The sequence below is a fragment of the Hoplias malabaricus genome, chromosome Y (assembly GCF_029633855.1).
Source record: "Hoplias malabaricus isolate fHopMal1 chromosome Y, fHopMal1.hap1, whole genome shotgun sequence".
In the NCBI taxonomy this organism is placed as follows: domain Eukaryota; kingdom Metazoa; phylum Chordata; class Actinopteri; order Characiformes; family Erythrinidae; genus Hoplias; species Hoplias malabaricus.
The window spans coordinates 43,028,134-43,093,456 of NC_089820.1; the positions used below are offsets into that span (position 1 = coordinate 43,028,134).

The 65,323-nt window shown below is 38.1% G+C and overlaps 4 protein-coding genes across 6 annotated transcripts in view; 2 read left to right on the forward strand and 2 right to left on the reverse strand.

The window, feature by feature from the left end:
• LOC136678005 (keratin, type I cytoskeletal 13-like) overlaps positions 1 to 584 on the forward strand; it is a 4,563-nt gene extending 3,979 nt beyond the window's left edge. Inside the window, exons 7-8 of the mRNA XM_066655752.1 lie at positions 1 to 6; positions 299 to 584. The exon at positions 1 to 6 is cut by the window's left edge and continues 44 nt beyond it. Coding sequence (XP_066511849.1) covers positions 1 to 6; positions 299 to 405 — 113 coding nt within the window. The 3' untranslated portion in view covers positions 406 to 584. The remainder of the gene's footprint in view (positions 7 to 298) is intronic.
• A 16,176-nt stretch (positions 585 to 16,760) lies between these two features.
• Positions 16,761 to 22,016, forward strand: LOC136679306 (cobalamin trafficking protein CblD-like). Its single transcript, XM_066657755.1, has 8 exons — positions 16,761 to 16,892; positions 18,075 to 18,114; positions 18,989 to 19,124; positions 19,528 to 19,763; positions 20,361 to 20,469; positions 20,711 to 20,826; positions 21,093 to 21,179; positions 21,488 to 22,016. Exons 2-8 carry the CDS (start codon positions 18,106 to 18,108, stop codon positions 21,707 to 21,709), a joined length of 915 nt encoding a protein of 304 aa, XP_066513852.1. The 5' UTR covers positions 16,761 to 16,892; positions 18,075 to 18,105; the 3' UTR covers positions 21,710 to 22,016.
• A 761-nt stretch (positions 22,017 to 22,777) lies between these two features.
• On the reverse strand, positions 22,778 to 36,325 carry LOC136679349 (centrosomal protein of 70 kDa-like). Of its 3 annotated transcripts, XM_066657821.1 has the most exons (18): positions 36,132 to 36,325; positions 33,833 to 33,943; positions 33,337 to 33,436; positions 32,918 to 33,041; positions 31,161 to 31,341; positions 30,466 to 30,641; positions 29,844 to 29,903; positions 29,519 to 29,606; positions 28,825 to 28,913; positions 28,062 to 28,139; positions 27,553 to 27,631; positions 27,027 to 27,125; positions 26,556 to 26,714; positions 26,202 to 26,351; positions 25,908 to 26,076; positions 24,528 to 24,642; positions 23,801 to 23,880; positions 22,778 to 22,911 (listed from the first exon to the last, which is right to left on the reverse strand). In XM_066657821.1, the coding sequence occupies exons 2-18, from the start codon at positions 33,839 to 33,841 to the stop codon at positions 22,850 to 22,852; spliced, it is 1,818 nt and encodes a 605-aa protein (XP_066513918.1). In that variant the 5' UTR covers positions 33,842 to 33,943; positions 36,132 to 36,325; the 3' UTR covers positions 22,778 to 22,849. The 3 variants fall into 3 exon arrangements, with proteins under 3 accessions (XP_066513918.1, XP_066513919.1, XP_066513917.1); XM_066657822.1 differs by lacking the exon at positions 33,833 to 33,943; XM_066657820.1 differs by lacking the exons at positions 33,833 to 33,943; positions 36,132 to 36,325 and adding an exon at positions 33,568 to 33,681.
• Positions 36,326 to 40,304: 3,979 nt separating this feature from the next.
• LOC136678380 (double-stranded RNA-specific editase 1-like) lies at positions 40,305 to 60,688 on the reverse strand. The gene is made up of 10 exons (XM_066656431.1): positions 60,592 to 60,688; positions 57,293 to 57,373; positions 53,003 to 53,925; positions 50,365 to 50,479; positions 49,925 to 50,093; positions 48,367 to 48,518; positions 45,821 to 45,989; positions 43,474 to 43,655; positions 43,129 to 43,307; positions 40,305 to 41,726 (listed from the first exon to the last, which is right to left on the reverse strand). Exons 1-10 carry the CDS (start codon positions 60,659 to 60,661, stop codon positions 41,550 to 41,552), a joined length of 2,217 nt encoding a protein of 738 aa, XP_066512528.1. The 5' UTR covers positions 60,662 to 60,688; the 3' UTR covers positions 40,305 to 41,549.
• Between the last annotated feature and the right edge of the window lie 4,635 nt (positions 60,689 to 65,323).

Genomic DNA, 65,323 nt, shown 5'->3' on the forward strand with positions numbered 1-65,323 from the left:
CTAAACGTAAGTTAGTTCACTATCATTTGTACCATTAAAAATGCAGAGACAATAAGTATTCATACAGTGTAAAGGTCAGTACGTGGATAGTGTCAAGGTATACAGTAATATTTGTAATTTAGCCTTATAATTAGTGGCCTTCTGGAAAATATATTTATTCACTGTAGAAATAATATTATAGATTGAATTGTAAATATGAAATATGTTTTTTTAAAATAAATTAGCCTGTGATTAGTGTCTTTTTATAAAATAGTTTGTTTCACATTATTAAAAATCTTAATTCTTCTGCTCACTGTAGCTGAGCCTGTGGTGACTAAGCGTGTCCGGACAGTGGTGGAGGAAGTGGTCGATGGGAAGGTTGTCTCCCGCACAGAGGACGTGGATGTGGAGGTTCTGAAGAAATAAGAACTCAAAATATTCAACCTTCTCACATCATGAAACATTCTCTGTACCAAAGCTAGTGGTAATTCATCTGTAAGAGACAAGAGAATGTAACTGTCTGATTATACTCAGTGAATAAGTTTACCCACTGTAACAGCTGTGAGAGTTTTAAGCAAAATACTGAAATAAAGAACAATTTGAAGTGCCATATCATAGTGTGACTGTCATTTCTAATACTTCTAGTTTGTTTATAGGCTATCTACACAATTCTAGATCAATAAAAACGGGTCCCCCACTTGTGTAAATGCCATGCGTAAAACAGGGTTTAGTACAGAATCTCTGATAAATCCAGACCACTAGGTGGCAGTATATGCTTGATAATGTGAAGAATTCATTAGCAAAAATGACTGAATGTTTCTCTAACTGCTGATGAAAGAAGCACATATCTATTATTTCATCATTAATTAAATAGCTTGAAAATAAAGCTAAAAACAATTACTTGTAATACATCTGTATTAACACTATCCAGCTTTCATAGATCCACTTTAGATGAAGGAAGTTCAGTCAAATATCTTATAGAACCAATATTTCCAAACTTTTATAGACATCTACGCATACACCAATTTTCAAGTAAAAAATGATCAGGAGTTTCCTCTTTATGGCAGATCAAATCCCTAATCTTCTAGAAAAACTGCATACTAGTGGCTGGAACATTTCCTGTTAGGGTTTGATGAAAGCGGTCATGTACTAATGATAGACGTATGGAGAGAGATTAGTCTCAAAATACTTTACAAATGCGGAAATGTCACTCCACAAATTAAACACAAGTCACATATGTGTTTCCCTATTCACAAATGAATACATCTCAATCTGCGTCTCACGGTCTGCAGTTTGTACAACTATGAATTTTAATTCATAAATACATGTTTGTGGTTTTCATAGATATATCATGTTTTATGCGAAAATAAAAATATTAATTTAAATTTACGTTGCATATATTTGTAAAGTCGAAGTCTCGAATTTAAAATGTATTTGTAAAGTGTTGATCCTGTATTTGTGGATCAAGCTACTCACGTTTTTCGTGACGTTTATTTATTCATTTCCTTTCGCAGGCTTTTTGAGAATTTCCTTTCACCCGATCCACACACAAATGTAGCCTGATCCACAAATGTGGCCAGCAGGCGAACAACTGTTGTTTTGCCCAGTGTTTCAGGACTGACCTGTTGCTGACCTGGGCCGCAGCAAAACAAGTAGGCGGGACTGTGACTCCATTGGCTGCCGCAGAAAATGGACAGCTAACTCTGGCTGCTGATTGGCTAAATAAAAGTGATGACCAATGAGAAGTGCATTCATCTATCTGAAACAAATCACCCGCCTTACCAGTCCAATCTCAAAAGTATGTAACACAACGCGTCCAGTATCATTCCAATACGCAACACGGGTTTTAGTGCCCGAATACGGGATGATTTTATAGTATTTTCTTTGACAACTCTAGTTTGCAGCGAAATTAGCGAAGTTACGCTGGACTTTAACGTCGTTAAATTTAGGGTGCCATCAAAAGTGTTCCACAGTGATCACCCGCTCCTAACTGTGTGTGATATGAAGCTGAATTCAGCGGCTTGGGCGGGATTTGTTCGAACATCATTAAATGTTGCGCAAATGCGTCAATATTTAAGTTGGCCCCACACGTCCTAAAACAACAGTGCCTCCTATGGGTAGCATGTTCGCTTTCTGGCCACATTTGTGGATCAGACTACATTTGTATTTGGATCGGGTGAAATGCGAAAGGAAAGTCTCAAAATACAAAAACCCACGAGAGGAAATTGAAGATTAAAATGTTATTTTGGAACGTTCTCAAAATAATTAAAATTTTAAAATATCCAAAAGGTCCAAAATACACCCTCCCTCTTCGGGGAAACGTGCTCGTTCGGAAGCTTTGCAAAAACCAGTCGAGTGAAGTTCAAAGCAAATCAAAGTATTTATTTAACAATATTGGATCCAAGAGAACAATACATGAAATGGTCTGATACCCTTCCCAGTAGAGTTCTGACCTCTCCCCCATCTGACCCCAACAGTTATACCCCCTATGACGTATAGCCTGGTGTTGAGGCGTTTCTGGCTGATTAACATATATTAATATGCATAATTTCACATGTTAGTACTCAACTTTCTCGCGTGCAAGTTTCACATGCACTGTGACCCCAAAAACATTAATTCTTAGCGAGGCTGACAACCACATTTTCTGTCACCAAAATTTAAAGATTCACTAATGCACTTCAAGGTCAAATCATGCCCCTAAAGCTCAGCCCCCCCTGGCTAACACTTGTAATTTATATCAGCATGCTAAAAGCCTAAGTGCAGATCTGTTCAATGTTAAGTGTTTAAGAATTTAGAAAGGTGCAAATACTGAGTCAACATGCCAGTTAGTGTGCAGAATCTAAAATGTTTACTATATGTGTAAATGCTGGTTAGTTATTCATATGAGTGCATATAAAATACAAGTTCTCATACAATGAGTATGTGGTTATACTTTCTAATCATCATTTAAAGATATTTGTCCACTAACACAAAGTAATAAAATTGTTTTCTACAACAATTCCCCCTTATGACGTGTCCCAAGACACGTCATCACACTCTAGGTCCTCCAACCATGCTTTTGATATGTGTTTAACCTGTGAGAGCGAAAACCTGTCGGGCAGCCAACCAACCAATTTTTGACAGGAAAAATTCTCCCACTAGCCCCTTCTGCCCCCAGGCGGCCAAAATTTAACCATGTCAACAGGAGGAAGTAACATTATTTCCCTGTTTGTTATCTCCCAAACTACTTATTCTACAACAGTAATTCCTCCCGCTCTTCCGCAGACTCCAACATTGTTAACATATATGGTGGTGGAGGATCTTTGCCCTCCATCATACGTGTTATTGTTCTCCCTATCAGAGACCTAATACAAGGTACACAGCAGCATCCGCACGTGACTAAAATAGCGGCGAATACCGCTACTGCTGAAGCCATAGATATGAACACGCCTTTCCATTGTCCAAAAGTTCTCTCTAACCACTTAGTGATTGGATTGTCTACTCCCGTGTTTTCTGCCATCTCTCTAGACAGAGATTTTAGGGCTATTAAGGCTTTAGTCACCTTTCCATCTGGGGCCGTATTATTTGGAATTACAGTACAGCATACATCTCCGAACATATGACAAACGCCACCCTGATTAGCGAGTACCATATCTAAAGCTATATGATTTTGTATGGTCATTAATGAAGTTGCAGATAGTTGTTCTGATAAACCAGTTATTGCTGCTCCAGTGATGTTAGCCAGTCTCATTACTTGGTAATTTACGTAATTAATTCTATCAACGTTCTTGTTTGGTGTGATCCAAATGAAAATACTTTCCCATCCTGCCGCTATCTGATCTACCAATTTATGTTCGTCTGGCACTCCGCGAGCAATTCCTATTGCGTCTATATAAGTGGGTGTGTTTTTAGTTAAGTCGAATTCATAGTCACCTGATCGTCTAAGCCTATTGTGATTAGGAGTGGGTTTGTGCGCGCCATACATAGTGATTGGGGAAATTAATCTAACTATAGCACAAAGGCCAAGACTACGTAGGTAGTCTTAGCAATAGATTTAACCCTCCGCAATAATAATACAGTCCTGCTCTAGCCCATGGTCCTATATAGTTACCGGAGTCATGATTAAATATAGTGTGGCACCATTTAGGATTTATGTTACCTAAGTGTTTTGTACTCCGTGTCACGTCACCTGCTGTATGATTAAAACAAGTGAAGTTACCTGATTCAGGAACTTTGAACGGCCCTGAACCGGTGTTGTTTGCTATGACTGGAAAAATGTTTACCAAGGCAGTACAATTAGCTGGATTAGCCATATGTGTTAAGTTAATCATACACTTAAACCCTATTGGGTCTTCCCTCAGAAATAATGGGGCTGGACCTAAAAACAATGTTGGTCTGGCTGCCGCACATGCTATGCACCTGTCCATGTTAGCTTCTCTGGCTTGCGCATTTATCCATTTAATCCATAAGTTACTCCCTTCAAACCCTGTGCTTAATTTTACGATTTGTTCGGTTGTCCATGTAGAATAATCTGTTCCCAATATAGACTGATTCCCCCCAGTGTTGTCTGTCATGTTTTTTGTGTCCTCAACGGTGTCGGCTGTTGGTTTATTTCTAACTCTGAGCTTAATCCATCCTACAGGGTCATTACCACTTACATCTACCCCGACCCCTATGAAAAACGCTGAAGACTTTTCCCCATTAGGGTCGGCTTGCCACTCCAATGCAATAGTTATCAAATTGGTTATTGGACCATTATCCCTCTGTATGTTAAGTTTTTCCCATTTATCCAGTTCATGAGTCACCCAACGTGTAGTCGGATTCCAATTAACATGTGTTGACCTCATCACATCTTCCCATTTGTTACAAGGTCTAGCCTTATAAGCTGCTTGGTCGGTGTTTTGATTACATTTAATATTGTCGTCACGAGACCAACACAAATACACCGGCTCCCCCTTATGCCCCAGCTGATTTGTACCACATTTAACCACTTCACATAAGTTCACTGTCCATGCGGTTGTCTCACCCCAATGATAGTCTAATTCTATACCTCCCCAGCGTCTGATGCATTTAGATTTAGGCTGAGAGATGGTTGATCGTTTAGTTCTATTTAGCTGTGATGTCAGATCTCTAATTGTCGCGTTTGCCGGGCGTACGATTGCTGAAATATTGACAACTGTTCCCTCTACCGTTGTTAATTGTTCCTGTGTGAAAACCATGGCCAGTGTTATTATCATTATATTCAATAGAGTAATGGTTATGGTTACCTGGAGCCATATCGGAATATCAGGAGGAAGTACTGGTTGGTAATGTTGTCTGTATTTTGTCCTGTCACACCCCCTTTTACCATACCAAGCCATCATTAAACAATCAATGTGTTTCCCCACTAAGTTTCCTTCTAATTAAGAAAATATTATCTAAACCCTTATATGTTTAAGTGTTAAAGTTACAGGGTGCGTTGTTTTTTTTTTTGTTTTTTTTACAATTTGTTTAGAAAGTTCAACCTGCAAGAAAAAAAAAAAATATTAACAGTCCAAGCAACCTGTAAAAAAGAAGAACAGTCCACGACAACCTGTAAAGAAAATAATAATGTGTTCTGGATCTTCAACAGCTCAGACAGCTCTCCGTTGACACCTGTTGTTCGCAGAGTGTCCAGCTGGCACTTGTTACTAATTAGATGCTTGCTTCTCCGTCTGGTGCTCCTCTGGTGGCAGTGCTGGCTTGCACTGAGACAGGTGGTACCATGAGCTGCCTTTACCCTTGAGTCGTACCGCGTGGCTGGTTCTCTCTGTCACCCGGAATGGGCCTGTCCAGCGAGGTTCTGACCACTTTCGCTTGATGGCTCTCAGATACACCCATGGAGCGAAGGCCACCTCGGGAGGTATCTTATGCTCCTCGTCTCCTCCTCTGTTTCTCCATACCTGCACAGATAGTTCCTCACACACTGATTTTAGTTTCAAAAACAGTTGACGATACTCATCTGTGTTTGTCCCAGGCGGGCCTCATCAGGACTCAGTCTTGTTTTCGGGCCTGGAAATGCTACGCCACTGACCAGTTCAAATGGGGAGAAGCCTGTGCTTCCATTAATTGAACTCCGAATACTGATCAAGGCAATTGGTAGGGCATCAAGCCAATTCATGCCCGTGGTCAGTGTAATCTTAGCTAATTTTGATTTCAAATTTTGATTCATCCTCTCAACCTGACCTTGTGAGGCAGGATGATACACACAACCATAGCTATGGCGCAGCCCCAATGACTGCTCCACCCACTGCAGTGTTTTGCTCATGAAATGACTCCCGTTATCTGAAAAAATTTTCCTAGGAAAGCCATGGTTCGGAATCCAACAATTAATCAGAAACTTACAGACTGATTTTGCATCTTCCCTCAGAGTGGGGAGTGCCTCTACCCACCCCGAGAATCTATCTACAACGACCAGGAGATATCTATATCTCCTAATGAGGTCGATCATATCTGTGTAATCCATTTGAATCTCATGTCCATGAGAATCTGGCAATGGAAACCTTCCTGGAGCTAGTTTAAATGCTTTTGCTACGTTCTGTGTGTTACAAATCTGACATTTAGTGATGTAATCAACCACTCATGCTGACATGTATGGGTGCAACCATTGTTTTAGATTTTCCAGTGTCTGTCGTCTTCCTACGTGCGCCACGGTGTGTGCTTCCTCTAAAACTGCTTCTGCTAATGACATTGGTAAAACTACTTGTCCTTCTTGTGACGTCCACACCTGACTGTTTGGGCTAGCTCCTTTTGCTAGCCATACTGACTTTTCTTCTGGACTTGCCTGATCCTGTATGTGTCTAAGCTCTTGCCCTGTGGGAATCGGGTCCCAGGGTACACTGGAGTCCAACACAAGCATGTTGTTGGGTTCCATGTATCCTGCTGCTCTTTTTGCTGCCTCATCTGCAGCCTCATTCCCTCTGTTTATTATTGTGTCTCCCTTTTGATGTCCTTTACACTTCACAATCGCTACCTTATTTGGCTTGTGTATAGCTGCTTCTAATCGCATCAGTTCTGTCTTGTGTTTGACTGGTTTCCCTGTGCTTGTGACATATCCAACCTGCTTCCAATGTGGAATGTCTACGTGCGCAGCTGTGACTACGTACGCTGAGTCACTATAAATAGTGATGTCCCTTCCTTCTGCCACTTCTAATGCTGAAATTACTGCTAGCAGTTCTGCCTTCTGTGCCGATGGGTTTTGTTTCACCTCGTCTTCAATAACTGTCTGAAACTCATGCGTTTCCCCCTTCGCTTCCTGAACTACTGCGTATCCTGCTCTGACTTCACCTGTATCTGCCCTGTACCCACACCCATCCGTCCATAAATTCCATGACCCTGGAATGGGTGTGGGTTGTAAGTCTGGTCTTACTTTTCCTTGCCTTTCCACCTGTTCCTCACACTCATGTGGTGGACCTTCCAGCATCCCATCTGCCATATTAACTCTTCCGTGTGTGTAGGTGATGTTGGGTGCAGTCAATTCTTTGTGAATGCATCTCTGTCTCAATGGAGTGAGTGTGAACATCTGTGAGTTTATGTACGCTACTACTCCGTGTGTGATTAGAATGCGCAATGGGTATCCTGCTACTAGATGTGCTGTTTTCTGTATTAATTTGGTCAGTCCTGCTACATGTCTTGTGCACTGTGGTTGTCTCCTCTCTATAAGGTCCAATGGGACACTTAAATACATTAGTACTGCTCTACCTTCCCCCTTTTTCTGAAACAGTACACCATTAATCACAGTGTCTGTTTCAGAAACATCCATGTAAAAAGGTAATGAATAGTCAGGTCTGGCTAAGTCAACTGCAACGGATAAGGCTTGTTTAACGTCTATAAACGCCTGTTCCGACTCCACCGTCCAGGTGAGCTTACCAGACAAATTTCTCATCCCCAGAGATTTCACCATGTCTCTAAGAGGTTGTGTACGTCCGACAAAGTCAGGAATGTATTGTCTGCTGTAGCCAGTCAGTCCTAAAAATGTTAACATGTCTTTCACAATTTCAGGTTTTGTGTGTGACAGTATAGCGGACCGGTGTGTGGCGGACAAGCCCGTGGAACCCTGTGTTACTACTCTCCCTAAGAAAGTAACCCTAGATCTGCAGCACTGTAATTTCTGTTTAGATACCTTGTACCCTGCTTCTGCTAAGCATTGAAGAACCACCTTGGTTGCTTCAAGGCAGATTTCCGGTGTTTTAGCCTCCAAAGCAATATCATCAACATATTGTATCAATAAGGAGCCTTCTGGCAGTTGGCATGAGTCCAGACTCCACCTCAGGGCCTGATTAAACAATCCTGGAGAGAGAGCAAAACCTTGAGGTAATCTAGTGTATCTGTATTGTATACCTTTATGTGTGAATGCACATATATCTCTGCAGTGTTCTGCCAGTGGAATACAGAAAAATGCATTAGCCAAATCAATGCAAGTGAACCATTTCATGTCTGGACCTAGTTCCGACAGAGCGGTGCACGGGTTAGGAACCGGAACAGTGGCAGTAGCCAAGGCTGCATTCACGGCTCTTAAATCATGGGCCATCCGATATTGGCCAGGCTCCTTTTTCGGAACCGGTAGAATCTGTGTGTTCCATGCTGATTGACACAGTTCCAGGATTCCGGCCTCCACCAAAGCCTGGACCGTTTTATCCAAAGATTCAACAGCATCTGGCTTGTGTTTATATTGGGGAATCCAAATTGGTTGTGTAATATTCATACAAAAAGAGACAGGTGTTTGATTAGTGTACCCTACATCATCTGGTCCTGTGGACCACAATGTGTCAGGTAGTGATGCTAATAATGCCTCCGTCTGTGGATGATCAGTGTCCTCACAACCATGGTGTCTAGGCAGCAATTGATGGTGCAATGTGACTAGGATGGGTGAGTTATCAGTGATGTGAAATGTCTGTGTGGATTGCGAAAACATGACACCAGGCAGCTGGGTCCGGACCCAATCCGTGGCCTCATTTGCTCTTTTTACCATAGGGCCCAACTGCTTGGCCTCGTGTTTCGGATGGAGAGCTAATGAAATGTGTGGTGCCGCCATGTCAGACAGTTTGTACCAATTGTGTTGTTGTGGTGTTAGTGAAACAGGAGATGCCACCCCTTCAGGACCCACATAAATCCCTGTGGTGTCAACCGACCACTGTGTGCCCTCTAATTCTGTTTGAAAAGATTCATAGTAAGTTAAATCTCCCCCTACATCATAGAACAGGGTGACATGGAATGGGTCGGGCGGAGGAACGTAGGGTGCCATGGCTGTAATCCAAGGCGACCACTGGTGGAACAAAGCAATGAATCATGGTGACGGGTCCGTCTGTCCAGTCTAAACCCCAATAAATGTCTACCGACTCATCCTGCTGAGGTCTCATCAGGTACATACCATCAGTGTACCCCACCACTGCCACAGTTTTGTGTCCGTCCACGTAAGTGTGATCCCATCTGGTTGGCATAAAATAGTAACTCCCATTTTCATCAACAAGTCTCTACCACAAATGTTCAAGGGTGCTTGTGGTGCAATTAGAAATGAATGTGACACAGTCTGTGTACCAGTACTGACTGGCAAATGTCTTGTTTTTGGCAGTGATGTAGATGTCCCCGAGAAGCCCCTTACTTGCACAGTGTGTTCGCTCATCAGATGTGCGGGTAATACTGTGTTGATGGCTGACCATGTGGCTCCCGTGTCCACCAGAAAAAGGATTTCGGAGGCCCCCACAGTTATTGGCCAGCAGGAAGATGTGATGGCTTCGGTTTTGATGCCGCCTGTGGGTGTGGTGCCTGGTGTGGATAGCTGGTGTCAGTAGAGAGTGATGCCCTACATTGTGCTGCCCAGTGGTCCAAAGCTCCACATCTTAGGCACGCCCCTGTCCGGCGGCAGACCCTGCCCCTCCACCTGCCATTACCGCGCCCCCTGCCCCCTGAGTAGGGCTGGTAAGAGAAATATGGACTTGGTCCATAATTATACGGTGGGTTTTGTGGTGGCCCTGATTGGGTAGGCATGTATGTGTTTGTGTTCATAAATGTTTGTGGTGATTGCATAATTGGTGGTGGTGCAGTCATAGGCATCATGGTGTCAGACTTTGTTTGCTTTTTATTATCATTTAAAGATTTCCTGGCTTCTGCTAGTTGAACAGTTAGTAGATCTCTTTGTAACTTAAGTGTCTCCTTGTCTTTGTTATCTAATTTTTCCTTATATTTGTTCATATGGAACAAAACGTGTCTAACCCACAAGTCATGTGGTGTGTCAGGGCCCATATTAGGATCGTCCTCAATTTTATCCTTTATGAGGGCTGGCAAGACTTTCACAACTGCAGTTCTAAACCAAACCACCTGCTGCCCCCTAGCAGGGTGAACCCCTGTAGTGTTAGTCCAATCCTCAACTGCTTTACCCATATATTCCCCTGGGCTAAGCTTTTCATCCCAGGCATATGATGGGATTGTGGACACTGCTCTGGTTGGCCACATCTCTCTCATAACGTCATTAAGGCGCTGCGAGTGAGTGTGGAAAAGATCATAATTAGGTTGAGTAGATGTCTGAGCCTGTCTCTCTATTTCAGCTGCTTCTATGGAAGTAGTCGATCTTTTAATAATGTTTCTAAAATCCCCCAGTGCTAGAGTCATGTCACCTGTCAGACTGTCCAGCTTTCTTATCCAGGCAGCCGCTCCACTACATAAAGGCGGAAGCTGCTCGACCAAAGTCTGTGCATCAGTCAGTGATAATGGTACATATTTATATGTTCCTGTACTAGTGGCCACTAATGGAAACATAGTGCCGACGTTAGTGTCAGTCCTATATCTGTCAGGCGGGTGTCGAGGTCTGGTGCTTCGTCTCAAAATGTCCGTTTTGTCTGAGGTGTGCATGTCGCATTCTAAAGTCTGTTGTTTTAAGTCCAATTGTCTCTGTTCTTCTAATATGAGGTTTTCCATGGCACGCAATGTATTGTTCAAATCAGTCATCCGTCTACCACCACGTTGTCCATTCGCACTGTCCTCATCATCTGCTATAAGTCCCTCATCTTGGTCAGAGTCATCCGTTGTGACATGTCCCTCTAAATCTGCTTTAATCCTGATGTTTTGTTTATTTTTACGTGGCATCAGGTTCTTAAATGATATTGTCAGTGTTTGTTTATTGTCAATGCGCGGTTTATCCTGTTCTTCATAATTTCCTGTGGTATCTATAATGTCAGAACAGTCAGTGTTAATATTTGTGTGTGCAATTGAAATTGACTCATGTGGCCTTCGCAATTGAAATGGACCTTGTGGATCCCTTCGGTGTCCATCCGTAAACGTGCCAGAGTCTACACTGAAGACAGGGAGGACATTATCAACTGGTGTGACGTGACCTAATTTGTATGGGGGAGGCGGAGCTGTAGGCTCCTCCCCCTTGTGGTTCGTATACTCAATTTCCACTTCCGTGTTCTCGGCAGTAAGTGATACAGCGTTCGAGTGTGACGGACCTGGTGTTTTCAATGTAATGAGCTGCGGAGTGAGACTGAGGAATGCCATTTTAACAGCTGTTAACTCCGCAATGTCCGTTTTAGCTATGTTCAAACTTTTCTTTGCCTTAGCTCTGTTGAAAAGGCTAGCCCTACTAACCTCTGCTTCAGCCTGACGTAATATTTGCTCCTTTTCTCTCTTCAACTGATTAATGCAGGTTATCAAAGATGCAGTGTCCCCTGTGTGTGTTTTAACCCAGTCATCAAATCTCTTGAGCACACTTTTGTGCACAATATCCCGCGTTTTCAAATTTATTACTCCATTTTTCACTCCCTCAGCGATCATGTGAATTTGCTGAATTAACGGTTTCCATACCCAATTCCCCACACCGTAAATGGCGTTTAATTCATTATGTAAGTCCCTAGTAGTAGCCATATTGTCTGTAAGGAGCTGATTAAAAAATTGGACCTTACCTGAATGGGTCTTCGTTCTAGTTCACCCTTTAATTGCAAATCAATTATCACCGCAAGGTTTCATCACAATTCAGAGTGAACTAAAACAGTTTCCCAGGGTCTCCCCCACACAGCGCCCACGCAACCTCGGACGGTATATAGAAAAGAGAAAAAAAAAAGTCTAAGTTTTAAAGTCAGGTTCTGAAACACAGCCAATAAAAGCAGGACCACCTCAGCCCTGTGAATAATTTTACAGGTAGATAGAAAACATAAGCGTGTCTTCAAACAATATTCAATCAAAAGCAAGCCAAGCCTAATTTACATTAATTATGAAACCGGCCCACGGACCGAAAAAGCTTATTAGGCAGAAGCAAATAACACGGCAATATACGAAATACAATTTGTAGTAAATGGAAAAAGCAAGAAAAGCAGGACAAGTATCTCACAACACAGAATTAAACCAACGACTATATTTTAGGAATGAAAACAAGTTACCGGACACACTTAACAGACAACAAGCCACAAACGTGCCTAATATTATGAGAAACAGTTCCAGCCATACAAAAGGAACATCGTCAACACACCGTTAAAAGGCAATCAAATTACGAGTTATATTATAACAAGTGAAAGCAAAATTTTTGAGAACTACTGATATAGCAAGCAGGTTAGAAAATATGTTATGATGAACGAAAAATTCAAACCGAGGCAGAAAATCAATTTTAACACAAACTACCACAGTCAAAAAATGCAAACTGAACCGGAAAAATAAGATTCTTAGTACAATAAGCAGTAAACGAAATACAATTTAAAATATTGGTCTAAATGACCAATTTTAGCAAATAAACCCCAAGAAGAAAGAAACACGATTCAGAATTTTTAAATCTGAGCAGGCGCTCTTGTTAAAAAAAAATCAACCAGTTTATGCAATCCTTATCGCCCTCTAGCGAGCCAAAACATACACGACAGACTGTCTCTAAGAATAACACAGGCTCTCAGAACAGACATAAAACATGAATAGACAATCAAATTTCATTAAAATACACAACAAACTCTGGCGGGAACAGCTTCCGCTCAATATCAAAACTCGGGAACAGCGTCCGATAAAATAAAATGTGCGGGAACAGCTTCCGCTCCTTTTTTTATTTATTTCGCGGGAACAGCTTCCGCTTAATATTAAATCGCGGGAACAGCGTCCGCGTGATTAAACTTCAGAGGGAACCACCCCTCACGGACGACCTTCGACCGGGCAATTAACTCGGTACCTCGTCAGGTTCCGAGTGGAGTACGCCACCTCTCAGTTTGAAAGATGGGAACCAGCATCCATCTATTATATTATAAATTCAATAATTAATTTTTTAAACAAACAACCCCAAATGTATAAACTGATAACAAATTATAAAAAAATATTTAAAATAAATTGATTTGCTCAATACCCCACTCCGGACCGCCGTCGGACCTCCGCACCACTTCCAATTTAAAAAGTCCAATCTGCAGAATTTGAATAAACAGGGTCTGCGCACCCACCTTATTTCATTGCGGCCGCGAGTGGAAAGGAAATCCGAAGTCGTTCTAAGTCTCCAGCTTCCCGCACGTCGAGGTCACCAATTGAAGATTAAAATGTTATTTTGGACCGTTCTCAAAGTAATTAAAATTTAAAAATATCCAAAAGGTCCAAAATACACCCTCTCTCTTCGGGGAAACGTGCTCGTTCGGAAGCTTTGCAAAAACCAGTCGAGTGAAGTTCAAAGCAAATCAAAGTATTTATTTAACAATATTGGATCCAAGAGAACAATACATGAAATGGTCTGATACCCTTCCCAGTAGAGTTCTGACCTCTCCCCCATCTGACCCCAACAGTTATACCCCCTATGACGTATAGCCTGGTGGTGAGGCGTTTCTGGCTGATTAACATATATTAATATGCATAATTTCACATGTTAGTACTCAACTTTCTCGCGTGCAAGTTTCACATGCACTGTGACCCCAAAAACATTAATTCTTAGCGAGGATGACAATCACCTTTTCTTCCCACACTCCTTTTCTGTCACCAAAATTTAAAGATTCACTAATGCACTTCAAGGTCAAATCATGCCCCTAAAGTTCAGCCCCACCCTGGCTAACACTTGTAATTTATATCAGCATGCTAAAAGCCTAAGTGCAGATCTGTTCAATGTTAAGTGTTTAAGAATTTAGAAAGGTGCAAATATTAAGTCAACATGCCAGTTAGTGTGCAGAATCTAAAATGTTTACTATATGTGTAAATGCTGGTTAGTTATTCATATGAGTGCATATAAAATACAAGTTCTCATACAATGAGTATGTGGTTATACTTTCTAATCATCATTTAAAGATATTTGTCCACTAACACAAAGTAATAAAATTGTTTTCTACAACAAAATGAACAAATAAACGTGAAAAAAAAAAAAAACACGTGAGTGACTCAAAAATGCAGATTCAACCATTTACAAATGCATTTTAAATTCGAGACTTTGACTTTACAAATATATGCGATGGAAATTTAAACTAATTTATTTATTTTCGCATAAAATCATGCTATATCTATGAAAACCAAAAACGTATTTATAAATGTAACTATTTGTACAAATTGCAGACTGTGAAACACAGATTGGGAAATATTCATCTGTGAATAGTGAAACATACATACATACATACATTTTCTTTTCCGCTTCTCCATTTCAGGGTCGCGGTGGCAACAGGGCGAGCAAAGAAGCCCAGACGTCTCTGTCCCCTGCAACATCCACCAATTCCTCCTGGGGGATCCCAAGGCGTTTCCAGGACAGCCGGGAGATATAATCCCTCCAGCGTGTCCTGGGTCTACCCCGGGGCCTCCTTCCAGTTGGACGTGCCTGGTATACCTCCAGTGGGAGGCGTCCAGGAGGCATCCTGATCAAATGCCCAAACCACCTCAACTGACTTCTCTCAATGCGAAGGAGCAGCGACTCTACTCCGAGCTCCTCCCTAGTCACTGAGCTCCTCACCCGATCACGGAGAGTACGCCCAGCGACCCGTCGGAGAAAGCTCATTTTGGCCGCTTGTATCTGCGATCTTGTTCTTTCGGTCATTACCCAGAGCTCATGACCATAAGTGAGAGTGGGGACGTAGACTGACCAGTAAATTGAGAGCTTTGCTTTATGGCTTAGCTCTCTCTTCACCACAACGGTGCGGTACAGTGACCGCAATACTGCAGACGCTGCACCTATCCTACGGTGAATCTCACCTTCCCTCTTCCCATCACTCGTGAACAAGAACTTGAACTCCTTCACTTGGGGCAGGTTCTCACCCCTTACCTGAAGGGAGCATGCCATCTGTTTCCGGGAGATAACCATGGCCTCAGACTTGGAGGTGCTGATCCGCATACCGACCGCTTCACACTCGGCTGCAAACTGCTCAAGTGAACGCTGGAGGGCTCCGTGCGAAGAAGCCAGAAGAACAACATTGTCTGCAAAAAGCAGAGATGCCACCTCTTGAGCTCCTCGACGGAAGCCCTCCTGCCCCAGGCTATGCTGCGCCACCCTGTCCATGAATATCAGGAACAGGAGTGGAGATAAGGCACAACCCTGAAGGAGTCCAATGCCCACACTGAACAAGCTTGACTTACTACCAAGGATGCGAACACAACTCAAACTCAGAGTACAAGCACAGCTTGGACAGTGTCCCCCCTCCCACTCCTGAGCTGTCGGAGTGTTTTCCAGAACCTCTTTGAGGCCGCCCGGAAGTCATTCTCCATGACCTCTCCAAACTCCTCCCATGCTCTGGATTTTGCTTCAGCAATTGCCACAGCTGCACCCTTTTTCGCCTGCCGGTACCCATCTGCAGAATCGAAAGATCCCCGAGCTAGCCATCTCGAAAAGCCTCCTTCTTCCGCTTGACAGCTTCCCTAACCCCCGGTGTCCACCAATGGGTTCTTGGGTTGCCGCCATAACAGGCACCGACAAGCTTTTGACCACAGCTACATGCAGCCGCTTCCACGATGGAGGTCCGGAACAGTGTCCATTCAGACTCCATTCCCCCTACCTCCTCCAGAACATGTGAGAAGTTCTCTCGGAGGTGAGAGTTGAAATCCATCCGGACAGGGGTATTATTTAGGGGTATCAGAGTAAAGGGGGCTGAAAACTTTTGCATGTCACACTTTTCAGATTTTGATTTGATTACAATTTTGAAAACCATGTATCAGTTCCACTTCACAAATTATGTGCTACTTTGTTTTCGTCTATTACTTAATATCTCAATAAAATACACCTAAATTTGTGTTTGTAAAAGTTCAGGGGGTATGAATACTTTTGTAAGCCACTGTACCTGAGGATGTGATCTAATTCAGTGTTTCTTGTACAAGCACAATTATGTTTAAATGATCCAGTCTATTTAAATAAATACAAATGTGATTGTTTTTTTTTTACTTGACACATATGTACGTTACAAAATTAAACTTTGTTTAGAATAATTCGACTGTATTTGATGTTAACTAAAAGCTTTGAATTCATACAAGAGTAGAGAATAAAAGTAAAATTGCAAGCTGCAGTAGATAAGATAGAGTGGAAATGTATAAATGATGATCTGGAAAGGTATATTTTCTGGTTTGAAGGGATCAACAGAGAAGAAATTGAATACATTAGGTAACGTTATTTATGAATATGGAATGGCAAGGTTTGGTAGGTTGCAGAAAAAGCAAAGGGGACAAGATAAAGAAAGTGTGGTGTGCCCTATGTGAAGCTCTAATGGATTGGCATAGGATATTTTACATCTTATCTTGTCTATTATTATAATTACTTATATTTGTGTGACAAAATATATATTTACAAATTTTCCCATGGGGAAAAGGACAATATATGTAAACGTACATTTTCATTATAAGGATACAAGCCGAGACTTTTATTTTGACAGGCAGTGCGGACGTGCTGTAATGTTGAGTAATGGAGGCTGAGTGAAGAAAACAAGAATTAAGGAACATATTGTACTTTCGTTTAATATGTTTTAAATTTATTTTTATATCCTTAAAAATCCTTAAAGTGAATAGCTGAGGTAATACTTTACTATATTTATTTTAGCCCTTTTCAGAATATGAACGAAAGAGACTTATCAAAACAAACACCCTTGGGTTTATGGGGTAGTGTCATTAAATTGAGTTTTCATAATCTCTTGCATCCTTAAATTATTTAAAAATGACACTGTACCTGTTATATTTAATGATTTTAATCCGATAGATGGTTTGAGCTTGCTAAAAAACTGCATTTAATTGTTAGTATAAATATCAATATCAATATGACAGGTCATCTGCATATATTCAAATTATTAACTTTGTGTGCAACCATGTTAATTGTTTTATTTGGAATTAAAAATACATATACCAATCAAAAATATGCACTGCCTGGTCAAAAACGGTGAGCACTATATTCTACATTTATTGTAAATGTTATCAGCTCCACTTAACATATAGATTATCTATGTAGTTCTACCCTGTAGAACTTCAAGTACACCCTGTACGTCAGCAGTCAGGACCACCACAGAGTAGATATAATTTGGGTTGTGGGTCATTCTCAGCACTCATATGGTGGTGGAGTTAATGTGAGATGAGATGGTATGAGTGGATCAGACAGCAGTTAAGAACTACCCTGACCAGTGCATCACATGCTAACTCACCACAACCATGAGAGGAACAGTGTGAGTTGGGGTTAACAAAGTATGTAGAGCAACAGATGGATCAGTGAGTCTGTTTAGAACTTTTTATTGCATCTGTAGGGTAAGTGACTTTATGTTGGCCAGGTAGTGTAATTTCAGTTGTATGTGTAATAATTTTGCAGGAAATATTTTAAAGTTCTCACTGGTCATTAACATCATCCAGACACCACCATGTCATATTTCTTTATGAACAGATACAAATAGGATACATTTGACTTGTGTAAGGAGAGAGACAGTAAAGGTACATTATGCAATTAAAAGAACTTTTAAAATTACACTACTATTAAAATTACTCATTAACATCTTTTTATCTGTTCTTGAAAATGTGATTTGGGGTTTTGATTTAAGCAATGTGCAATAATAACTAGTTTTAAATTACTTCTTGTAATGGAATACACACTGAATATCTGGCAAAAGAAACACTGTAGCAGTAACTAGTTTATATAGCTGTTTGCCATTGTCCCAGTAGTTTTACATAATTTAAACATTCTCAATAAATTTTTAAAAGACATTGTGTGTCTGCAGGATCTACTAGAAGAGAGCTGTCGCCTTGGACATGGCAAATGTGAGTATTTATCTTTCTTACTGTTACTCATTTATTCATTAGGGCTGTAATAATTTTCCTATTTCAAGGTTTGAAACTATTTTTCAAGCTCCTTGTTCTAGATTTGCAGTATATTGACTGTAGCTGTATTTGTTTTCCTGTCAGATTGGTTTTGCCCAGGAGGAAAAAAGATCCAGTAGATCTTTATTTAAAGTATAAATACAGCCTAATACAATTTTTCATGATCAGTTAAAGTATATTGTTTGGTGTGAAAATATTTTTCTTGGGTTTGTCTGTCATTATATAAATGAAACAGACACTGCAGCAGAGCCCAGCCTTCCCCAACAGTGCTCCCGGAAACAGCCCTTCCCACTACAGTGCATTTTTTTTTTAAGTTTAGCCAAAGATAGGGTTAGCTGAAGTAGCTGATATAGCTAGTTTTTCCAACATATCTGCCCCCTAAAATAGACCAAAATGTAAAATAGACCACCATCTATGCAGCTCATTATCAAGAGATTTTGTGTTTCATTCCCAGTGATGCCACAGCCATCTGTGTCCAGGAGGCAGAGGTATTAAAACTATAGGATGGCCCATCCTCTCTTCCATCAGTCAGCTAGGAGTCAAGCAAATGCCAAATTGTGTTAGATATTATAGCATCTAGTATATAGCAGAATAGAGGCATTTATTGTTCTTCTCTAAGCATGCAGAGCTCATGTAACAGTATTAGCAGTTAGTGTTCATCACCCCCTGCAAAACAGTGCAATGCCATGCAAAATCCCTATTAATTTTACTCTGATATTCTGCAGTGAGGGCATATATTACACCCACTGTTTTACAATACATACATATTTTGTGTCAGTGTTGAATGTGTGTGTGATTTGTTTGTATTCTGCAGGTGTTGTGTAGAAAAGCCAGGCATTTGCCAGCTTTTCGAGCTGTAGCTGAAAGGATTTTGTCTCTCAGAGCATTCTCCACAGCTGGATCCTCAGGATCAGATGAGCCTTATATAGCTTTTTCATCTCAAGCTACAGGTCAGATATTTCAATTGGATTTATTATGGGCTAAAAATCTATTACATTTTATAAAACACAGCTATAGAGATTGTGCTTGATCAGAAACTTCTCCTAGGCAACTTTATTAGAAACACCCACTTTATTGTTCAGCTTCTGATGTCCAGATATTATTGGTGTGGTGTACTATTTTCAGCATCCTAGTAAGGAACAACAGCCAAAAATATTAAGAAGATTAAACAAGATTGCATCTGTGGTTATATACTGGCCCTTTTTAAAATCTGCAGAATGGAAAAGCACTATCTACAGTCTCTTAAATGAGGGGCAATGTGTGGTGTCTGATGAAGTAGCCAGGGTATTCCCAGATTTTGGATAGAGTAATAATAATGCTAGTGATGTTGTTTTGTGCATGTGTGTGTGTCAGGTCCTAGAACAGTGTGGCCTGATGAGGCAATGGGCCCATTTGGACCTCAGGACACACGGTTTCAGTTACCAGGCAATGTGGGATTTGACTGTCACCTCAGTGGTCTTGGCATACTCGAAGGTCTTGGCGATCAGACAAAGGTCCTGAGACACCGCTTTGTTCCAGACGTCCTCTCAGCTCCATCCAGCAGCGACAGACACAAGTTTATACTTGCTCAGTTTATTAATGAGTATCAGGTAATATTTCAGCAGTAATATTTCTGTTAGTGTCATTTCTGTAGTTTTGTTTTACATTTGTTTTGCATAAATTCTTATTTAAAATCCACTGCCATTTACAAGTTTCAAACGATTTTTTAAATAATTTCTAAGCATTTCTTTGAAGATTGTTGCAGATAGTTCTTGAGTTATAACTCTAATTTCAATGGTTCATTTCATTTGGATATTTCAGTTCCTTATGAATGTTCTAATGAACAATACTACCTTGAGAATAGTATTTGTTAATTAATAACTCATTCACCAAAAAACATGAAGCATTACATTGTTTAAAACTTTCTTTAAATACCTCACTATGTTTAATAATATTTAAATCTGGGCAGCATCAGTTATTAATAAATTAAATACAGTAATATTTGTTAATATAAAAGGTGAGAGGAAATATTCTATTATGTGAAGTTACACGTGTAGTTATAAGTGCAGTCTTGTTTAGAGGACAATTTGTGCCATGTTTTTTGCATTTCTTTTGACACCAAAATGAACAGAAAACAGATGGAACTTAATAAATATGTTTAAACTTATTTGTTTCAGTCTTGTTCTGTTTGTTTGTTTTTTTTTCAGAGTAAAGAAGTCTCTTTATGGATTCAGAGAGTGAGTAAAGCAGAGACCTACTTCCATCTCTCTGAAGTGGAGTGCTCTATGCATTCCTGCCCTGAGCTGCTTAAGCAAGGTGAAATTCTGCTTAAGAGAGTTATATTTAAAATTAAAACTATTTAATGATTGAAATGTCACCCTGTGGAGTGACAAAAAAACGAGATGAGACACAACACTATGATTGTTTGTGATAACATGCCATGTACATAGCTTTTGCTTAAAAAAAAAAACAATTTAGTATTATTTAATATAAATGATTAAAAATATAAGATATACCTTACATTTCTAGGTATATTCATTCTTTCTTTTTATTTTAGAATTAGAGTCATTTTTCCCAGAGCTCCCTGTTAGTGGCATCACTGTCATCACTGTAAAGCAGAAAAAAACAGCCAGTGAAACAGAGGAACTGGACAGAGGCCAGCTGCTAGATAAAGTGAGTGACCTGCCACCATGATGACTTTTTCAAATTTACAGTGCTAAAACACAATACGGCCAAGGTTTCGTTAATTTTTTGTAACACAGGAGATTTTTTTTGTGGTTTGAAAACCTATGAGGTTAATTTTTTATATATTAATTATAATAAAGAGCAGAACGTTTAAGCCTGTACTAGACATATGGAAAAATACCTTGGAAGTATGTGTTTTTTTTTTAAATGATTAAATATATATTGTGTGTGTGTGTGTGTGTGTGGTCTTCCAGTTTGTTACTGGTGCTAAAGAGATCTGCTTCATGCTCTGGAGGGAAGGATACTGGGCTGACTTCATAGACCCTTTATCAGGAAACGCTGTGAGTATTGAGGCATTACTGAGGATTGAACTGTCGATCTCGAATAGACAGAGACAACGCCTAGACTGAAGTCAACATTTTGATTAATTGTGAGCCTGTGTTTCATCCAAGTATTAAAATAGTTATTCCACTATTTGTATACAGGCACTAAGACACATGCTTAATGATACCCAGCATTTTAAGTGGCGATCTCCTGTCATTGCATTAACACTAAATAATTGATTGCCTTTATAATACATCTTTGCAGTTCATTCCGCTTCATTTGAGCTTTCTCTCATTCATGTTTCTATGCATGTTTTGTCCACTAGTTTTTTGGAGCTCAGTCTCTGGACTCAGTTCTGGAGCTGGAGCAGCGTCACCACTCTGGGTTCCACATCGAAGATCTAGCATCCTGCAAAGTCATCAAACACATCCTGAAGGACACGCACACCTTTGTAGGGACACTTATCACCAATGCTCCATATGATAGCCCGGTCATGGAGCGGCTCACTGGATGTTTGGTCGAGTTGGAGGAAACACACTCACAATAAATGCACTAATCAATCATGTGAATATGACCACCTCTTTGTTTCTGCACTAACTCTCCATTCTCTCAGCTCTACTCACAGGAGTATGATGAGCAGCAGATGGATTCTACTCTGTAATCATAGAACAACAAAGTCCTCCTGTATGTACAGTGGAGTTGAGAGAACGGACAGTGTGTGAAGAAAAAGAGGTGGTCATAATGTCGTGGCTGATATGTATATACACACACATTCATTAACACAACTGCTGGTTGATTGTTTATTACTTGATTTTTAGGGAATGTTTTGAATAAAACCCTGGATTAAACTATTTATTGACAAAACTGGTGTATGTGATATTTATTATGGGTTAAAAATTTTGAGTGATATTTATTATTTTTTTTTAGACTTTTTATAAAATTCTCAGGATTGCATGCTCAAAACTGAGCTAATGTCTTTACTATGCCCCATTGTCAGTAAATGGTTAAAAAAAAAAAAAAGTGTCTCGGTATGCTAGTCTTTCTGTCTCTCTGCTCATGGCAGGGCAAAAACATCTGGATTTTTTTTAGATAATGGCGAAAATTCCAAACATTTAAAAGCACAAATCAAGATGAGGATATTGCACAATTCCTGCTCCATAGGTGGGAAATGTCTCCAAATTCAGGAGCTGGCCAACTGCATTACTGAAAGTGCAACAAAATTAAACAACTCAAGCTACAAGTGAGTTTCTGTAGTAATTCAGTCATTTCCTGAGTTCTGAACGTAAACCAAAGAACAGCATTCCCCACAATCGTAAACATTTGTCTCTAAATGAGCTGCTTAAAATTTATTTGAGGTAAATATTTAAGCGGAAAGTGGATTTTTTTTTTTTTTTTTTAGAATTAGGACATTTCTAAGTATTAAAATCCAACTGGATAGTGTTCTAATGTTCTAACATAACGTAACAAAATTCTGCCAAGTCTTAGCTCCAGTGATGTGGTTCATTGTGCTGAATGAACTGATGTTTCATATTAGTTAATATTAGTAAAGAGGGTGAAAAAGTACACAAATATATGTAAAGATACCTTTATTTACATTTCATATTTTATTCAACCTAATTTATTAAAGACCTTAGAAACATGATAAATCAAAACCAGATAAAAACACGATGATAAAAGTCTTCAAACTTCATTTTGCTGTTGATTTCAATGATCTCACTATTGGTAAAACATCATCCAGGCTATCAGCATCTGAAAAAAAATAATGCAACAGGACATTTCTTCTAAAATTAAGGCATTAATCAGGATTTTGCTCCTCTTTTCTGTAGTAATAGTCTATTTCCGGGAAGGCTTTAATACTTTAAGGATTTCATGGTAGCCAGAAGAACATTAGTAGGATCAGGTGCTCATGTATAATTGACAGTTTCAGATGCAAAATCTACATAAAATTTACAAAGCAGCTCCCTCACTCCAGAGTAGCTCCTCTGTTCCAGCCCAGTACTGGAGGTTTATACCCCTCTAGACAAGACTTGGAAATTGACCTTGGTGATCTTGCAATCATGTGCAGTTGTTCCAGAGCATTACATTTCATTCTGAGATCATCTATTGAGTGTCCACAATAGATGAAGTATAAAGTAGCTGAGTTCACTGAGTTACGAGGGGCGTTTATATATGAAAGAGCAGTGTACGTCATCAATTTTTCCACTCAGCTCATTTCAGGGCGGCAGGGGTCACAGGGCAAACAAAGAAGCCCTGGCATCTCTATCCCCAGCAAATTCCACTAGCCCCTACTGAGGGATCACCAGGTGTTCCCAGATCAGTGTGGAGATATACTCCCTCCAGTGAGCCCTGGGTCTACCTTGAGGCATGCTGTGCCTGGTATACCTCCAGTCTGAGCATCCTTGTCAAATAAAAGGTATCGGTAAAGGTGCACTGGTTCTACACCAAGCTCCTCCACAAAGCTACCTCACTTGATCACAAAGAATGAAGCCAGAAATCCACCTGAGAAATTATGGCTCCTTGTATCTGCAAGTTCTTACATTTAGTCATTACTCAAGCCTCATGACCCTGGTTAAGGACATCTCAATAAACTGCAATTTGTCCAAACAGGACTGAGTGACACATAATGATTGACTCCTACCTAAAATCTGCAGAAGCTGCAGAACAAAGGAGTGAAATGCAGGAAAAAATTCTTCATGTTCTTTCAGTTTCACAATAATGCTAAAGAAAAACAAAGAGAGGTATTATTAAGAATGGTTAATATAAACAGACTATTAACCAAATTAAGTACTTAACAAGCAAAGTAATGTCCTTCATAAGCTTCAGAAAGAAAATATTTTATTTTAATTATTCATTCATTGTCTGTAAGAACATCCAGTTCAGGGGTGCGGTGGGTCTGGAGCCTACCCGGTATGATTGGGCACAAGGCAGGAATACACCCTGGAGGGGGCGCCAGTCCTTCACAGGGCAACACACACACTTACACTATACACTATACCACTCAGACATGGGAAGAACACACCAAATTCCTCACAGACAGTCACCCGGAGCGGGACTCGAACCCACAACCTCCAGGTCCCTGGAGCTGTGTGACTGCGACACTACCTGCTGCGCCACCGTGCAACCCTTTATTTTAATTAACATATTGGAAAAAACCCATCAAATATGCCATATTTCATGTTTGTATTTTAAGTAAATAAACATAACTATTCAACAAAATGTGAAAATTCAATGTCCTCTAGAGGATATTTTCACCTATGCAATTGTTGTAAGATAATACCTGCATAACATTAGGCTTCACTTAAAAAAAAAAACATGGCTTTGAAAGTGATACATGGCCTCTGAAAGAATGCTCTAGAGTGTTGTACCTGTCAATGTCACTGGTTCCCAGCAGTTCATTTAGGTCTTGGCCAAAAAAGGCTCCAGTAGATGACACTATTCTGGCCACTGTGTTGACCACTTCACTAGGAGGCGCTCTATCATCTAACAAACAACAAAAGTACAGATACTCAGATTACAACTCACAGCAGGAATCAGACATATAACTTACTATAGAGCAAAGCTTTAATTCAATGCCACCTTAAAACTGTCAGTGGATAAAACATTATGAAACACGGTTTAAGTGGATATTTACTGATGAAATTTCATTAGTAAAGGGTTGTATAACAGAGCCCTACGATGTTTGTGAGACAAAACACAATATAGAGATAAAAAAGTAGGCTTTAAATTTTAAGGTACTCTTCTATGGTCCTGCTCTGTAAGGTTAATATGGGCAGGGCGATATCCTGCAGTGCACAACAGGAAGTGTAGGGGTGTTTATGTCTTATATAACTTTGCTGCAGAACAATCGAGAAAATCTGGAATAGAATCTCTCCCAATGTTAGGATCAATTTCAATGTTAATGTTCATGTTCATGTTAGTGTCATATTAAGAAGGTGGTCTCATTGCTCTAACTTCTGATCAGTGACCTGAGATGTTCATTAGAGATTACGAGTGGAAGACTGTAGTGTTCTCAAATTCAAATACCTCAATCTTAATTGGACTCAAAACAGGCATGCTGCCAGAGATTTTAAAGCCCATGAAAATATATTACACTGGGGCACACCATCCCATCGCCCCAGGCCATACCAACCCTGAAAATGGTACCCTCGCTAATAATGTTTGACAACATTTTTTAAACAACAGCAAGTTGCTTTATAATTTTCTAGAGTTAGTTAATAAAACAATAACTTTTATTTTTAGGCATGGGCCAGTAGCTGCACGGTGTGCACAGGAGTCACAGCACAATATTCCGGAATATTCCACTTGTGGCTCTATTTACACATGCACACACTCTAACTTCACCCAGAGTAAAACTTCTGGTTTACCATACGTGTGAAAGGAGTTTAAGATAAATAGCCAACATAGATAACTACTAAAATTTGACATATATATTTCAGTGAATAAATGAATAATTGTGACAAATTGAGAGGAACTGAAGGAGGCAGAATTGATGGATTTCAACAGACAGACTGGTATTTGAAAACTGAAAAAACCTGGGCTGTTTTTGGTTGGCTGTGAGCATGTACTGTTTAAATATGTTTCAAAAATGTGGTTCTATAACTTAGTCCACTGTAAAAAACATACTGTGCCACATTTTGCACCACATTAAACACATATGAGAATTCACACATTTCAGCCCTTAATCCCAGATTAAATATGTTTGTGTTCCATGCACTGATTTTTTTTCCTTCTTCAGTGAAACAAACCCATATCTAGAATGTCTCGAAGGTTCCTCATGGCGTTGGTCATCTCACCAAGCCGAGTGTACACCTCATTCATTCGGGGATAAACTCCACTGAGGCTGGGAGCATCAAAAAGCTTCTGAAAGTGAGACACCATTGCCTCCAAAGTGTGTTTGGTGGGGCTTCGTAGGATCTGTAGAAAGGAAAAACGTAAACATTGTGAAAATTGAGTTAGGTAGTTTTTGAGTTAGGAACTTTGGCATCAACCATGAATAAGTCAGGATGTTTATCTGTGGTTTATAAATCTGGAAAAAATACCTTGTCATCTGGAGAAGTTTCATCCAGCAGCAGATCCACCATCAGCATCACATCTTCAACTTTCACAGGGTCTGATCCGGAGAACACACTCCTCTCTGGCTGCCACGGCAACAGTCTCTTGACAAGTTGGCCCAGCGAGTGATTGAGATCCTGATGACATCAAGAAAATAAAGTTATTATAGAAGGGTTTGTAAAAGGTACATAGAAAAAATGGAAATCTGCATGATACAAAATAATGAATTAATTATAATAGAATGTACAGTTTCACACAGCAGGTTTAGGCATGAACTCAGTTTATATTATCAGATGTGTTTAAATAATGAGGGGACAGTTTTAGTTTTTACTGAAGCTGACCGGCAGAGAACCGAGCTGCTGGCTCCAGAACTCCAGAGTGGGGACAATCAGCTCCAGCTGTTGACTTGGATCTCTGACACTCTGCACGTCAGCAGGTTGCCTAAGCAACCCCAAAGGTGCCCTTGGATTGGTCAGGAGTGCCATGATCTCATTAATAATCTGTTAAAAACAAGTCATTATAATACGACCTAAACCAAATGACCAAATATGTATGTCTAAGATGAGCTAAAAGTAGATTTACACTAACATACTTGAGTAGAATTTAAAGTATATGAAAATCCATCAGTACTTTACTTGAACCTAGGTACTTAAATATAACTAGTCATCACTCAGCATGACATACTCTTATCTTTCAACATAGACAAGAAGAGTATTTTGCATAGTTAAAAATAGCAGTATAAATTTTAAAGTTAAAACGGTTGCCCATGTTTTGAGAGAGAGAAAGAGAGAGAGAGAGAGAGAGAGAGGCACCTTCTCCAATTTAATGGCTGCATCTGCTTCTCTGCAGCGAGTTTTAACAGCAGACACAATGTTACTGACATCCTGCAGATTTAGCTCGGAACAAATCTCCTAGAACACAACACAATATGAGTTACAATCCTTTAATTACAGCAAATGTTTTTTTTATTCCACAGAAAAATAAAAACTTTTATCATCAAATGGGAACTTTACAGGAAAATGTAACAATATGCTTCCATTCAGTGTAAAGATCAAACGATTTTCAAAAGATGTATAAAACAAAGTGTCAGAAAAGCTGGAAGAAATGGCTAATATATTGACAAATATTAACTCATGAAACTACTTGATAAACTGAAATTTGGTACTGAATGATAAAAAATTATTTGATTCTCCTGTGGTACAATTTAATAATATCCATAAATAATCTGGACTGCAAAATGATGGAGAAAATGCTCATTTATTTAAAAAATATTTTGTTTGATAAGGGGCTCCAAACATTGAACAGCCATTGCCAGATTTTGCCCTCACTCACACATACCTTGAGATATTTCAGGTAGAGTGTGTTCTTCTGGTTCTCAGTACTGGAGATCCGAGCAGATTCGTCTGTTCTCTGTGGCCTGAAAAACAACAAAATCTGTTTAATAGAGGCACAATAACATTTATAACTCCTTATATCACTATATTTTATAACAGATGTTTTGTATCACCGAACAACAAAGTCAACATGCTTGGAGGAGAAGAGTAACTGCTATATTTGTTAGGGGCTTTTTTTTCCATTTCATGGTTCATTTGAAAGCTGATCATTATGAGTTGATTCAACAAAAATCTTTTACGTTCTTTAAGGGCTTATTGGTGTTTTGAATGACCATTTATTGACAGCTTAAGGTTTTTTTTTTTGTTACTTCTGTCAGAATGTTTGTTTCCACTGGTGAAAGATTAACATTAGATAACATTTACTTACAAAGTGCTCAAATGTCAGAAAATTCCTCTTTAATTAATGTAAATGTGGGAGTTGTTATGTTGCTGTAATATAAAGTAACAACGTACATGCTGTTGTTCTGCTGGATAATCCGGTCCATTCGTCTCAACTGCTGTTTACAGGACTTAAGCTCCTTCATAGTAGGTCTAAAATAAACATAATCACAAGGTTACATTTTAATCCAATCAAACATAATGTCCCATTAGTGATCCATTCAGAGTCTTGGGGTTTGTCTTCTGTTACTGGTTAAAATCTGCCTGTAGGGAAACAGTAGAGCAAGGATCAACATTTGGAATTATAACTGCTGTGTTTCCTGTCATAGCATAAACAACAACATAGGCTCCATGCTCCCTTTATAGTTGGATGTATTGTGATTCTTTCCAATCGCAATAGATAATTTATATAAGTGGATAGATCAGGGATGTCCAAAGGGGACGGACTGGATCATATAAAAATTCTTAAAGGCCAGTCTCTCTTTCCAAGTATATTTTTCATAAATTATTTATAACACTGTATTCAAAATATGAAAAACACAAATTGACTAAACAGTTTATATTTATTACCTGCTAAATTTAATTTTAGAGCATTAACTGCTGCAGGATATCAAAAGAGTGTAAAATCCAACATTTTTCTGCACATACTTCCCTCTTGAAATCGCCGGTTCTCATCGTCAGGTGAAAGAAAAACTGCAAAGTGCCAGCGGGTCACTAATGATGTATTTTTTAAATGAAGCTGTGGGCCAATTCAAATCTTACAGGGGGTCTGGGGGCAGATTTTGGACACCCCTGTAACTAACTAAAAGAATAAATCTATGAATGAATTAATTTAAACCTGGATTCCAAGTCCTGTTTGAGCCTCTGGATTTCATTCTTTAGATCTTCACGCTGAGCTTTAGTTTTCCTCAGCTGCTCTTGGTATGACTAAAACAAACAAAAAAAACAATACACTTGCACTTCAAATGTTCTAGAATTTATATCCTGAAACAACTTAAGGGGCATCAGACTAATCAATGAAACTTGAATTGAATTTGAAGATTCTTGCAGCATTTATTCCCATTAACATATAACATTTCAGAAAGCTACATTTTTATAAACTAGAGCTATTTTCATATATGAACTCCAAACAATTTCTGGAGAATCAGGCCCATACATTTTTTCCTGAGTTGCCCTTTCAAACATACAGTTACTTTTGGAAATATCTGGAAAAATTCTGGGTTACCATGCATATCTGAAAGGGGCTCAAGCAACTACGGTAAGAAATTTATGCCCTCATTCTTTCACCCTGGGGAGCTGGTGTCCACCACATTTCTTCGACTTCTCTACTCTGAGCACACCAATTTAATCCTGGATATTAGCTTTTCATAAGTGTTTTAAGGAGGAAAATCACCATACTATGCTAGACTCCCTTCAGGACTGTGCCTTAAGCACTGCTGGAGATGGAGACTCCTTCATTAAAATATATATTTTTAAATACAGATTTGTACATAGATATACAGACAGAGAGATTACAGAGAAATGAGAGCAACCTTTAGCAAAGCTTTGTAGTTAGATGAGGCTAAAGCTGATAAGTCCGAGTCTGAAGAATCTTTCTCACATGAACTATCCTTCCGAGTCCTGCAGGAGAAGGTAAAGAAGACTGAAGGGACAATTTGAGCACAAGGCTTTAGATGTGATTGCTACATTGTTAGCCACATAAAAATATGTGATAATTCTTATAGAAAATATCATTATTTCATCTCTTAACTTTGAATACAGACTGTTGGTTTATGGCTTTCCTCTGTGTATAGTCATTTCCTCATCTATGATTTTATCAATCTATTACAAGAAAACTGAGCTTTAAGAGGTACTCACTTCAGTTTGTCACGCAACTGCTGCATTTGGGATTCATAAATGTCAATGACATCCAGGATCCTGCAGGAAAAACTAGAAAATATAAGCTAAGATCCTACAACAGAAACATTGGTGTAAACATAACATATTTTACATCCTTCTTCCTTAATTTATCTCTCATAATGTAAATATATTTTATTTACCAGAATAACTACAAAAATGTTGTATTATGTAAACAATGTCAAAATAAACACTGTTCACTCCCAAAATTAATCTGTGATAAAAAGCCAGTCTTGAATATGAAATTATTGCTTTTGTGATGTCACTAAGGGTTGTCTCAGCTCTCTCTGCTTAAATGAGGCACAATACAGGACAGCCAACAAGATCATTCAGGTAGATATCCTAAAGGCACTTTAAAAAAACAGGATAAATATAGGAAGGAGTATGTTAATGTTAAATCAATTAGAACTGTTTTCATTCATAAAGCCCTATAATGTTATAAGTGAACACCAGCAGACAAATCAATGGTGTTACCAAAATAGCAGCATATTCCTCTAAATATATAGAACAAATACAGAGAACAAATCTAGATTTTAGATGTTCAGTAGGACCCTTGTGTATCAGAATGAGTGTGTAGACTCACAGCTGGTCACTGGGAGAGTGTGTGTGAACAATGCGGTTTTGAATCTGCTGAAAAGCCTGATTCTGCCTGGCTACCCGTCTTTCCTCCTCTTTCACAGCATAGGATAGTTTCTTCTGTAGGTCAGACACCAGCTGCTTCTGCTCACTAAGTTGTTGCTGGAGAGCCTGACAGTGCTTCTGGAAACATGTAAATACACACACACCCACACACATATACATATATTTTTATATTAGAGATTCACTTCTTGATGGTTTCCCAAATTAGTAATTTACAACCTCACATTATTTTGGCCTCCTGCACCATCACACACAAATCAAATGAAATCAGGCTTATTGTCACAATACATAATACGAATTTAAGGTGAGTGAAAAACATGGGTGCATAGTCCCTCACAGTAGTGAAAAATAAGCCGTACTGAATAAGCAGTCCTGAAGCTAAGAGTGCTAGGAATAGATATTTGCAAAAATGTGAAATTCCACCAAAATTGGCCTAGCTATTGCCTGTGATGGAGATAGTGTGGACTATCCTACTCACCCAGACACACAGAAAGAGAGAGAGAGAGAGAGAGAGAGAGAGAGAGAGAGAGAGAGAGAGAGAGAGTTGTGTTTTGACATAGTGCAGCACCATATGTTGCCCATTCAAAGCCCAAGAGGTGATTAAATATGTTACTTACCATACTAATACTAGATATTTACCTCTGATTCTCTCTTATCATTCTGCAGCTGTTGGATGTTGCTGTGTTGTTGAGCAGTTTTTTTGATGAAGGAGTCCTCCAGGCCTTGAACTTTGACCTTAACGCCAGACAATATTTTCTCCAGCTCCTCGGCTCTCTGAGACTGCCGCGCAGCCCGAACCTGCTGTTGCTCCACTTCCTGCCTGGAAAAGGGAGTCTGGACATTAGCATCTCTAAAGTTCTATCTTGCATATATAAGGAATTCCAGGTCTATGCAAAAAAAATGAATGGGATTTTTGAAAATGGCTGACATTACAACGTACTGTAAATTAAACTAATCCATACCAAGTATGTTTTGTACTATGTTTCTACAGTCTCCTATAAAACAAAAGTCCAAATAAGGACTGGGAATATTATTAAGTCTGCAGCAGTGCAAATAAACAGTAAGTGTGCATTAAAATATGCTGAAGTGCATAGTCATTTTCATTTGATTAGTTGACCCCAGTTTATTTATACAATAATATTTACACAAAACAAATTTAAACAAAACACTCCAGCAACATTTAAAACATATATACTCTATTCGTAAAAAAATATTTAATGCTTAGCTAATAAAGTTATTCATACATTCATTCATTATCTGTAACCGCTTATCCAGTTCAGGGTCGCGGTGGATCCAGAGCCTACCTGGAATCATTGGGCGCAAGGCGGGAATACACCCTGGAGGGGGCTAATAATGTTATTAATATATATTATTAAATATGACTTTCATTTATATACATTTTTGTGTTTATAACATTTCTTTTTCAAAAACATATGCATACTTTATCTCAGGTTGTTACAATTGACAATACATTCCACAAATTATAATAATTGTAATTGTAATAAACTGTTATTATAATTAAATGGCCACTGTTAGGTTCAGTCAGTTCACTGTATTAACTGAGTCTGCATGAGTATAGATCATATTTTAATGGCCAGCATGAAATGAAGTTATACTGCAGTAAACAGAAGCTTGCAGTGGTGCATCAGAATCCCTCCATGAGGCAGGAAAAGAGCCTGAATGACAGCAGGTGGTCAGCAAGGTGATATGTGGGTCTCTACATAATTAAATAAGAGCATGAGAGTACTTTTTCTACAGGAGCATCCCATCCCCAGAGGAAGATCACCACTCTTCAATAATTCAGTTCAATAAAATAAACCCCTTGAATATTTATAATGAAATATGTTCAAACAATGGTGTGCAACAAGTATTTGTTTACTTGTTATCACAAATGAAAACAAAAGCATGCTATTTTGTATTAAAAATATATCATCCATAGCTCATGTAAATGGAAAGCATTGAAATTGCGTGGATATTTTTTGTAAGCAGACAAGGATATATTTAAAAGTAAGAAAAAATGTTTTAGTGTTCCCAAATTTTTTTTAACATTTTTTGGACATTTGTTTAAATTAATCAATAAACAAGGAATTGTTTATTTTCTCTAGTGATTCTACTTCACTTTATGAAACCACCGTTACACTGACACCTAGTGACTTGGATGTGTCTTTAAAACAGCAGTCCCTAGTTGGGAAACCTGCTCCATGGAGCAAAAACTGGATCATTCGGGTACTGCAAAGCAATTTTATTTCTGAATTAAATGTGCTGAACTTTATAGAAAAAATGCCAATTATAAATAATCACTATCCTAAATACTTTGAGCCACATATTAATAATAAAAATTACTAAAAGCTCCTTTAAGGTGGACTTTTTCCTTAAATAAAGTACCCTCCTCTTACTTGAGCCGAGTATTGGATTGAATGAGCTCCTGAATGAGGGCCTGCCTCCTCTCAGAATCAGATGTCATGGTCTTTAGCATACTCCTCATTTCTGCTGCAGAGTTCCTCTCCAACAGAACCAAGTCTAAAAAAATACCAGGCAATAAACAACAACCACAAATATTAATACTGAGTAGAACTAATAGAGTAGGAAATTCAATAGAATAGTAAATTAGCCCGAAACAGTTCAGATTTCATGCCATAGTCTGATTATAATTCTTTAGGAAAGTATTCCGTTTGTGTAGTCAGTGTGTATGTACAAATACAAAAGTAAAAGTAGTAAAGTTAAAGCTAGGGGACAGCAAAATAATATTACCAGAAGCCACCTACACTGCAGTTTGACAAGCATCCAAAAAACACTTCAGTGTTCATATAAATACCTGCCAGGTTCTTGTTTTCTGTTGGATCTGCAAAGCGAACAGGTTTGAAGCCATGATGCTGTAGCAGACGATTAACATTGTCCCACTCCATCTGCTCCTGCTGTAAAGCAAAAATAAACACCAAATTAATTAAACAGTTTAGTTAATCACTGTTTCTCTGTATAAACAAATGGTCACATTTGTTTGAATTGTATGATACACAAATACGTGATATTACACACATATAACTACCTGAAACTGACTGTAGGTCCAAAGAAAAACATAAGTTTTGTCCCTAGATTGAAATCGAGTGGCCACTGCTGTACTGTCCATTTTTATCTGACCTAAATACTACTTATACCTTCTACAGAGAGAAGAAAAGAACAGCAGAATGTTTGGTCGTGTTATGTGGACTCAATTCATCATTTAATACCCCCATGAAGGGAGTAGGAGGGGTACAAATATCAAATTACCACACCCTGCTCACCTGACTGGTCAGAGAGGGGTTAAAACTCACCTTTTCCATCTTTATACTCCTCTACTCTGTGGAAGCTTTCTTATTTTTGGTGGCAGCCAAAATATCATTAATCTCATAACATCAGCTGCAGTGTCAGGAGTATGCACAATTCTAAAAGCACAGTAGAACATATGTTAAGATTAGAAATGTGCAAATACACAGGAAAATGCCTAACATCAATGCTGTGGGACGGTATATATTGCTAAAATAATCAACTTCAAAACAATATGCTCTAATGCTAAACCTAATGTAACATCATCAATACTTAAAGTGGTAATACTTCACAATAAGTGTACAATGATTAATGGCAGCGCTGAAGTTAAGCATTACTAAATATTAAAGTGAGTTGGTCGCTCTTCTTGTCTTTTTTGGGGAGTAGAAGATATCCTGGTAGGAATTTATATTCAGAGAAAAAAGCAGTAATATACCTTAATTTTAAAAAGTGTTACACTTTATAAAAAAGGAGAAAGAACTCAATGAAGCCAAAGATTTAGATTAAATTATAAATATTAATAAATTTAGAAAATGTTTTCAATTTATTGAAGTTCATATTAAGTTAATGATTGTAGAATTATTATTTAATTTAGGTGTAGGATTTAAACAACAGAAATATTTTAGCTGCAGGTAGGAAGAGAGTGGGGTGGGCTCTATGTGAAGCTCTAATGGATTGGCATACGATATTTATATCCTGTGCATGACTATATTTACAAACAAAAGTTTTGCCAAGGGTTACATTTTAGCCCCACATCTGGATGCCCTCCAGGTCTGTGATGCGACAAGGATGTGTTAAACACAGAACCAAGGGCAACACAACCTCTCTAAATTAAGAAAACATTCTAGGGGTCCTTGTGGCCCCTACGTATAGTTGCATGGCTGCCCACATTTATCTAATATACGCAGCTCAACTGGGTCCCACTAATGGCAGTTATTAACCCATCAACAGCCCATGATCATGCTGAACCTAGCTAGAACATGTTCAACTTATGTGGATTCCATTACAGCATTCTGGCTGGGTAAGTACATTACCAAAAAAATTAAATACAACAAATATCAACATTCTGAAAGACTATGGGATTCATTTTCTTAGATGGTAAATACAGTTAATGAGATGTTAACTAAGCTAGTACAGCTCATTAAATTGGAGACATTATTGATAACATTAATAACGAGTTCATTACAGTTTTTCCCAAATGTTTAAACACATTTCCAGAAACTCTACACACAAAATAGTTTATTACTTAGTCAAAAAGACACAAATCTCTGGCAAAATGAAACACAGCACTCAAAACCATGTTCTCTCTCCTCAGAACTGATTCCCTTCACTGAAACACTACACACAGCTGCTATATGCTTATCTCTTACAATGCATCAAATATACAGTGATATGACATTCATAACACTACCATCAAACATGTATATGTATGATTTGCTTAATGAGGCCATGTTACATGTTCAAATGCATGTGTGTGGAAAATCGTTTTTTTTTCCTAATTTTGGTGAAGTACAGGGTTTTTTGTCCCAAAACTGCATTTACAACACCTCATGTGTCTGTAACACAAATGTGACTCATTTTACATAGCATGTAGCAAAACAAACACTAAAAGGAAGAAAAGGGTCACAAAATAAATGTATTCACTGCAAAATGCATAAAACAGGTTACTCTATATCCTGCCTTATAAATTATCAAAGTTTTCTCCCAATTGTATTTGTACATGAGTGAGATGAATTGGAAATTGAGAAGTTGAATTTTGAAGCCCAGTGTTTCCAGGTGACCAAAGTTTCCTAAATGATGCAGTGTGTGTTTAGAAATTTGTAAAACTGTGATTTAGTATGGTATTTCATTGAAAACAAATGGAATTGTGCTTGGACTTTAGCAGTTTAGAGTCATGATGTTGATACATGAACTTCAAGTTTTTAGAATTGTGTACAGTTCTTATTTTGTGCATGCAATGAAAAAAAAAAACTGATTTACAATGGAGAGTTTACTGATTTAAAGTCGGGTCAGTGGTGCCGAGACCTGAACTGCCAGTTTCACAGTTCTGGGTGTTAAAATATAAGTATATCAAATATACGTACACTAATACCTCAGCTCCTTTATTAACGTTTTATATCTGAAATAATTATTTAATCTAAAAGACAACCCACTAATATCAAACAAACCGAGGCATCAACGGTACTGATTTTGATCTTAACTCTAATATAGCTACATCTCTCAACTTTACAGTCAGTACACACACATAAACAAACTAAACAGAGGTAATTTAATGAACGCTGGTTCTAATACACACTCTAATCCTACCTTTAGATCTTAAAATCCAAGTACTCCTCAGTTAGTCCATCCATCCATTATCTGTAACCGCTTATCCAATTTTAGGGTCGCGGTGGGTCCAGAGCCTACCTGGAATCTCCTCAGTTAGTGATCATTCATATTTATGTTATTTACAACAACGGCGCCTTTGTTTTGCTTTTCAAAATAACTGCTGAAAATGAAGTCAAAACCTACTTCCGCAAAACGGACCAATTGCAGACCAGCATGACGACAGTTCCCGCCCATATTCATAGGATCTATGTTCCAAATCTCACACACAAGTCTACAAACTGCAAAGTATTTGATAAATAGCGTAGGATTGTTTGATTCATATTCTTAATTTATAGACCATCGTCCGATCGGCACCAACAATAAACAATATTCCTGATTCTACACTCATGATACAAAGTACAGTGAATGTAGCTTATCAGCGTTTGCGACTGTTATTTGGCCAGACAGTCTATATACAAACGAGTGACAGGGAGAACATGTTTTTTTATGTGCTTAAATTCCATCAAGTTCTCACAATATAACAAGCCCTCCCAGAACAGAAGAAACGCCTGCTCCAGCGAAAAGGAATAAACTCCTGAATAAGGCCCTTCATTTCAGAGAAAATGCTGGATGTGTGTCCACAAACGTCTGGCAGGGTAGTACCAACAAGTACCACAAGATGGCAGAAAAAAGACAACAGAGGGAGCATATCAAACGGTATTTAAATCCTGAAGGGTCATTAATATTAATTCATAAAGATTAATATTACGAATTAAATTATGTATCTTTTATATATTAACGAAAGTCTGATCTAATACACATTCTCCCTGAATCTTACAGAAATTCTAACATTTCTTTTTGTACTAGTGGTCAGTTCTGGTTTGGTCAGGTCGTGGTTTGAGAAAGAAAGAGAGAGAGATCTGGACTGCAGATAGTCAATAAACGGTTGAAAATACTTAGTAATCACTGGTGTCCAGACATGATTCTCTTCTCAGCACAGCAGTGAAACTGAAATTGTGAGTGTGCTAGTGTGTGCGTGTGTGTGTGTGTGTGTGTGTGTGTGTGTGTGTGTGTTGGATGGGTGAGTGGTCATATTTTGTTTACAAACATCAGGGACCTTGCTAGGTTGAATGGTACACCAGTCAATAAATTCAGACAAGAACTATGGTCATGTAATTTGACATGAACACAATGTGGAGCTCTGTAATGCAACCACCATTACAGGAAGTGGTTGAACATAATTTAGCAAATAATTCAGGTGAATGACCACCTTTAAAACATTATATTTTGAAAAGATTTAGGAATATGGATAAATATCGGTCTACTGGCAAAGCCAGATACCACTGTTTAAAGTGCAGCCTCAAATGGCTTTGCATGAGAAACGTCACCTAACAAAGTCTGTTGCTGCATCAAGAAATACAATGTGAAACGCAGTGTTTCAAGGCATAAGCTATACATCAGTTGTATGTATAACAGTAATTCTTATTTCAAAAAGGAAGGAAACTTTTAAATTCTTATTAATTCTTAGAATAACAGACAGGTCTGAACGTCCCACAGCTATTTGTGTATTTTCTTCCTGTAAATAATAACGTCATGTTATTCGTTGAGTTTCGGCAGGTGCAATAATGTGTTTTTCAGAAGTCCAATTAACCAAAGCTTTCAAATGTGTAGGAGCTAAATGCCACGGAAAGCCTGTAAGTGAAGCTGTCCAATCACAAAATGCCATTGAATATGAGGCATGCCAAGGCTGACATTTTGCAGCAGATACTGCTATTTAGTGAACCGAAATTGAACACTAAATAGCATTATTGTGATCACAGAACATAAAAGCCTCTGCCAATCGCTGACAAAGCAGCAAGTAGAAAACAATAATAAGCAGCAGAAATTTGAATAATTTCATCCAAAATCTACATAATGCCAAAATATTTTTGATCAGCTTGGGAATGTCTGGTGTCTGAATTCCTGATTTAATTTAATATCAGTGCTATTATCTTAATGTACTTAATATAACCTGTAGCTCAAAGTTCAAAATTATGCTAACTGTATTACTAATTAATTCAACACTGGTCTGCAGCTGTGTTACTATTTGGTTTATTTACTCATTTACAGATGCTGGGGCTTCATAAACACATTAGACCGGTTTCGAGCACCCAAACTATCTAGCAAATTTTGAAACATTTTCTGAATTTTATTAATTAAAAAAAGTGTTTTCATTAACTTTGTTAATTAAGTGAGAAAACAAATATTGAATTTTACAGTTTAAAACCTAGGTATTTTGTCAAACTTAACAAATAACAACAGGAATTAGCCATAATAAAACAAGAAATGTATTCTGGTCATTAGGCAAATTGGATCTAAATTGTCTAAATATTTTCTAGTTGTTGTTGACTTGGTCTTTAAAATAAAGGTAATTTAGATAAGCCCCACATTCCCGTTTGAAACAGAGAGTGCTGATGATATTTGTGGAGCTGCCACTCTCTCTCCCCCCGCCCCCTTCTCACCCTCCATATCAGCGTCTCACACCTGTGCGACACACAAGAGTGGCCGATAATCTCTGGTCTGATATTTTTACCTGTCCTTTCTGCTTCAGTTAAACGCAAACAAGCCTTATCGTCCATCACAACCCCAATCCCCACCACCCCCCTCTCTCCTCATCTCCTCTGACTCCACCACTCTCAGGAGAGCAGGAGGAAAATATATTCTTAAAAAAGCCCAAAGTTCATATCTTTTTTCCAACCCTCTGAAGAGAAGCAGGAAGGTTTTTTTTTGTGGTTTTGGGGAAAGCAGTAAAGATTTGTGATGAAATGTAATGTGCAATTATTAAAAATGTGCTGAGAAGTCGATTTGACTCAAGGTGAGGTAGGATTAAGGCCTTTATCTGCAAATTGCCTTTCAAGGAAAAGGAAATACATTCTCCTCACCTTTGAGTTTAATTCCTGCAACTAGGTGTCTTTCTTTAAAACCACTTACGTTGAGTGAAAGTACAAGGTGTTAAGTGTTAAATCTCCAACATTTGATTGCAGGATGTCAAATCATGGTGCATTAGCTCTCCTACTGTTTGGGTCAAATCTAACCCACTACAGTGTAAAATATTTATGTATAAATATTATGCAATTCATTTTAACTAAAAGGCTTTAGAACAGCTACATAAATTGTCAAATCAAAAGTTATAGGAATATTTTTGCAAAGCAGCATTACAGAAGTAGTACCAGACCAACAGAAAATGTGAATCAGAAAGACCAAGGTAAGCAAGCCAAAGGGAACAGTGGCAAGGAAAATGCATATAAATCTGGAGACCTAACACAAAGACATTATTTGGTGAAAAAAGGATTAGCTAACTTTCCTGGCTATACATGAGGTGTTTAAATTAGGTGTTTGAAGGGTTTATTTGTAGCTTTTATCTTGCAGTTCTGCATGTGTAGAGGGGAAATGCTGCCCTTCTATCTGGACAGATCTGGATCTACTGAGCAATATTTTTATAATATAATATTTTTTAATACATACATTTTTATAGCTAACAGTATGCCAGAAAACATAGGTAATAATAGTAATACTCTATTAGAAATTACTGAACAAATCATCACAAAATGAGACAAGTGAGAACTTTAGCATTATGCTAACACTACACATATTAGCTTCTGTTTCTTGTTAGGCATTTGCCTGATAACTCCAGTGCAAAAAATAAATAAATAAAAATTAAGAAGAAACCTATTTTGTCCCATAGGGTACAGAGAGTTGTCCTCTATACCCTATGGGACAAAATAGGTTTCTTCTTAATTTTTATTTATTTATTTATTATAAATTCTAGATTTAGAAAATGACTGCCCTATATAGACCGTTGGAGATTGCCAAAATATATGTGAAATAAATAATTATCAATTAACCTAATGCATTAATTCATATTGTAACCACTTATCCAGTTAAGTGTGGTGGTTAGTCTGGAGCCTACACCCACACCCGTACACTCCCGTAACCGGAGCACCCAGAGGATGTACGTATAGAAACCCATAAGTACATGGGTAAATGAATACATAATTACTATATATATGATTCAACTACATTAATATAGACAAATAATGCAAATAAGTTGAATTAGACAAATAACAAACATGATTAAAAGACTGTTTAGAATTGAGAATAGAGTCTTTAATAACATAATCAATTTAAAGCCATGTTAACACCCACTGGGTGAAATAATAATTAAAAATAAATAATAAGGGCATGTAATTTAGGGAATTTTAATTCATAGTTCTTTTTGGAAATAAAGCAAATTGTAAGCATGTATTAGGCTGGACTGTAATTTCCCCCATTCTTTCAAATGCTAATCTTTACAAATCCTATATATTAAAGGGAATTGTTTAGACATTCAGTTCTCCGAAGAGGAATAAGCAGTTAAAAATGCAGGTGTTAAAAGTAATGTAATATGATGAGGTAATTTGGTAAAATAACAACATAAAATAATAACAAAATAAACAAATATTAAGGAAGATGCTACACAATATTTACTGAAAACACTTAAATTTTCTGACATACTTTTGTTTACTTTGTTAACTTTGCAAAATAATTTCTATTACAAACAAAACTCTGGCAAAAAACACCTTGTGTCTGGACATGAACTGAAAGTAGCTTTTTAACAACACATTAGTACAAAATATATAAAATAACACAGAAAAGCACACAATGGAAGCAATACATCTTCGTTCTCCAAAAAAAAAAAAAAGAAGTTAAGTTAAAGAGCAACAGCCGTATTTAAATGAAATTGAAAAATTGGAGATAGAGCAAATAGAACCCTGAACACAAGAAGGACAATTTGCATGATTAAAGTTTTCTTTGCATCGTGAAGGGGTTCTTCAGGTTGATGGAGAATGTGCTAGATGGTTTTATATAGTTTCAGAAAAGGGTTCTATATGGCACCAAAGGTGGTTTCTCTATTTTCATGATGTCAAGCTAATTTCAACAGAAGAACCAATTTTGGTGCCATATAGAACCATTTAATCATGCAAAAGATTCTTCAAATGTTCAGGGTTATTTTCATTTTCTTTATTAAACGACCATTATAGAAACTTAATTTTCATTATTGTTATTATATATATATAAACAAACAGTAGCAGTAGCAAACACAAAACATACATGTCATAAACAGGGAATGTGTTGTTAAAGGAGCAGTCTGACATTTTATCCAGTGATGATTCTTCTGGATTTATTCTGGATGAATCAGAACTGAACACTGTTTTAAACATGGCTGTCCCCATGTGGGCATCCACTTAATGGAGTATTGGCTGGTTAATTCAAGTTGGTGTTTTTTGCAATTTTCTGGTGGGGAAAACATGTTTGCTCCTTTAAAACAACCTGAAATGATGAGCTGAAACAGTCCTTCCATGCAGTTTCCTTTTTCTTCTCTCTCTCTCATACTCTTTCTCAAGGGTTGAGAGAGAACTGGTCCTGTTCGATGGGTTTTTTGACCCAGGCTCCAAGGCCTGATTTCTGGAAGGCTTTAATCAGAGTCTGTTTGGCATGGTGATACTCCACTGCTCCTTGTTTGGCCTTGTGATATGACGCTGGATTCTCCCCTCTGATCCTCATTGTTTGGGAGAGCTGAGAGAGAAAAAGAAATATATAGGAAGAACATGTGTGTTGTGCGTGTGTGTGAAAGAGAGAGAGTGAGAGAGAGAGAGAGAGAGAGAGAGAGAGAGAGAAACAACTTTTACTCCTCTTTTAAATTAAATGTTTTAACATTGCTGTTATGGCAGCCACAAGATCATTAGTGAGGTCAGGTACTGATGTTGGATGATTACATGTTGGAGAAAGCAATTCCACTGCTCCACAGTCCAATGGTAGTGAGCATTATACACACATAGCTTTTGTTATTGGCAAACCACAAAGAAAAAATTATAATTTTGGGAATATAAATTTTTTTTGTGTGTTTTCCCTGTGTCCGTGTGGGTTTCCTGCGGGTTCTCCAGTTTCCTCCCATGGTTCAAAAACACGCGTTGGTAGGTGGATTGGGGACACTGAACTGTCCATAGGTATGAATGTGTGAGTGTGTGTCGCCATGTGAAGGACTGGTGCCCTCTCCATGGTGTTTTCCTGAATTTTTTTTTGTAGTTGCTTCTTGCAACACACTCCAAAGGTTGGAACAGAGGCAGGATAAGACTAAAAGTTTTATAGAATATTCAAGATACCTTTGAATAGGCAGGTAAATTGGTAACTGGTATAAGTATAGTTACTGAGCTTCGAAGAAAGGCACACTCAAACCTGATTTTTGGCTCTCCACTTTGTGTTACACTTTGTGAGAGGATTGTCAAACAGTTCAAAAACAACAGAAGAACATTGCATTTTCATTGCAACAGAAGACATATGCTATCATCAGGACAATGTCTGATCCTGGGAAGTCAATGGTTATTTCAGCAAGATCTAGCTTCTTCCAGGCCTAATTCTGCATGTGCTACGATAATGTGGATCCATAGAAACAGAATGTGTTTGTTTGACTGGCCTGCCTGCACTCTCACACCTGTGGTACATCATGGAGAGGAGAATCAGGCAACAGTTTGTAGGTATATATAGTCACACATGTGAATCTGTAAATCTGTCACAGAAAAAATCTCTTCAGGAGTTGCAAACCTGTAGAAATGGATTTGTGTACCTGCAATGAGGAATTTGTAAAGGTGTAACTGTTAAGTCGTATTTGTGGGAGAGGAAAATATCTACATGTTTACAAATGGTGATGTAACACAGTGGAAAACATGTCTTTTTTTCCAGTTGTTCTTGTGTCTCAGTTTCTAAATTTGATTACATTTTGAAATATTTGCCATTCTTGAAATATGCCATTCCATATTTGAATATTTTTTTCTTTGTGTTTTTATCTGTTAAATACAAGTTCAAGTGAATTAAAAAATGAGAATACATCCCAACTTTTCTAGAAATGAGATTTATAGTTGAATGGGATAAAGTTAATATAAAATCTTTCATAGAACCAAAATTAAGGTTTAATGTGCACCTTTGTGTGTAGTTGAACCCAGCGGCTGTACAATGCATGTTTACAGACGTGAGATGGCCGTCCGTGGTCATCTTTCCCTGTGGTGGCATTAATTACTTCTAACCCCTGATCTCCAACTGTCCAGTTCACACTGAAGTTGGGAGCTTTACCTGGCTGCCTGGCCTCAGCATTACTGATACCTACAGAAAGACATTTAGAAACGAGAGAGAAAATAAAGAGATAAATTTACATTGTTATTCTATACAGTTAGTAACCAGTTGTACATGGAGGTTGCTTTGGGAAGTGTAGGACTCACTGAGATATGCAAATAGGAAAAAGTGTTTTTTGCATTATGGGTGGTCCTACCGCTGAGCAGTGGTCTGTTGAGATTAAAGGGCTGAGGTAACTCCTCTATATCTGCTATGCGCTGGTACATGGCACGAGACAGGTGGTCTGCATGATACAAACTCCCCAGGATTATGCTGGAGAAATAGATGGGTCCTGAAAAATAACTCATCAGGGAACCCTGCACCCCTACTACATTCCACCTGAGACAGAAAGCAATAGATAGAGATAGATGAAGAGACAGGAAGATAGTTTACATACCATGCATTAGCATCATGTCATTTCAGAGATGTTTAAATTGTTTGTCACTCTCTAAATGTAATGGCCAAATAACTAAAAACAAAAATAACATTGATGTTTGTGCCCTGGTGTCAGCCCATTTTTTGAGAGCTCCAGTAACTTCTTTTTTTTTTCTTGGATTCTCTCCTTTTGTGACTATTTCCTGCTTCTCTGCAGCTCCACATCTTTGGGATTCTGATAGGAACAGTTTTGGTGAGACACCAGTTCCTATTTTCTCAAGAACATTTTCTACCTATTTTCATTTCCCCTCCCCTCTGCCACATTAGTTTAGGGGAAATTATATTCAAATTAATCTTAAACTTTAACATTTACTTAAACTATTCTCTGTTAAGCTTCCACTCACTAAGGGGACTATATACTTAAAGATCATGTTTTTTTTCAGTGATTAAACAGGACATTTGCTGTGTGTGTATTGCAGTATATGGGTTTGTGTGTGTGTGTGAGTGTGAGAGAGAAAGAGAGTGAGAGAGAGAGAGAGAGAGAGAGAGAGAGAGTAAGTCAGAGAATAATCTCAGCAGGTTCACTGCTTCTGTAAAAGCTGTAATCAAAGCTGTAATCAGCCTTTAATGGAGGTGACATGGGGGGGCATGCTCTGAGAAGATGGTAAGTGATTGGACCATTAGAGCTTTTGGCTTGGCCAATCAGCTACTTTCAGAAAGTACTAGAGTATAAAATCTGTGGAAAAGGAGAAAATATAACGCAGTACCAGGGCTGTGTTTGTGTTTTCATACACTTTCAGGATAGAATTTTTCAGCAAGACAATTATCATAAGCACAAGAATAAGTTCTCTGAATGTCTCCAAATTAGTGAAATTAAGATTTTACAGTAGCCCAGTCAAAGTCTTGTATTTTTATTAAAGAACCCTATAATTATTACAGATAAGAGCAGACAGTTCTCATGCAATAGGAGTGTGTGTAACTAACTGTGTGGAAAACTATTTGTTAACTCTCATTCAAATTTAATATATATATATATATATATATATATATATATATATATATACGCAATACAACCAATTGTTACATTTAGCTACATAGATGTATATACAAAACACTATGTACTGATAAGGTACAAAAACAAATGTGTGTGTGTGTTTAGAGACTGAGGGGTCTGACTTCACCCCAGAAGTGTAATCAAAGAGGAGGGTGGAAATAGCAGACCACCTGAAGTCAGCAGTGAATTCCTGAATACCAATCACCGTGAGTGTGTGTGTGTGTATGTGTGTTTGTATGCACATGAAACAGCTGTATGGCTGTACTGATGAAGGATCATGATGCCTAAAGCATGCCCACCTGCCAGCTTTAAAAACATCCTGATATCACTGAAAAAAGTCACCAATCAGTGGCTGTTTATGGTGAAAAATAAATCTGGAGAAAGTTCTAACGCAAGTATTTAAATTACCCACTCTGCTTCCTTAGGATGCTCCTGCTAGTATAGGACATGATAGCTATGTCTGCTATATATGTCAATGTTTGTGGACACCCCTTATTACGAATGAGTTTAGCAGTTTTAAATTTGATTACACATGTATTGAATTGTGCAACACACAATTCGTATAATCTCTACGAATTAGCATAAAATGGAACACAAGAGCCAAAGGTCATTATGCCCAATAAAATTGCCATTAGTGCTGGGTTGGCGTGGAACTGTGGGAGAGCTAATGCTCTCTGACAGGTCTATCGTACCTGACCTCACCAGTGCCATCGGATCCTCACAGCAATGTTCTTGCATGTAGCCTATATCCATCCCAGAAGAGTAGAAACTGCCAAATGCTTTTAATAGCATTCATTAAAAAAATAGTTGAATTTAGAAATGTCCACATACTTTTGCCCAAATATATGTCTACTATATAGATATGCAGTTACAAACTGTAGACCATCTTTTGCTGAAAATGGGGAAGATGAAAACAAAATCATAAGAAATATTGCAATTACATACTTTGCCAAAAATTATGAGCCTGGCATGAGCTGATAAGCTAAACGGACATCAGCAACATCGAGCTGCAGAGGAGGGGGTTCTAAAAAGGGCATATTGTGTATAATTGCATGGGGAGAATAAATGACCATACCTGGCAATCTTGTCACTGCAGGACATGGTCAGTAGTCTCTCTCCTTGAAGGACTCCATCCCAGGTCTGGATGGTGTTGCTGGCTCGCACTGGAATTGTTCCCTCTCCAGATTCAATCTTGGTCCGGAGCTGCCCTCTGGCTTTTCTGTTCGGATGCCTGTCACCCTGATCTGGACAGAGAAATGGAAAAGAAAACACATTCCACATCAGTGATGGTTTAAAATAGAGATGCACCCAACTTTCAGTTTCCGAAGACCTACAGCACTGCAACATTCCTCCTATTCTAAAACACCAGATCCTATATACACTGTTCCTTCTAAAATGATGGCTATTATACATAGATTTGTATTCCTGCAGCAACAGCTTCCCCTGTTCTGGGAAGTCTTTATACTATACTCTGAAACATTGCTTTAAGTATTTGATGCTATTCAGCCACAAGACTATAACTGGATGATTAGTTATGGATTGCTACTCCTCTCAACGGAGGAAATGGAAAATGGGTTCACTCACTAAAATTATATATCTAGTGGAGTCAATTGATTAAGAATTGTAATTGCATTAATCACAGTGACATTCTGTGATTAATGAAGATTAATCATGAGTTAAAATGGTAGTATTTCCTTGTTTTTATGAAAGGGAGATACAACAAATAAATGTGTAGAGAGATATGCATGACAAACCATAAAAGTAACCCTACTTTTTACTTTATTATAATTTTCAAATTTTCAAACCTGCTATAACATCACTAGGCTCTGTAAAATGAATTAATTATGGTAAAATGTTGGTAAAATGATTAATTTGCATTAAAAATGTATTAACATTTCCAGAAGAATCACGTTTCAACGTATTAACATGGACAGCCCTAAATACAACATCTGTTTACATCTTTCCCATGGTGAGTAAATGAGAACAAAATGAGAAGTCCAATCCCTATCATATAAAAGCAGCTAAAACATTATAAGATTAATCAGATTATTATTTTATTCTCGTTTCAGCAGATGTGGCAGCTTGGCTAACGTGCCTATTGTTCAACAGAGACAACTACGACACAGGGAGACATCTGCGTCAGATATATCACACTATCAGCACAAGATTAGCATCCAGATACAGACCAGAGCTTTTTCTCGTTTTCAGTGTATCCGTCAGGCCAGGTATTATGTCGCGACAAAGCTAATCACACATTCTCAGCACTGGGGCCTCAGAGGTTTTCTTATAATCCAGATTGATTTCTGTGTGAGCACACAGACAATAACAACTGTCTTCTTCTACATGTAATGAAAATGTGTGCACATATTTCCACTACAAATTCATAATTTCAGTTTGAGCTAAAGGTTTTTACCTAAATTAACCACATTCCCATAACGTATTCTTGAATAAAAAATATTTTTAATTCATTGCTTCATTACTTCAGATTATTGTTATTTTCTAATTTATGATTAACAGAAAGTGAAATAAATAACTGAAGTAGAATAAATGGAATTAAACAGAACTCATTTAAACATAGATCAGCTGAAAGAAGTTAAAATAAATTGATCTAAATTAAAGGAACACTATGTAAAATTTTTTGTTTAAAATTGCAGCTTTAAAAACTTTGCACCACTGAGCTGTAGGGAAAACAGAGCCTCTGTTGCTGTTACTCTGGGATCAGCACTGCAGAAACTTATGTAACTTTTGGAGGATGGTAGGAAACCATGCTCCCTCCTTCCTTCTCCGAATTGATTTCAATACAATGTTATAAAATTTAATTATACTGGGGGAGCCCCAGTAGCAAAAAACTAATATCTTACCTAGTGTTCTTCTAAACACAAAGATCTTACTGAAATTAAAGCTAAAAATATTGAACTGTAGTTAATTAAACTGAATTCAATTGAAGAGGACTGAATTAAACTGGACTGAACTGATTTAATATGAAGCCATTTTAAATTAAGTGAATTATATTGAAAGGAACTAACAGAATTAAACTGAATATATCAGTACTGAACTAAATGAATGTCACTTGAACAAAACAGGATGGAAATGTAGTGCTTATCCACCAAAAGAACTCTTGTTCTTTAACAAGTTCCATTCCTGGAACCTTGGTTCTTTCCATTGAACTGGCCTGCGTTTCTGCACGTTTAGAGGGGAACCAAGGATATGTCATCAGTGAGGGGGCATCACTGTGGCTACATACAGTGCCAAAGCCACAGATAAACTGTCAGAGTCATTGTTTTATTTTTGTTAAATAAATCAGATTAGAGTGAGATGTGTAAATGTTGCTGAGTTCCGAGCCATCCCGCTGAACTTGTGAACAGCAGAGAAACGTAATGCAGAGCCGTGGCTCTGACCAACATGCCAAACACAGCCAAACTCAGCCCCAGAAACACACACAAATGGGGCATGTTCCTGTTTTATTTCCTATTTATTTATTTACTCATATGAAACATTGTAAATGTCCAGCTCAATATCACTGTGTTCGAGGCTCGTTGGTGGAAATTTGCTAAAGGAGATGAATTTCAAGGAACTTTACTGAATTTAGCTGAACGATATTAATGTATTTCTGATACTCACCATCTACGGCAGCCTCGTGTGGAGAGAAGATGCGAGCATCTCCACAGGGTGATGTGCTGATGTAAAGGTGGAACTGAACTCCCTCCTTCAACTGGTAACCGAATGGCTCACAGCGACAGAATATAGACTTTGCATGATCCTCAGCACTGTTACTGCAAAACACACACACAAACAAATAAGTCAACACACTGTGACTACATTTTAAATTCTTATTTATACTTAATAAATCTATTTCTGCCTAAAAAGTATAACATTTTTTTTCATGTATAATATCTCTTCAGCGCAGCATTTACAATATTTCATTCACCAGAACCTGGATGATTTCAATTACAATCTGTTGAAGACTGAGATAAAGACTCAAGAATTGCATGAAGTAGCTTGTGAAAATCCCAGCTGTTACCTTGCAACGCACAAACACACACACATGCACACACTGATCTGGTTAGAGCTGCTGAAATGGGCAGAAAATGAACTCTGCAGCTGAAAATGAGCAGAAGGGTCCATGCCCTGTCAGCCATCAAACCAATCAATCAATCACTATTTAACACACAGACCACTCAAACAAGCCATGACACACCAATTACACACACACAGAAAGAGAGAGAGAGAGAGAGAGAGAGAGAGAGAGAGAATAAACTTTCCATAATCCACATCTCAAATAGAATCTAGAGAACACAGTTCCAGTTCAATGCTTGGTGAGACTGGCTTTTAAAGTCAAGTTTCCACACTTGGGAATGTGGCCATTGGAGTTTTGGACCTAGTTTACACACATTAAATGTATACTTTGCCATAAAATCATATGTACAGTTCTCCACTCTCAACCTTGATGTAGTTGATCAGCAAAGATATTTCTGGAGTCTTTGCTGGGAAGTTTGCTTCTTTAGTTTTAAAGCTGTAAAACTGTGAAAACCAATTAAAACCAAATGGTGCAATATTAGTGATAGAGGTTATGTCCTAAAATTTGTAGATACCCTTATGATTGAATTGAGCTCCATTAAAGTGCAGACATTTTTGACACATTCAGTACTGAACACAGACTTGACATAATTTTCAAAGAAATACAAAATGGTAGGGGTGCTCTGAAGTGTAGAGGAACACTGGGTAAGAATTTATATTTTTGCTTTTGGACACCCCTACAGTTGCAGAGTGTAATTCAATTTTACAGCACTGTCCTGAGGGGCAAGGGGAGGGAGAGAGGAAGGTGGGTAGATTCCTACCCTCCTCCCAAATTTACATAGTGAAGTTTCTGCAGCCGGGATTCTAGTAGTAGCAATGACTGAATTTCTGCCATTCTTAAGTTAATAAGGCTACTTTGTGAGATACAATATTGACAATATTGTGAGATACAAAATGTTACTTTTTACTAATGTTTATGTAACTAAATGCCATCAAATACTCAAAAGTAATGTTCCAACATCTAGTATAAAAACTTCCCAGAAGAGTGGAAGCTGTTAATGAAGCAAAGAGGAACAACTCCCTATATATGGAATGAGCAGGTATCCAAAAACATTTGAATATTTTGTGTATTTATTATGCATTATCCTGTGTGCTGACAAACCCGAGGAAGTGCTCCAGTTGACTGTACAGGTATCTGATGAGTGACCTGCGTGCGATGATCTCTGCATGACAGTCGTTTAGAGCCAATCCCCGGTCGCTCATGTACTCCCCATTAATGCACTTGGTTCCCGTAGAAACACAGATCACCTGAGCATCCTTCACATCTATACCTATCCAACAGGTACAAAAAAGAGTTTGGACATTTAGATCTATTGTCCTACATGTTTATACACATACATATACACATACATTACATGTATCTTAAATGCTTATTTTATATGTAATAAAATATATACAATGTGGACTTAAACATTAATTAGAATATGATACACTACATAATATTTTAGGAACAAGAACAAAGCACAAAGGGTATGTGTTAAGTATCTACAGTAGCTTTACAGTAAGAGTTATTTTAATGTGGAGGCTGAGATAGGCATGTACCTGTCGTCATGACAACACCTGCAAGAACTTTCCGTCGAGCGTGAGGTGAAGTAAAGTTGTCCGTCAACTCACTGAACTTATCCACAACCAGCCGAGATACAGCATCAGCCAGAACCTTATACACACACGCACACACACACACACACACACACACACACACACACACACACACACACAGAGAGTTACAACCATTCGCAAGACACACATTGATAATACAACACTGCATTCCTTAAAAGCCAAAAGAATGATTAAAGGTGACACACTGTACCCATTTCCACAAGTTAACACAGATCTGGGGTCTTAATGAAATGTTTGTGTCATTCCTTGGTCAAAGTACCACACGGATCAAACAACACAGCACTGCTAACAACCCTGTTTAGAATGGCTGGTTTCAGTGACTGATTCTTTAAATGATGATGAGCCACTGCTCATCCCATACCTGGACACGAAGCAGCAAGAAACGGGGTTCTTGTTGAGTCTGTTTTAAGCAATTTAAGGGTGAATCCTGTTTTTTTAATTGTACCCCCTTGCATTTGAGTGTTATCTTGCCTCTTGGAACTGAGTTACAATGTGTAGTGGTTAAAATCTTGCCCTGTGAAATGGGATGAGTATTCCAGAGCTTGATACCTCATCAGAACACAAAAAAGCAATGCTCTGCTGTGATATAAAGGCTTCTAGAATATAATGTATTTATATCAAATCAAAATGTATTTATATAGTGCTTTTTAAAAATTATATTGTGGCAAAGCAGTTTTATAGAAAGGCATCAAGACTTCAAATGCATTCCACAAGTAACCCTAAATTGGGTCCCAGCGTCCCTAAAAATTAAGATTAAAAAGTCATTTTTTGTTGTTATTATATAAAAATCGAAGTTTGTCCTCGGTGAAAAAATGTTAAAACAGTACAAAGTAAATGACTGAACACCATATTTTAACAATAAAAATACAGCAATCCCTACATGTCTCTCACTCACACATGTAATGCCAGTTACAGTTTAACTGTCTGGGGTGTGGTGGCTCCAGTAAGTAGTTCAGATGAGGATTTATAGACTTAATCACTTGACACCAAGACAATACAATTATTAGCAGCAGTCCTCATTTCTGCTACTCTGAGGCACAGATCACTAGCTATCTGAGGATTTTTTTTTTTAATCAAGCAAGCAAACATTGCAGGTTGTCACTCAACCACTGTCCATTGTTTGAATTTGAGCTAGCTGTTATGCCATTGGTAGGTTTATATGTTGATATTAAAGCCTGTGTGCAAGACAAGTACTGTCTGTATGTGTGCTATTTAATGTTAGAGATCAGATTGGTAATGACTCCCGATTTGTCCTGTGTGTGTGTGCTCCGAAGCTCCAAAGTATCAGGTCTGGGGAGGTCCCTTAGTGGGTGGTCCTGTGTCCAATCTGTTCTCACAGCGGAAAATGCTCCATGAGCTTTATACACGAGGCGGTACCTGTGCAGCATGTGCAGGAGATACAGCTAATTCACACGTGCTGTTTCATATTTGTGGGGTACAAAGCATTCCTAATTCCTAAATGAATGTGCAAATATACTGAAAAGGGTTTTAACATAGTATAGTCAAAAATAGTTTAAAAACTTTTTTTACATTTACATTCTTACATGATATTGACATTAATTTTCTGAAATTTCTTTGCATCATCTTCATTAAACAATTGTCAAAAGATGTAACTGTCTTACCATTTTTGAGATAAAAGGTTTTGCCAGTTTGGGTGATTACAGATAGGTTCAATAAAAAAAAGTTGGCCTTCTGTCAGTTTTACACTCAAATGTTTGATTGTTTGTGACATGTTTGGTTCAGATAGAAACTGCTTGGGTCTATGTGGGTTCAAGCCAAAATTTCTGTTCCAATTAAAGCTCTTTTTGTGAATTTAGGAAAGGCCACTTTCATCATACTAATTAGTATACATAAGATTTCACATCTGCATTAATCTTGAAGCTCCAGTGCAAAACCTAAGAAGCAAACATGCCTCTGCATTTCCCCCCCACACTACTAAACAAATGAAATAAAAAAGAGAGTAAATTTGGAAATGAAAAAGAACACACACAGACACACACAAACATACACAAGGAAATCCTGTGTATTGTGGACAGGAAAGTGACAGTGATGCATTTCCCTGTTTGAGCACTTCGAAAGTCTCTGATGTTAATTAAGATTAGTTTATTTCTCTGCCTCATTATACTGAGGAAAATAGAGGGATTAGGGAGGCAGGATTATCTGATGTGTAAATAAATGCTATGAATGCAAACAGAAAGCTTAAGGGTTTAATGACTGACTCCTTTTGAAAGCCACCTCAATCACAATTAAACTGTGATTTAATTAATATCTGCACTAATGAAGATTGGCAGATCCTTTTATAAGGACAAGTGTTAGATAAACAAAGCCAGTGATGCAAAAAATGTAAAACCAGTGAATATATAGAGTATTTTTACATTAATAATCCATAACAAAAGAAACACTCATTACTGTGACCTACTCAAGAGCACAATAGAATTAAAAGAAATTGAAGAGTATGTAAAATTGCACCCCTACAGTATAGGGTTCATGGTCTGTGATACATAAGTATAAAAGTTGCAAATGGTACGTGTATGTGTGGCTTGGTTATGATTGCTCTTACCTGTGGCAGGTGTAGCTGTAGTCCATCTCTGGGAATGGGCTGCCTGGAGGGAGTCTGGTCCAGCTGCATGTTGAAAAGCCCAGAAAGTGCTGCCTGTGCTGCTCTGGCCTTCGCCAGTTTCTTGTTTCGTCCGGAGCCCTGGAAAGTGTGGGTATCAATGGTCACAGCCATCACAAAGTTCTTGGCGTGGCTCTCACCGCTCTCGGCCACAAACTCGTACTTGAGACCTGGCTTCAGCTCATTGAGGATCATCACTGCATTCTTGCCATGGCCAATAGGTGGTGCAGTGAGGGCAGGGGTCATGGGGAGCAGTGTAGTGTGGGTCAGTGGGATGGGCAGCGGACACTCTTCCTGGTATGACAAAGGCATGCTGGAGCTGGGATTCAGGCAGAAGGAATCTTCAGGAGGGATGGGTGTCTCAAAGCCGTTAAACAGAGTGTCGGGGAAGTCATCTTGGTCTGAAGTGAAATCTGTGTTGATGGTCAGTGTGCGCCCCATGGCCAGATGAGCCTCGGAAGCATTGGGAAACTGAACAAAGGATCGCAAAGCTTTTTCGGCTGCATTCAGTTTGGCCTTCTTCTTGGTTGGGCCAGTGCCTTCGAAGAGTTGACCATTGACCTCCACAGTCATAGCGAAAACCGGTGCATGGACAGGTCCAGTCTGAGACAAAAGCTTGTACTGCAGACCAGGTTTGATCTCATTGAGCTGCATCAAGGCATTTTTGGGTAACACAGGCCCTGGTGCTTTCTTGCGCTTCTTAGGTCGGAACTTGGAGTGCGCATGACCGTTACCCTCCTCCAGCGGTCTCTTGCGGCCTGAGCCCGACGTGCTCCCATTGGCCAGTTGCAGGCCCTCCCCAAGCCCCTCCTTGGAGGAGAGGTTGTCCACATTGCGGTTTTCTTTAACATCGATGGCACATGAACCTGTGATGCCCAGAGAGAGCAACTTACAACGCCTTCGGTGCAGGATCTTGTAAATGCAAAATTTAGAGATAGGTTTATCTCTCCTTTGTAACTAGGCCTAGATTATGTGGGTTTCTTTAAAAACAATTCCAGAAAGTATTACCAGATATATCCCAACACACACACAACTGATGGCTGAAAAATGTTTTTTGGTTATTATAAATCACCTATAAAGCCATATGGTTATCTTAGACTATACTCAAGCCTGGCTGCATGATATTTACATTTTTAATGCATTGTCTTAACTGTCAAATTTCACAAGACATCTGCTTCATGCAAATTCAGTGGTGAAGTTTCTCTAAGTAAAGCCAGCTTCACAATATTAAAGTAGATGTTTGATATAATAACTTGACCACATGACCCCTAACAGTTTTTTCCATTAAAAAATATTTGTTTTAAATCTTAATTTCAGATCATTTTTATTCTATGCTTTATGGGTGCAGCCATGGCTTATTAGTTACAGAAGCAAGATTGGGACTGGAAGGTTGCCAGATTCAAACCCATGCTATCCAGAAATTTGGGGTAATAGGAACAGCATTGCTTTCTCCCTCAACATCAATGGCTGAAGTGCCCTTGAACAAAGCAACTAACCCCAACTGCTGTGGGTTCTGGGGATGGCCGCTCGCTTCTCAGGTATGTGTGTGTGTGTACTCACTGCTCCTAGTGCACTGTGTGTGTGTGTGTGTGTGTGTGTGTGTGTGTGTGTGCGCGTGTGCATGCACACTGCCTCAGATGTGTTATATGTGAGGGAATGTTTTCATTGTATGTTGTGCAATGGCAATAAAAACATTTTTATTAGGCTTGAACATTGGACAGTAAAAAAAAAACAACAAAAAAAAAACACAAATACCTCAGCGTCCAAGAATACGTCCATTTTTAAAGAAACCAACATCCCAAGTGCTAGTTACCAAAGCCAAGTGTAAATTCTCATTTATAACATCCTGCAGCAAAAGCTCGTTAGGTTACTCCATTTGGTGCTCCAGGACGAACAAAGAGAGAAACAGTAAAAGACAGGGAGAAAGAGAGAGAGAAGGCTTTGGGAGGGAGTAGAAGGGTGATTTTCAAGGTCAGATACGCAGCCCTTAATATAAACAAACAAGGTAAGCAAAGGAAGGGTAAACAAATTATTTTAATTAACAATCACCATAATTTAAAAACTTATATTAACATTAATTTAGAAGTATTTAACTCTATCAGTAATTTATGGTTAATAAGAAGTTAATTATTAATTTAAAAAGGAAAAAGAGCTGTATATAAATGGCTAAACAGCTGGACACAGAATGACTGCTAATACCAAGGAAAACATCACAAAGAAAAATTTTAACCATTAGTGTTACAGTGTGATCTTTTTCCATATATTTCCATATATTCTCTCATATATGCATTTTTTGTTAAATAATACTCATATCTAACTTGTCTGCATAAAAAGCCAAATGTTAATGCCCCTAGGAGACACTGTGATAAGGTTACAACTGGAGCACATGGAGCTAAGTAGCTGCCATATACATATATATATATAGTATTTTATTAATAAGAATTTTAACAATGTTGTTTTTATATTATGTGTTTCTCACATTATACTTAAACTTTATTCTCACATTTAAGAAAACAGATCCATAAATTCAAATCTAAGCCAGAGGTGAACCAGCTGGGCTCCCCAAGAAAAGTAAGTGAACATAGTATTAACCAATTACAATGCCATTGTCTCCCAGCCACCAATTCCAGAGCTGTCTCACATCAGCCCTTTATTTATGAAACGGCATACACACGTTACTCAAACATACATAATACATATTTAAATAATTCAAATATTCAAATAAAAAAAATAATATTCAAAAGTGAAATTCAGATACGCATGACAGAACCATAGATCTTGTTCAAACTTAACACAATGGTAAAGAGAATTTATTTATTTTGTGTCCGGGTTGAGTTATGCAAGCGGTTGAAAGGAGTGACAATGCAGATTGCTGGCTAGATTTTCACAGATTAACTTGAATGTACATTATGGCATCAAAATAGGTTCATTATGACGGTGGCAAGGTGGCATAGGTTCATTAAACTTCTGGAGGCAAAAGCGAGACTGAGAGAAGCGCAACCGAGAAAAGGCGGAATGAAAGCGAAATTCTTCAAGAATATTAAACTCAAAATAGACGATTATATACAGAAATATTCGGTTTACAAATCTGTTTTTATAACTCTGAATATTAATGACAGCCATATGTGAAGAAATGACAGAAATTATGTGTCCATAAAATGCAATTCTTTTCCACCAGTCTTGACCTCTCCGTCAAGTCCAAAAACTCCTCTGGACATTCGTGGCACTGACTAGAGCAGAAATCACACTATCTGCAAAAGAGAGCCCATGCACTACATGAGCAGCCCCTGTTTGTGCAAGCAACACTGCAAAGCAGAATGATGGACCACCACTCCTGTATCAGCTAAACCTTCCAGTAGGCTTGGCAATACTTTAGCTTTGCCTATTTGGTTAACATGTTTATATTTCAACCTGAAAGTTTCCTCATTCTTCTAACCCTTGCATTAAGTTTCCCAGTGCCCTTTACCTGTTGTAACTTAGTGAGTGTGCTTTGACATCTAAAGCCTTCTGTGGTATATATTTGCTTAATTTACAATTCCTTAAGAATCTGCCTGAAGACTCATAATATATATAATGTTCTGGGATGGTCAGCAGTTCTGATGAAAAACTAATCAGCATTAAATTTTCTCTGAAATGTCTGAAATCATCAGACATAATTTGTTCAAAACTTATTTGACAGTTGGAACCAGATCCCCTCTTTAGCTGCATATGTCAGTCCCCCATCACCATTCAAAACACAACATAAATCCATTCCTGACAAAGTCAAAAGGTCAGAAGTTCTCTTTTTCAAATGCAGGCAATGTGCCTTTTTGTGTTTGGAAAGAGGGATTAATGTGCTTCCTTCCCCCTGTGTTGGTTGATAGAGGGACATGTCTCTATTTCAAGGACAATCCCTCCATTTTCCACAAATAAATAAAAAAGGGACCACTGGCTGGTCCACTAATCCTGGCCCATCCATTCTGCCTGCTGACCACAGCGCTGAACCAGGATTTAGACTCAAACAGAACTGAGCTAATGCTATAAGGCTTTAATGTTTGTTTGACTTTTGTTTTCAAATTGAATCTGTTTCATGTGGTTGAGTGCAGAAAAAATACATGGGTGTGACAAGAAGAAAAAGCAGAAATAGAGAAACAGAAAAAGAGAAAGAGTAAAGGACAAGGAAAGACACCTAGATAAAAAAGCAGGAGAAAGAGAAAATGGCACAGACACAAACAGAATAACAAACATACTCACTCATACTCTTCATAGTATCCTCTTCTTCCACATTCAAGCCAAAAAACTTCTGTTGACCTTTTAGCTTCACACAAGTTCGACCTGGAGAAAGAAAGAAAGAGATATAGATAGATAGATAGATAGATAGATAGATAGATAGATAGATAGATAGATGTTACACATCACTCATAACCACTAATTCATTTTGACTGCAATGAATATTAATTCATATTCATATTAATTAAATCATATTAATTCATATCTGTGGCAATTTCGATGAGGTACACATCCCAATTTCAGAAACAACTATCTGTGATTTGTGAATCCACTTGAACCTATATTTAACTAACAAAGGTACAAATAAAATATTTCATTCATTCATTATCTGTAACCGCTAATCCAGTTCAGGGTCATGGTGGGTCCAGAGCCTACCTGGAATCATTGGGTGCAAGGCGGGAATACACCCTCACAGGGCAACATACACATATGGATTCTGTGTCTATGAAGCCATGCTATTGTGGCACATTAGAATGAGGCCTGGCAGTCTTTGGTAGCGCATGTCTCTCTGAAATCCCAATATATGATTTCACATCATGGTACATTCACACATATGCAAGACACATGGTATGGGCATTAATGCACCTCCATGCCATGAGAGATTTCACCTTAAGCAACTTTTGCTGATAATAATTTGGATAGTCCATTTCTTCTTTGAGAAACCAATATCTATTTTTCTGAAGAAAAAAAAAACCTAAACCATGGACTCATCTGATCACAGCACAGATATCCACTGACACTTGGACCAACTGAGATGAGCTCAGGCCAAGAGAACAGAGCTTGTGAATGTCGCCATTAAGTCCTGGGCTTATGTTTTAACATTAAATAGAAGCAGAGGAAGCATATGATTTCTCAAGGTTTCCCAAAGATGAATTTATCAAATGAAACACTAAAGATGAACATATATTCATTTGGAAGTCGCAACAGCTAAGTCTGACATATATTTTACTTTGTAATCAGCAGCTTTTACTTATTTATTTATATTAATTCTTATGTTTCCCATTATTTTCATTACCAACAACCTATAGCTCAGACATCCCCAATAACACAGTGGCACCAAGCTTGGAAGATGAGGACTCATCAATCACACATATGTACTCTGAGGCATGTGAAGACTTCTCTTCAAATTGCTGCTAACACAATGCCACTGGAGCTCAACATGCTTGGAGGAGACCACCAACTGTTTATATCTAGTATGCCCACTAACAGACACCCACACTGCCTTGTATTTGTGCATGGTGAGAGGAGAAGGAGGGCTATCCTACCCACCCAGAGAGTCTCCAGGCTTTGGAGATGAGGCATCAAATGCTTAAAGACAGCTATAAAACAACCCACCCAGATTTGTGTCAGACCTAACACAAGGCTCCAGAACCACAGCAACCCTAAACTGGATAAGCATTTACAGACAATGAATGAATGAATGAATGAATGAATATTAATAATTTTAGGCAATTTTAGTCAAAACCTTGTTCATTTTCTACAAAACTGCAAGGAACATATTAAAATGTATGTAAATATTCTATGCCAGCAGCTTATTTCCATCAAACCCAAATTTACTTACATTCGTTCATTCTTTCATCATCAGTAACTGTGTTTCCAATACAGGGTCGCGGTACATTTATCTACATGAATACCTTAATTATTGAGGTAATAGCCTAAGAAAAATCTTGTTGGTACATACAGGTGAGTGTTCTCATCTCCATTTTCTCATATGTGAAAGCTGCACATGAGCCTACAACCATGCTAAATGTCAAGCGTAGGCTAAATTTGTGGAAAACCCCTGAAGGATTCGTCTGTGAAGCAATGGAACTGGGTTCCCTGAAGTTTAATTTTAGGATGAGTTGGAACAAGGTTTTCATTCCAGAACTGACCTCACTAATGCTCTCATGGCTGAACAATAAATTGCCACAAAATATATCTATCAGCATTTGGTATAAAGCCTTCCTATAGTAGTAGAAGCTGTTACTGCAGTAAAGTAATAACAAATTACTTAAGCAGAAATGTTGGAAGCACTCAAAACACAAAAGACTAGGCTGCATGTAATTAAAGCCTCTACATCCAAACATATAATTAAATAACATACTAATTGTCAAATTATATATCTGTAGATGATTTAATTTCATGGAACCGTCTGACAAAAATAATTAGGTAAATACAAAGTGTCATTTTTTTTATGTCATTGTGTGTCCACAAATGTATTAACCTATATATATGTATGCATAAGACTGGATAATTAACTACTGTGATAAAAGATATTAAACTTCAAGTATTTCAGTCATAACAGAAATATAATCCTTATCTACCAATAGGACCAATAGAAACATAATGTGTGATGGGCAGCATGTGAGGAATGCTGCTCCTCAAACAGTCGTTGGAGATGTAACCATGGTGACAGATGAGCAGATGTTAAAGTGAGAGAGAGAGTGGAGACTGGTTCAAAGAAGAGGATTAAACTTTACACATGAGAAACCTTCAGAATTGAACCTACTATCAGCCTTTAACACTATATTCCAAAGATTTGTGTGTGTGTGTGTGTGGGGGGGGGGGGGGGGGTTTAGAGAGGAGAGAGAAGAGAGAAGGAGGAGAAAGCGTTATATAGTAGAGAGTGAGAAAGAAGGGAGTGTAAGAGTGAAGGCAAAGGAAGAAAGAGAAAACATGAAAGAGAAGTAGGGTCAAATAATATATATTTCTTGTGGACGAGTGTTACAACTACAGATTTAAAACTTATTATAAAGGTGTTATTATGAAGTTTTGCCATGTTCTCTATAACAAATGTACCTCTGTTAAACTAAATGCTGCAAAACAAATATTGCTAAACTTTCTGACCACTGACACCGAAAATGCTCCAAATATACTCAGAGCAAAATCCAGCAATATTAACTTTTCACTTCTCCTGTGCAGTTACAAACAAATGTTTTTATTAGAATAGCGACACTATGCGATATTCTGTATAAGATTAATATTAGACAATAGACTGTACCCTTATATTTAATCAATAAATCTTTGCTTTATCTGTAATCTTGATGAATGCTGAGGGAGTCCCCTAGTTAGAATGTAGTAGAGCTTTGCTCAAAAATCAAACTTCTTAATTTAAAAAACATGTATATTCTTAATAAACTTAATTTAGATTATATATATTTAGAATAATACATATATAACATTTCACTGATGCCGAAGGAAATTGTAGAATTACACACACACATTTTATATATATATATATATCATCACACACACACACACAGACACAAGCATGTAGATTTTACCTTTGCGTTCAGAGCGTTTCTTGCGTCTTCGTTTAAATGTTCTCCGGATGAGACAATAAAATAGAGTCATGCTGCTCACACAAGATTGAGAGAGAGCCATAACTCACACACTCACAGACACAAACAGAATGATACTAATATATATTAACAGAAAGGGGTGGGGACAGAGAGAGAGAGAGAGAGAGAAGACAGAGTAAAAAAGGGGAGGGGAGGGTGAAAAGAGAGAGAGAGAGAGAGAGAGAGAGAGAGAGAGAGAGAGAGAGAGAGAGAGAGAAAGAGAAAGAAAGAGAGGCACTGAATTATAGGAGGCTATGACAGGCTATGAGAGGCCATCTAGGGCAAAATACACTGAAACCCTTGCGCACAACTCACTGAAAAACCTGTGCACACTACACTGAAAGACTTGCGTAACACATTGAAAAATCTATGCTGATCCATGCATGCTCAGTAGCACAGAGGGAAATAATATTAGTTTAATAACACCTGGGCTTTGATTTTTGGTTTTTAAAAAATGAACAAACATTCACTCCTCTCATTTTTACAGAGGACCCCAGTAAACCCACAACGGTCTGCAGCCACAGCGCTCACACCATTGTTGTTCGCAGTCATAAGCACCATTACAGCACTGCTGTGAGTTTACTGGGTGTCCTGTATTCATTGACTCGGGTCTCTAATTCACTTTACATCAGTGTTTCAGCACCTGCTCCGTCACCTGTACAGGCCGATAAAAACTGAAAGAGGGAAATGTTTGTTCATTCCTCAAAAAAACCCCCTCCAAACTCAGGAGTTTATCAAACATTATTTCCCTGTGTGCTACTGAGCCCACTCAGTTCTTCTGAAAAATACCTTCCTATTACACAAGTGTAGTGTGCGAGTGTTTCAGTGTAGTGTGGATGTCAAGATTTTTCAGTGTTTCAGTGTATTTTGCAGTGTGATTTGATTAAATTTATATTTTAACTGCAAATATTTATCTGCAGCAATTTATATCATGTTCCACATTCTTCAAAGTTTTGACTTGTAAATCTTATGTAACCAATAAACAGAGCTTGTCTGACAATACATTCACTGTTCAGGCATCAAGTTTGAAAATATAAATGCACGGGTATTCTTCAAATCCTGATTTGGGTGACTGTCTGTGAGGAGTGCATGGGTTTCCTCTTACAGTCCAAAAAAAAAGAGGTGGACTGGATGTGCAAAAATTGTCCATGGTTGTGAGTATGTGATGCCCTTTGGTGGACTAGTGCTCTATCCAGGGTGTGTTCCTGCTTTGCGCCCTGTAATTTCAGGTAGTCTACGGACCCACCGCAACCCTAAACTGGATGAAATGGTCGCAGAAAACGAATGCAGGAATGAATGAAAAGTCTTCTTGGCAAAAAAGCCCCAGAGCAACATTTATAGTACCAAAGCCTTAGTTAAATTTTTTTTTTGTTTTCCTGTTTCTGTAAACCTACAATTGGGAGCAAACCTGCTTTAAAACATTTGCAGCAGAAAAGCCAAGTTGGTGATAATTTGAATTTGTTTACAAATGCTGCCGCCTAGTGTTTAAAACACAATTCTACACAATAATTACCAAAACTTGCATTGTATCCCAGAATATATTTGCTTTGCTTAAGTTTTCTTTTGAGAACCAGTAATATATATTTGAGTAATAAAATAAGCAAAATTATAAGAAGTAAAATGTGTTTTTGTTCAGTATTTTTGAAAATGTGGAAAATCCAGACAATAAAATTGTGCTTCTGAATATTTACAATTATTTTTTATAGAATCTATCTATCTATATATATATATATATATACACACACATACATACATACATACACACACAGTGGTGTGAAAAAGTGTTTGCCCCTTTCATGATTTGTTTGCATGTTTGTCACTCTTAACTGTTTCAGATCAAACAAATGTAAATATTAGTCAAAGAAAACACAAGTAAATACAATACTGTTATAATACAATGCAGTTTTAAGGGAAGGTTTTTATTATTAAGGAAGAAAAAAAAATCCAAACCTACAAAGCCCTTTCTGAGTGTTTGCCCCTAAACCTAATAACTGGTTGGGCCACCCTTAGCAGCAACAACTGCAATCAAGTGTTTGCGGTAACTTGCAATGAGTCTTTCACAGCGTTTTTTTTTTCCTGAAATGTGGTGTTATTTTTTTTTACACCAGATGTAATGGAACACACACCTTCCAAATAGTTCAACTTTTGTCTCATCAGTCCATAAAGTTTTGGGGATCATCAAGATGTGTTCTGGCAAAATTGAGATGAGCCTTAATGTTCTTTTTGTTCAGCAGTGGTTTTCGTCTTGATATCCTGCCATGCAGGCCATTTCTGCCCAGTCGCTTTCTTATGGTGGAGTCATGAATGCTGACCTTAACTGAGGCAAGTGAGGCCTGCAGTTCTTTCGATGTTGTTTTGGGGTCTTTTGTGACCTCATGAGTCATCGCTGAGGTCTTGGAGTAATTTTGGTCGGCCGGCCACTCCTGGGAAGGTTCACCACTGTTCCACGTTTTTGCCATTTGTGTTCTCACTCTTGGCAGGTCCTATTTAAGTGATTTCTTGATTGAGAACAGGTGTGGCAGTAATCAGGCCTGGGTGTCGCTAGAGAAATTGAACTCAGGTGTGATAAACCACAGTTAAGTTATGTTTTAACTTTTTCACACAGGGCCATATAGGTTTGGATTTCGTGTTTACTTGTGTTGTCTTTGACTAATATTTAAATTTATTTGATGATCTGAAACATTTAAGAGTGACAAACATGCAAAAAATAAGAAATCATGAAGGCAAACACTTTTTCACACCACTGTATATACTCCACTTAAATGTGTGCATTGATTTATCAGTTATAAACTGATCCGATCTTTACTGTAGGTGTTGTTTTGATGAGGCAAACATTACACCTACATAAGCCTTCCATGACAACTGTCAAAAAAGTGTTTAAAATTTGAACTATGCTCCAGTTTCAAAACTGTGGATTGAGCCCTCTGCCTCCTCCCCGTCCTCCCCAGACATAAAGCTTGACCAGGTTGCCAAGCAAGAGACAAGTTTAAGAACTTTGGGCTGTAATAGCTAAGAAGAATGTGCCATAATCATAATATATACACAGAAAAGTGTTCATTATTTCACTAAAACATTTAATTTCCAAATCCACAAAATTTACAATAGACAAGGCTGGTGTTACTTATCGATTTTCCCTTCCACCACAAATGTCATTAGAGGCAGACCTTTGCTTCTTATTCACAATTTACGTAGTCAAACATTTTGTTCCACCTTATATGTATCCGTTTATTATGGTGTTATCGGCCAGCTTCTGAAATTCTCTCTTCCACCTTAAGAGACGAAGCTAGCACTATAGCTTTTCAGACTTTTTGAAGCAACTGTTATTCCACACCAATTGTATGTGTCATTAAACATTTACATACTTAATGAAAGGCAAAAATGGAAAGACCCACCACCGTTTTCCATGCATTTACAAAAATGTATCGTCTAAACCACCTAAATATTTTAGACAAGAACTGTGTTATTTTTAAATAAGAAGAGTCTTATTTTCATTATTCTCCAGCTTATTGAATACTCATTTATTATAATATATTATTTACACTCACTAATTTGTTTAACACACACACACACACAACGAAGGAACACACATGAATCTGCCTTAATTTCTTTACAAAAAAAAAAATTTTTCAAATTTTTTTTTCAAATAAATGATATTTATACCTTTCAATCATGTTGTTATTCGCCTTCTTATAAAGCACCAAAAACAGTCCTAACACATTTCAAACATCGCTATGCCTCACTTTCTTTATATAAAATACACAACCTATGGTGTTTACTCCTTTTAATCTCTACATTGGCATCTGTACATCTTTATTTTTTCAGAAATTATTTGCTGTTACCTGTTCAGGTGTACATTAGCAAGCTCTCTCGCTTTGTTCTGTTGTGTTGTGTTAATCCTTATATACTTCCTCCACTTTTCAAACACAAGGTCAATATTTCCTCTCATTTTACTCAGTCTCTGGTCATGGAGATTTATAGAAAGGCAACGGGGCTTTACATTAACACTGTTCACTTGGTCATTTCATGGCTGCATGACACTATGTTTGTAGACCTGGCATCAGGGTGGGTTTGGACTGTAATATGATTGGACAGAGGGCATGATCTGAGGCTGAAATTTCAGTAGTGCTCTGCTCTGCACTGGGCACTTCTCAAAAAGAATTTACTGCTCCAGCACTGCTCTCAGGGATGCTAGTGCTTCAATCTAGGCTGTTCCCTTAATCCACGCGCCCTGGACATTTTATGACCAAGTACAGTAAATACAATACAGACTCCTTTAATAAAGGCTTATTCCTCGAGTCGGTTCCACCATAGAAAGTGTCATAATCACTGATTCTTCTTGTTATAAGTTTTTTTTAGACATTTATGTAGGTAAATTAACCAGTGTACAGTGTGTACATTGTAACAGAGTGTTACATTTTTTACAATTTTTTAAAACTTTCATTTACATTGTGTAGGTGTCGACAAGACTCCTGAAAGAACACAGAATTTTCACATTTAAAGAGTCAAGTTTCTGTGACATATAAGCCTTATTTTAAATAAATATATGCCCTCAAAAATGAAAATTCCACTAGTAGTGCAGCAGAACACCATTAGAGGGCAATAGCTGCAAAACAATATGTGTGTGTGTGTGTGTGTGTGTGAGAGAGAGAGAGAGAGAGAGAGAGAGAGAGAGAGA

Excerpts from the sequence above, each read along its gene's own strand:
- LOC136679306 (XM_066657755.1), top strand. Across the intron at positions 19,125-19,527 it reads TTTTTCATCTCAAGCTACAG|GTCCTAGAACAGTGTGGCCT; the intron begins GTCAGATATTTC and ends TGTGTGTGTCAG. Across the intron at positions 20,827-21,092 it reads GAGGCCAGCTGCTAGATAAA|TTTGTTACTGGTGCTAAAGA; the intron begins GTGAGTGACCTG and ends GTGGTCTTCCAG.
- LOC136678380 (XM_066656431.1), bottom strand. The coding sequence starts at position 60,661 with ATGACTCTATTTTATTGTCTCATCCGGAGAACATTTAAACGAAGACGC. Across the intron at positions 45,990-48,366 it reads ACACGAGGCTGCCGTAGATG|ATCAGGGTGACAGGCATCCG; the intron begins GTGAGTATCAGA and ends TTCTCTGTCCAG. Across the intron at positions 41,727-43,128 it reads GGGTTCAACTACACACAAAG|CTCTCCCAAACAATGAGGAT; the intron begins GTGCACATTAAA and ends TTTCTCTCTCAG.
- LOC136679349 (XM_066657820.1), bottom strand. The coding sequence starts at position 33,648 with ATGGACAGTACAGCAGTGGCCACTCGATTTCAATCTAGGGACAAAACT. Across the intron at positions 30,642-31,160 it reads ATGATAAGAGAGAATCAGAG|AAGCACTGTCAGGCTCTCCA; the intron begins GTAAATATCTAG and ends ACATGTTTCCAG. Across the intron at positions 24,643-25,907 it reads TCGAGACATTCTAGATATGG|ATGATAGAGCGCCTCCTAGT; the intron begins GTTTGTTTCACT and ends GTTGTTTGTTAG.